The 69,187-nt window shown below is 49.6% G+C and overlaps 3 protein-coding genes across 4 annotated transcripts; 2 read left to right on the forward strand and 1 right to left on the reverse strand.

Moving 5' to 3' along the window:
* Positions 1-9,078: 9,078 nt before the first annotated feature.
* MFAP3 (microfibril associated protein 3) lies at positions 9,079-16,246 on the reverse strand. 2 transcript variants are annotated; one of them, XM_054288113.1, is made up of 3 exons: positions 16,181-16,246; positions 11,186-11,646; positions 9,079-9,824 (listed from the first exon to the last, which is right to left on the reverse strand). In XM_054288113.1, the coding sequence occupies exons 2-3, from the start codon at positions 11,463-11,465 to the stop codon at positions 9,079-9,081; spliced, it is 1,026 nt and encodes a 341-aa protein (XP_054144088.1). In that variant the 5' UTR covers positions 11,466-11,646; positions 16,181-16,246. The 2 variants fall into 2 exon arrangements, with proteins under 2 accessions (XP_054144088.1, XP_054144089.1); XM_054288114.1 differs by lacking the exon at positions 16,181-16,246 and adding an exon at positions 14,930-15,205.
* A 43-nt stretch (positions 16,247-16,289) lies between these two features.
* FAM114A2 (family with sequence similarity 114 member A2) lies at positions 16,290-26,605 on the forward strand. The gene is made up of 14 exons (XM_054287838.1): positions 16,290-16,362; positions 17,431-17,636; positions 17,848-17,944; positions 18,374-18,469; positions 18,762-18,874; positions 19,830-19,964; positions 20,131-20,289; positions 20,637-20,760; positions 21,723-21,802; positions 22,389-22,517; positions 22,732-22,871; positions 23,610-23,682; positions 24,217-24,270; positions 24,999-26,605. Exons 2-14 carry the CDS (start codon positions 17,433-17,435, stop codon positions 25,095-25,097), a joined length of 1,503 nt encoding a protein of 500 aa, XP_054143813.1. The 5' UTR covers positions 16,290-16,362; positions 17,431-17,432; the 3' UTR covers positions 25,098-26,605.
* Positions 26,606-42,048: 15,443 nt separating this feature from the next.
* LOC128944705 (LON peptidase N-terminal domain and RING finger protein 1-like) lies at positions 42,049-54,091 on the forward strand. Its single transcript, XM_054288087.1, has 12 exons — positions 42,049-42,470; positions 46,351-46,469; positions 46,842-46,964; positions 47,161-47,286; positions 47,891-48,014; positions 48,752-48,839; positions 49,946-50,060; positions 50,696-50,817; positions 51,578-51,736; positions 52,205-52,367; positions 52,453-52,599; positions 53,718-54,091. The coding sequence occupies exons 1-12, from the start codon at positions 42,107-42,109 to the stop codon at positions 53,910-53,912; spliced, it is 1,845 nt and encodes a 614-aa protein (XP_054144062.1). The 5' UTR covers positions 42,049-42,106; the 3' UTR covers positions 53,913-54,091.
* The last annotated feature ends 15,096 nt before the right edge of the window (positions 54,092-69,187 follow it).

A 69,187-nucleotide genomic window follows, 5' to 3' on the forward strand; every position in this document is an offset into this window, starting at 1 on the left:
CTGGAGGTAAGCATTGAAAGCATCTCCCTCCTTCCCTCCCTCTCCCCTCCAAGCCAAAAAAAAGCTGTGACAGCTTGATTTAGGGCTGGATAATGAGACAATTGTGAGGAGGATGGGTACAGCGGGAGCCGTCGCCTGCCAAATCATTTGGCTTAATTGATCAAATATTTTTATGCGTCGTTTATTCCTTTAAGGTGACCATAAGCAGCGTCTCCTGCAGCTCTGAAATGAGAAGAGCAAGGCTGGAATTCACCCAGGATGAACTCAGTGGGCTCAGAGAGGGGTGGGTGGCCCCAGGGACTCGCTGGCAGCTGGCACTGCCAATGCTGCCTGTGCCAAGAGCAGGGTGGGAGAGCGGATCCGGCTTCTCCAGAGCCCCACAGGGCACAGAGCAAGCAGGGGCACCACTGCAGGTGTTGTCTGTCTGTCCGGGCTGTGGCTGTCCCTCCCTGTGCCATGCCAGGCTGTGCTGTGCCAGGGAACACTCAGCAAGCCAAGGTGGGCACCCCGATCACGGCCAGGAAATGTTTTGCAATCAAGTCTCTGTGATCACAAAATACTTCAGTCAGAGCTGGATCTGTTAATCTACAGAGGGAAAAAGGACAAATCAAGTCCGTTCCTTGCCGGCTGCAGGATGCCAGGGATGGGAATGGCTCTGGGTGCAGGCAGGAGGAGGGCACACACCTCAAATTCCACCTCGTCCTTCGGGTATTGCTGCTCACAGGTGCCCACTTGAGCCCCCTGAGCCCCCCATGTCCCTGCAACCCCTCCTCCTTTGGGTTCAGGATAATCCCACGGGGGTTCCTTCGCCCACCCAGGCTTTGACACAGTGCAGAACAGCGGCTGGGAGGGTGTTTAACACAGGGTATGTGGAGAACAGGGCCTGGGAGGGTGTTTAACACAGTGAATGTGGAGAACAGCGGCTGGGAGGGTGTTTAACACAGGGTATGTGGAGAACAGCGGCTGGGAGGGTGTTTAACACAGTGAATGTGGAGAACAGCGGCTGGGAGGGTGTTTACCCCTCTGTATGTGGAGAGCAGCGGCTGCCCAGGATGCTGCAGGATCCCGGTGCGCTCTGCCCTGCCCAGGATGCTGCAGGATCCCCGTGGGCTCCGGCCCCGGCTGCAGCTCCCCGGCGGAGGAAGGGCCGGCAGGAGCAGCCCCATGGCTCGGGCACAGCGCTCGGTGCTGCTCCGCGCTCACAGCAAACCAAGAGCTGCCTCTAGCGGGGCTTCGCGGGGCTCCAGGCGAGCAGCTCCTGCCCGGCCCTGCCCTGTCCCCATCACCCAACAACGGCACGGAGAGGGACACACAGCATCCCACTGCATCCCATTGCATCCCACTGCATCCCACTGCATCCCATCCCATCCCATCCCATCCCATCCCGTCCCATCCCATCCCCTTTGTTATCCACATTTCCCTGGTCCCCAGCATGGTGCTGCCCTTCCTGCCACTGCCAGCCCAGACCCTGGCCCTGGATCACTGATTAAAGTGACATAAGATTGCCTTGATCACACACCCAGGGGTGCTGCTCCAAAGGCTGGAAATCCTGGAAACATTGGAGCTGAGATGCAGGGAAGAAGACAATGAGACAGAGGTGAATTGGCAGCTGGGGCTCACACTGCCAGCCCAAACTCAGAGGAGGAAGAGGAGCTGGCTGAGCTCCCTGCTGCCACTGGAGGAAGGTCACTCTGGTTGAGGCATGTCAAGAGAGCTGCCATTCTCTATGACCACTAATGGTATTTGCAGGTCTGCATTTAAAAATGATGATAAAGGTGATCAAACTGTCAGGAACAAAGACAGATGGGGAGCTCCCTGGAGCCAGTGAGGGATTCCCTGCTTGCAGTGAGCAGAGACCATTTATATTCCACTTGCAGTGTGGACTCAGAGCAAGGAGCAGGGCAGAAGTGCTGTGAAAAACCTGGTAGGAAGGAGACACAAACCCTGAATTTGTCTCTGCTTGAGCTTCTAGACCCTTTTATGCCATCTTCAGCCATCACCAGGAAATATTGCAGGGGTTATAAACTTTTCCAAGAAAGTATTTTGATGAGCAGAAGTCCCTGATGGGATAACAACTGGTGAATTCCTGCAGCCAGGTGCATTCTTCCCTTCCTTGTCCTCCCTCTCAAGGCTTTGATGAGCTCCTGCTGGCAGGAACTGCAGCTCTTTAGATCTATCTGAGCTACGAGGTTCAAGGCTCTTTCAGAAATAGTGTGCAACAGCAGTGGTGGAGATGAGGAAGGGGAGAGAGCTGTGAGGAGTCCCAGCTGCAGAGCCACTGACCTTGGCCTGCCAGCCAGACCCACAGCTCAGGTTTTTGATCCAGGCTGTGGATCCAGAGCTGGGCAGTGGAGACCTCTCTTGCTGCTCTCTGAGCTCTCCCTTTGTCACGACTGTGGCACCCCTCCTGTCTTCTGTCTTCAGATGTTGTCTCTTTTCTCCTCTCACCTTTGTGTGCTGTGGGGACAGCTGGCAGTGGGGACAGCTGGCAGCCTTTCTTCCTTTGTGACACAGCCTCATCCAGCACGGGGCTGTGCCTGTGCTGACACCACATCCATGCAGCCCTGCGCTCCAAGGATGGTGTTTGCTTTATTTCCGTGGATTGAAAAAAAAAAAAAAGCCCCAAAACCCAGTAAGAAAACAGCCTTGCTCAGAAGAGTTCTAGCAGTTAATTAGTTTCAACATTGCAAGGCCCACTGCCCAGCAGCTAAAAATCATCGTGTTTGAATGGTGAATTAAGTCAGCCAAGCAATAAATCTGAGCAACAAAACAGTCCCTTTAGCTCAGGGAAGTTCTCTTTCACCAAAACACTGAGAAATGGCTTTTTCTAAGAGCCCACAAGGTCATCGAATTAATAAAGCATTTCAAGTAATCTGTGGAAGTGAAGTGACACCCTGCTGCAAGAGATTTGCTGTTAAGGCCAACTTTCTGTAACAGAGTGTGATGCATATAGGATTTCCAAAGCAAACCTGTCCTCTGATTTAGGACAGTTGTCCAAACTCCTTCATGTCTGTTCTGGTCCACTGTCTCCCTCCCTAGCCATTATTTAGGAGAGTTAAGCTTGAGAAAAACTCCCAACAGAAAAGAAAAATAAAGGGAAGAAAACTTAGGATTCTCCCATTGACCAGGCAAATACTTCTGAATACTTTCATGCACAAAAGTGAAGACACCAAGGAGTGAAAGTGAGTGAAATGCTGAAAATCTCTTGAGATAATGGTGGGTAAGGCTCATGTGTTTTGCAGTGGCTGCTTTCCATTCCCCTACCATGTACAAATGCAAAGCTATCATGAGACTGCTGCACCCAGAATAACAGAGCTACTCCTTTGATATGAGCAGCTCTGTGTCAGGGACATTTCCATCACCCAGCACAGACAGCAAGAATGTCCAAAGCCCAGAAAGCATCACTCAGATATCCTGGCATTAAATAAACATAAGGAGTTTGACTTCCAGTTAAATTCTGCCAGCTTAGGCCAAACACAGAAGGATGTCTCCAGGCTAGGCAGGCACATGGAGCCAAGCATGATTTGTGTTGCCCCCGAGGTCCTGTCCTGCCTGTTTGGGATGGCCCTGATTTGGGCTGCAGATGTGGCAGCAGTAGGCATGGAAAGGATGAGACGGGTGATGCATTAAGAGATGCTTTGTGGCAGATATTAGGGAAACCTTTCCAGTAGTCTGGAGGGTTCAGCAGAACAGATTGCCTGGGAGATGCGACGTCTCTGCCAGCAGCTGTTTTACAGCCAGGATGGACATCTGTGGCTAACACAGCCTAGGTGGCCTCTCATGCTCCCTTCAGACCCAGGGCTGTTCTCAGTGTCCTGGTCTTTAGAGGAACAGAAAGTAGGGCGGGACAGAATTTTCACTTTCAGCTCTTGCAGATGGCCCATAACAGTCTTATAGAGAGCAGGGAGCTCTCCTTATAGGAAGGCAGGAGAACTGCAGCCAGTTATCTCCAACCCCTTCAGAGGAAGTTTGTGGGATGGCAGCCTCTGCCTTGCACTTAGAGCTGAGTATTTCCTTCACTTTCCACTGAAATGGCTTTTTGCACGTTTGTAGAACCATTTAACGTGAAATATATCCTTAATAACACAGTAGCACAAAGAGGCCCTGAATAGGACAAACATACAGAAGAGATGGCAACAGCCTCTGCAATATTGCGTCCACTGGGTCCCTTCTCCATGAAATCCTAGCCCAGCTCCCATTTGCTTGGGGTCACTCAGCACGAACCAGTTCAGAGAGTGCCCAGTGACAGAGCCCTGCCCTCCCAGTGCCACCACAGCTCGCAGTGACCGTGCTGCTGCAGGCAGCCGAATGCAGGGACGCTCATCCCTCTGCAGCCCCTGGCAGCGCTGCCATCCCACCCCTGCAGCACACAGACGTGGCTCCAGGCTCTGCACGCTCATTGCCATGCAGCAGGACCCCCAGGTCCCATCTGGATGGACAGATGTGCATGTGCTCACATCCCCACTGCCTGAGACGTCCCCGAGCAGCCGTAACGCTCGAGTGGGTGGTTTGGGTTTGGGGCAACAGAGGATTTTTCTCCCATTAAATAAATAAAAGACGTTCAACTTGGGATAAAGCCATTCTAATCCTTTTATTCTTTCCAAAAGGAAAATGATTCCATATTCAGGGCACTGTGCAAACAATTAATTAGCCTAACGCAAATGAAAGGCCTAATTGCTCAGCATTACTGCGCTCATTGGCAGCCAGGCATGACCAAAGAATAGGTACTGCTTTACCAGGGATAAAGAACAACTTCCCAGCTTTTAGGGCTTTTTTGATATTTCAGCATCTTTTTTTTTGAATGATGGTGTAATTCTCACTTCCACATGCAAAAAAGCTGGCAGTGTTTGGAGACATCTGAATGAGCTGCTATCCAATTAAAAAAAGAGGAGAGGAAAGAGACTCAGCTGGTGTGAAATGACCTGGCTGAAGGGAAGTCGATAAAGCTGTAACTTGCCTGAGCTGAATGACACTGTGGTGTCTCCAGCTGGAGACTTCACTCACAGAAGTGCTGTAACATTAAGAAAAAAATGTATTTTTTAAGGCGTGCACCTAAAATTAAAGTACAATCATCCTTAATGCAGCTCCCTTTTCAATGATCTGTTGTTACCAGATGGAAAAGTGCTCTAAATGGATGCAGATGAATTTGTTCACTGTGGATGGGATCATGACGGATCAGGTTACAGGAGCTTTAAAAAACTGAACTGCTATCATTAATGCATCTCTCACAACAAGGAGATAGAAAGCAGATGCTGACTGGGTATTGACCTAGCCTGAGGAGTATGGGCCCAATAATTCTTCCTTTAGGCAGCTGATTCTCGTGGGAAAATCCCCAAATATTCAGCTGTACTGCCATTATCTGCCTTGTGCAGAGACTGGCAACCAGAGACTCTTCTTTAAAAGCAATCTGGGTGAATTCTGCTCTCATTCACACTTGCACACCCCAAGGAAGGCAAGGCTTCTCAGCAAGGTGGATTTTTGGTGTTTGGGGTGAGGGATTACAAAAAGAAATGTGCTTACAATATAGAATAATACCAGCATGTGAAAAAGGTAAGAACAAATAAAACAGATTCATGGTTGAATGTCACACACACAAAGAAGTAAAAGTTTGAGGGCCTTCCTGAAACCATTTCAGGTCTGTACCTGTTTGTATATGCAGCTGGGAACAATTATTAGATGCTGTTGAAGACTGTGAGACAAAAAAAAAAAAATAAAAGATCCAAAGATGTCATAGCAGGAATGGTCCTTCAGATGAGTGAATATCCCAATAACCTCTGTCAGGCTGATTAACAACATTCTGCTGAGCTCAATGCAGCTGCTACATAACCTCAGAGAGACAGGCACTCCTCACTTGTAAAACAGAAAATTCCAGCAGAACAAGGTTTTTCTTTTCAATTTATTTTGCAAATCTACCAATTCATTTTATGAAAGTATGAAATCCTATGTGGCTACATTAAACAGTTACATTGCAATCCAGGTAATACAAATAATCACTACAAAGTTAGTTTTGGGTACTCTTGGATAACAAGTAGATTTTATATTTTTTAAAATAAGTCACAGATAGAATAGCCTTCTGATTGTCAGAGACTTTAGTTTAAAACAAGGAAACCACTGTAGATTCTCCTCATCCTACAAAAAGTTAAGAGAGAAACACTTTCCATGTTAATGTTCAATTAGATTCATCAAAGACATTAAGTGCACACATCTACTCTCAGGGTAACAAGAATAGTTCTCAAGTTGTTTGGAAACTGGTGTCAAATTTCATTCTCTGGAAATCACTTTTACCATTTAACATCACCTTTGTCCTTGCTTTTAGATAAATAAAAATCCTGTAAAATGCACAGAGCTCCAAATCCTCTCTAATTGAATTCAGTGGGAGTAGGATCAGCTCCTCCATTCAGAAGGTGCTCCTGATATACTGAAATCCTTACAAAACAACCTCCTTCCCAGGAATGAAATTGATGTAAGGAACAAAATACTGTAGTAATTCAGGAAAACCCTCAGCTTTGCTATCCAGCAATTGACATTGCAACTGCATTTCTGAGGACCTTTATGCATGGTCACTCTTTCAACCAGCAAGAGGATGTATGAAGACACCAGCACTAAATGTGCTTGGCAAGAACTTGGAGCTGTGTAAATAAAGTATAAAAATCAAAAAAGAGATCAAATCTGTCTCGAAACAGCTCTGTCCTGTCACTCATCTGACACACCTCCAGTGTCATTCTGCTGCCACTTCTGAAGTGACATCTGTCAATCAATACTGCTTCTTAGGAAGCAATTAAATAGTTTAGATTTTGCAGTGGCATCTCTTACTGTGGTTTTATTTAGGGGTAACACATCCATATGCTGCACATTATGCAACAGCTCCTGAGAAGCAAGGAGAGCTGTTTATAGGGAAATAAGGCAGGTGCAGGTACATTCTGATGGCCTGTGGCACAAAGGAGATTAAAGCAAATAATTTTCTTTTGTAGCCTTCACCTCTTTCAACCAGTGGGTTGCAAACTCTCAAATCTCCCCTCACACATGTGCAACAAACCTGCAGAACCCATTGTAGCACAGAAGTGAAGCCAGCAGCTCCCTTCTTCTAAGAGAAATAGATATTTATCCACAGAGTATCTTTTAACACTGATAACCTCAAAAAAGAAGCCAGACAGGTTACACAAAACTATACAAAATTTTCACCTGGACATAAAGTGCCATCAAACTATGGAAGCAAAAAAAGAAGTCACTGTTGAGGCAGCTACTCAGGTTTATTCCCCTGAAACAGACAAAGTTTGCTACAGTCTTGGAAATGGCACCAAGCTGGTGGGAATGTTACTGTAATAAAGGCTAGCAATTTCCTTCCTGACTAACACTACTCTTACCTGACAGGCCAAAGGCAACTAGGGTGATTTACCTGGTGGCTGACTGCAGGAATTTCCCCAGAAGGTAGTTTAAAATGGTAAGAGATGCTGTCATTTCCCTGTCTCTGATATGGTTACTGTAATTCATGCAGCCCCTTCTTCCTGAGCATGCATTACCACAGACAGCCCCACCCTGTATTACCACTGTGCCTGCTTGTTTTCCACCTCTACTCATGTAAATGTAATGTCAAATCCTCTTAAGAATCCTGAGCAGCCCTCCAGAATCACTTGTTCAACTGACATTTCTGTAATAATAAGGAAAGAAAAAAGAGTTGTGTGAAATTAAATGGCACTCCTGTTGCCAAGCTGTTAAAATTATATGGCAATATGCTTCCAGTAGTTGTAAGAAATTAATATGTGGAGTGCTTACAAGCTTTACATCTACTAAATCTCAACAGGATATAAAATGCTATTTAAGTGATACAAATGTTAAGGAGAAAAAAAAACAAAACAGCACCAAAGAGTGGAAGAAGAAAGTAGATTCTTGTCTGCACTCTGATTCCTGGAGGCTGGATCTCTACAGCTGAGGAAGCCAGGTGGGAGATCCTTGGTGAAGGATTTGTGCACATATGTCAGCAGCTGCAGCTCCCCTCTGCCACCTCTGCAGCACACAGGCTGGGCTCCACCAGTGAGTCACTCCCCTGCTGCCAACAGAGGCTGGCAAAGAGCTCAGCCAGCCCCACTCCCTCTGCCACTGCCTGCTGACAGCACCAGCCAGAGCAGAGCCACTCAGTGTCACTGCTTTTCACCTGCTCCATTATAATGCTGTTCAGGAAGATGTGCCTCAGACACCTGTCTGCAGATGATGAATTCATTTCTGTTTTGCCACGATGTGATTACTGTCATCCTTTTCTCACCACAACATCAAATACAATATAAAACTTTGGATTTTCTATAGTGAGAGTGAAATCAGCATAATGGAAAGCCAGGCGGTGCCAGAAGTGCTGTCACTGCACCATTCTGTGGGACAGGACCAGGGTAAGGCGCTTTGGCAATCAGCACCAAGTTTAAGCAACAAGCTTTTAAAATACCCACAAATTTCCTGCAGATGTACAGAAAACTTGAGACCTCCTGGTTGTTCTTTAAGCTGCTTTGAAACTACAACAATTCATTTAATCCAGCAGCAGATCCTGGCACTATTCTTTTCTAAGTACAGTACATTTCGATAGCAACACAAGCATGTGACACACGAAACAGATTTGTTCAAGCTCACCGTGGTTCTGACGGGCTACACACACCAAGAGGCAACTCAAAAAGAGCACAGAACTCAATTCATCAGGACAACACCACTGACTCAAAGGAATTTCAGCTCAACTTTGTGAATAAAGAAGGAGCTCACAAAGGAAAAGTTCTTATTGCAAGTTGTACTGCTCAGCTTGGTCCCTTCTCACACAGATCTGAAGTATCAAAAGCCACCAAGGAGCCAAGGACAAAGAATTCCTGTTTTGTAACTATTTTAAATATAGCAAGCCTCCTTTAGAAAGAAAAGCCCTCACACAATATTCCAAACAGCCTTTTCTAGCAGACTGGAATCGTTTAATCAACACAGACAGAAAATACACACTTCAAACTACTTCTGGCACCTCGTAACTTGGAAAACTCTTGTGCACACGGGATGAGGCAGCTTGTTTGCAGACCCTTTTCTCGCAGAGCCCTTGGATGGCCCGAGCTGAGCTCAGCAGGTGCCCTCCTCAGCAGGCACAGAGTGGCAGCTGCCGTGGGACACGGTGTCGATGCTGTGGCCCTGGCTCTGGGGGTGGATGGACACCTGCACGGCGATCTCCTGGCCCTGCTCGCTCAGGGAGCCGTCGTCCGAGTCCGCGGCCGGGGAGTGGCTGCGCTTGACGGGGGCGCTGCCGGGGAAGAGCGCGGCCGGCGCCCCGCAGCCCCCGGGCTGCTTCTCCTCCCTGCCCACCTCGTCGGGGTCCTCCACCCGCACGGCCTCGAAGATCTCCTCCATGAAGGCCCTGCAGTTAAGGATCAGAGGCGGGAGGGGAATGCTCCTGGCGAGCTCTTCGATGTAGCGAGCGAACTCCATGGTCTTGAACTGAGTGACTTTGGCCAGCTCGAGCGTTTTGGCGGAGGTGATGATGGGGATGCGCTTGGCTATCTCGAAAGCTTTCTGCAGCTTCTCGGCCCCTTCCGTGCGGAAGAACTCGTTGATGGCCTTCTCCGTCTTGCGGAGGTGGCTGCTCATCATGCACAGGCGGGTGATGTTCAGGATGAGGGTGATGGCAAAGGCAACCAGGCACACGATCATGTAGTAGATGCTCATGTCCCCTGAGGTGAAGATAACCCTCAGGGTGACTGTGTAGTACGAGGTCTCGTTCTGATTAACGCCTGCACACGTGTACCGGCCCCGGTCGGCAAAGCTGACCTTTGTGATGTTGAGGGAATTATCAGCAATCCTCCACAGGTCATCTGCACAGGGGCAAGAAACAAACAGAGCTCGTGAAACAAAAATCCCAGGGTAAACATCACCAGGAGGCAAAGCCTGGCAGTGAGCAGCCCACTTGGAGCATAGTAACAGTACACCAAGGACTGAAATGTCCTTTTCATGCCTGTGACACAGAAAGACATAACCCACTTACCCATCATACTGCTTAATGGTAAATTATTCTGCATGCTTGCTACACTACTTTTACTTCCTTCTCTCATCTGCACTTTCCAGTCTGCTTCTGGTTCTTTCTGATAGGGATCCTAATTCTTAACTAGGGCTTCTCACCTTGGGTTAAAAGACTTTCCTCTATAAAGTCTAATTTTCCATACATTCAGAGTCAAAAGTCCAGCGACCCATGAAAAAGATCAGTCTGTAAATGGCTCTGTTGGCAAAAGAACCCAGAATTTTCTTGAGACAGTATTCTGCTGAGCATGCAGTGCTGACATGCAAAACCCAAGTAAAAGAGAAATCAATACAAGAAGCTCTATACAGCATTTGCTGTGCATTTATAACTTAGGGGGAAAACTGTTTTCATAACTCATTCCTTCTAATTACTCTGCTTTGAACTGTTTTCATAACTTATTCTTCTAATTACTCTACTTTGAACTAATCTCCAGATGGCATTATAACTACAAAAAGGTTACTGAGTACTTAAGGCAGAAAGATGGCCTCCAACAAGATCCTATCAATTAGTTCGATGACCTTCATTAATACTAATAGAGAACAACACATGTATCTCTAAAACATTTTCTAAAATTAAAAACTGCAGGGATAGAACTGTAAGAGCCAATAGCTAGGAAAATATATTCCCCTTCAGTTCAAAAGGGTTAAATAGCATGAATTCCATCGCTGGCCACTACACATTGTGTTACTTTCCACAGTCTCACTGGTGCATAAACCAAAAAATAAATGTACTAAGTATGTTTTAAAACATATCCTGTAGCAAAATTAAAGCACCAACTGCCAGCTCAAAAGGTTGCCAGTTGTGGAGAACTGTGTTTAATTCATTCATTTGGAAAAATATAATTTCAACCAGAGCAATAATAAATAAACCCATCAGTTAGTGCTGGGTAAGATGAAGACTCATTTCTTCTGTATGGAACACTGGGATGACTCCTGAACAACATCATTCTGTGGGACACCAAAGCAGGATGGACAGAAGTACTCAGGTGTAATTTCCATGCAACATTTCAGAGGGCAAAGGACTTTGTTTTGCTCTCTCTTTATCTTCCAATTGTAAAAACTGGAGGATACGAAGAGAAAATTATAATAAAGTCCCAGGGTTTTCCAACACTCTTTAAAAGGGGAATAATGATGGATAGAAAACAGCAGGAAAACTCACCTTCATCTTTCTGTTCAAGCAGGTGTCCTCTGGAGTTATACCAAAGGATATGTTCATACTGGCTGATGTTCAGTTTACATTCAATTAAAACACTGCTCCCCTCTTTGGCTATGATATCATGGTGTGCTGGAGAACTTATTAAAGCTTGAGACACTGCATGAAGTGATGCATTGAAAGGCCTAAAAGCAACTGTCCTGTTAAAAGCTACATTTTCCACTGTGAATCCAGCTGAAAGACCAGCACTAACAGTCAAAATTAACAGGCAATAGCTGAGCTTCATGGAAGGCTAGTGAAAATTCTTCTTTCATTTAATTTGGAGAAATGAGGTCATATGATATTAAGCTGTCTGTATTGCTCTGAGATAGGAGAGGAGCTCTTGATTTGTTCTGTGATGGAAAATGTCTGGGATCCAAGTGCACTTTCAAGACCATCAATATTTGAAGTGGAAACTGGAAGTAAAACTGGAAAAAAAAAAAGGCAATAAGTTTATTAATGACCACAAGGCTACCATGTATTCATATTAAACTTCCAATAAACAGATTTCAAATATCATAATATAAACTGTCAACTGAGAGGTTCCAAATCAGAGCTTTGCTCAGAACACAGTGATAAAATGAGGGTAAGAAGACATTAGCACAACCTCCAGTCCACTAGATGTTCATCTTCCCAACCAAATAAATAATCTCTGGAACAATAATCATTAAGGGGAAAAAGGTTTTAGAAAAAGAACAAATTGTTCAGACTACTCGAAATGCACAATTATCTTTAAAAGTGGGTTCTGCATTTGTTACCAGAGAAAAAGTGCTTTCTTAATAGAGGAAGAAAAGCAAGAAAGAGGATGTAATTTCTGCCTGCCTCTCCACCAATATCAAAGTGCTTTTAAGCCCTGGTTTTCTAAAGCCAGTCTTTCATTTACTACCCAAAGAAAAACCAAAGTGCACACATGCACATCTGATTTTTAGCATCTACATCTACTTACTCGATTTTAGGGGCACAATTGATATTAGGTGTCTAAATATTATATAATATGGTTTAATTACTTGGGAAAAGTCTCTTAGTTGTTATTTACAGCCAGAAGAGGAAGTCCCTTTCTGAACAGCAGGACACTGATGTCTACACATCTACTTCCTTTTTTACAATATCTCTTGTTGCTGCTGCATTTTCTAAGTCTGCTCCCTGTTATTCTTGTTTGTTTTACAATGAGCTCCTGTTGAAAATCTTTTAGTTTATGCTGCTTCATCTCAGCAGTCATATATTCTTCATTGTCTTGTCCACCCATATTTCATAAATATGTGAAAAAACTTGTTTTGTCTAGGGACAGATACTCTTCAAATTAATGTGCACAAAAGATATTTTAAGACATCAGGATACAACAAATTTTCCGTCTCTTGTACACAAGCCAGAACAAAACCAACTTGTTACAAAATGAGATGACACTGATAAGAGACAATCTGTTATCAATTTTCCTGGAAGCTCGATTCAAGAAAATTTCTAATCCAATATGTGTTCCCTGAAGTTATGATTCCATCTAGACAGATCCAGAGCCTTAAAAAAACATTTACAAACTACAGAAGCCACAAGCTCAAATATTATACTAAAAAATATCTCACTTCATATCATTGACTGTGTGACTTCAAATTTATTATCTTCTACAAATAACAGATGTTAGTGGAAGGGAATTTCATAAATATCACAACACAAAGGGACCCATTGACTTAATAAATAATGCAGACACTTTTCATCCTTCTAGAATTACCAGTTAATACTATCTAAAGCACTTCTGAAAAATAAAGTAACATGCATAAAACCAGGTGATTTCTAGTAATTGTCTTTCATCAGAGACAAACTAAGCATATTCAAAAGGGGGAATTCTGCTGATGCTATCCAGACTGGGAACCTTTTTCAGTGAAAGTTAATTTGTCAAAGGTCAAACCAGATTCCAGACTTGACATCTAATGAGAAATGTGTTATCTGACCCATTTCCATTTCTGTTGTGGCTATTGCCAAAGCCAGTTTAACAAAGAAGGCAAAGAAGGCAGCTGTGTCCAACTCTCCTTCAAGCTTGACTAACCAACTCACCCACTGAATCCTGCAAGAGAAACTGGAAAACAGGCTCCCTACTTGTTACTCTGTAAACAGCAATCCCTTCATCTGCCTTCTTCTTTTTCTTTTTTTAATCATTGGCCCCACTCTGTTTTCTATCATGCCTCTTGTCCTTTCATTTAAGATGAGACTAGTGCAGAGAACTCAATTATACCATTGTGCTGGAGGAGCCACTTTCCCACAGCTAAATAGTTAAAACCACTACCAAGGACTCTTTCATTCCTGTTTTTCACCAGCTACACTTTAGGGAAAGCATTTCTGAGTCCTGCTGCCTCTGAAGAACAGCATCCCATCCACAGCAACTGCACAGGTCTGAATAAAGAAATACTAAGGCTGCTGTTGGTCAGCAACTATTCTTCTGTTTGAAGGAGTGGTTTTAACCTTCCAGTTTTAGACCCCTGGTATCTTCAGAGTGTTTCAGAGCCTGCAAAAGGCTGCTGACACTGACCTGCTTGCTTTGGCAACCTTATGCAGACCCCACACAGGCTGTGGACTGGTGGTGGTTTGTGGACCACTGATATTTGGGTTGCTTGAAAGGTCTGTCGCAGCTTGTGGTGGCAAGTGAGGTGCTGTGATCCCAGACCTGCAGCACACATCACCCTATGCCCCAGCTGCCTTCAGCTAAAAATGCACTTTTGCATGCATCAGACTTGATTTCACAGCACCTGATGCAATTAAAACAGATCAGAGATCAGCAGCAAACACAAACCTTCATCTTCACCCTTGAATCACAGGCACATTACAACTTCTAGTCTTCTAAAACAATAACAACCCAACTGATACTTTAGATTTATTAGAGAATAATCCCAGAGAATAATCCTCTTGTACTTCGCCTGTGCAATTGTAATTTTAAATTATTAAATTTGAATTGTTAAGGTTTCCAAGCGTCTCTGACGTCTGTTCCTAAATGACATTAGGAATCTCACTCATTTATTTAACACAAGAAATACTCAGCAACATTTTCCCTCATAAGAATAATTATCTTCAGTAATTGCATATGCTCTCCACTATCCTTGCACTGAGCCTGCATAATGCATAAACCATTGGTGATGGGTCATTTAATTTTACTATTAAATTCTTCGAGGTCTGATTTATTAGAAATTGTTTGTCTTTTGGAAAAGCCATTATTGCTAAGCAGACAATGATCTCTCACTGCCGAGTGCTGGGAACAATAAAATGATTTGCAAAATCCGTATTCTTCATCCACTGCACTTATGCAAAACAGCTGTTAAAGGACCCAAAAAGGATAAAGCCTGATCAGTGCCAACATCACAATTCTTCAACAAAGTGTTAAGCTCAATCAAGATGAAACGTGCCAGAATAGAAACTGGCTATTTTACAACTGAACCTGAAGCTGAACTCAACACATTTAACCTTTATTAAACCATAAGTTGTAACAACAAATAGCAGTGGAAAGATAAAAATCTGTGATGCATGTGCTTGTATGAGTCATCCTTGGCTCCGACCCTGAAGAAGTGTATTTGTGTCTAACTTAGAGCACTCTAAGTAGTCCCACTGAGGTCAGTGGAAGCACTGATAGTACTTAAAATTACACACATTTATATGGCACTGCAAAATTGGGGCCCAAGAGGTTGCAAGTTATATGGTTTTACATCCACTGCTTATAACATCACTTCATACCTGGAGTAACGTGAGGCAATAAACCGAGACACACCTGACAGAGCACAGGCTGCTGATGTCTTGCAGAAATACCATTTGCAAGCCCCCTCTGACCCTCTGTGAGAGAGGGAGATGCATTTGGCAGAGCCCTGAAGACAGGAACTCTTGGGAAGTTTATGAACACATCCAGCACGGTGCTGACAAGAGCCATTCCGGGTGCTCCAGCATGGGAGAGGCTGCAGGGAGGGCTCACCCTCTGCACCAGCCAAAGCTCTGCAGGGGAATGGCAGCACCCACAGCCCAAAAAACATCATAAGAGGCAAATCCACAGCATCCCAGGGCCAGCCTCACTGCTGCCTGATGGGATTTGTTGTTTTCCCTTGGCTGCCTGACAGGACACGGTGTTTTGCTGTGCTTATCCCTTGGCAGTCTGTCACACATAACTCACCAGGACACACCATCAACTGCGCACCAAAATAGGTTTTTTGTCCTGTCAGCTAAAACCGACCAGCCACAAAGTTCCACTTAACATCACCCTGTCCTCACAGCCCCAGTTCATTCGTGGAAAAGCCCTGGTGCCAGCTGGTGGTGGCAGTGGGACACAGGACATGCGACATGACCATGACCGCACTGCAGCCGAGGGCACTGGGACACGGGGGGGGTGACATCACGCGGGCTGGTGTCACTGGGGCATGATGTCATGCCAGAAACACAAACAGAATATTCTGAGCTGGAAGAAAACCAACAAGGATCATCCAGTTCAACTCCTGGCCCTGCTCAGGACGCCCCAACAGTCCCAGCCCGTGCCGGGCAGCGCTGCCCAAACGCCCCTGGAGCTCGGGCAGCCTCGGGCCCTGCCCATTCCTTGGCGAGCCCGGGCAGTGCCCAGCACCCTGTGGGGGAAAACCTTTCCCTGACCTCCAACCAAACCTCCCCTGGCACAGCTCCAGCCGTCCCTGGTGTTGTCACTGTCACACAGAGCAGGGATCCGAGCTGTCCCTCCGCTGCCCCTCGGGAGGAGCTGCAGACCCCATGAGCTCTGCCCTCGGTCTCCCGTTCTCCGGCCTGAGCAGACGAAGTGACCTCAGCCGCTCCTCCTGTGCCTTCCCCTCGAGGCCCTCCGCCGCCTTCGCTGCCCTCCAAACCTGCCTCTACTGCCCCTATTTCCACGCCAAAACAGCGAGGCGGCACATGGCTCCGCAGCCTCCCCATCCGCCGCTGCCCTCCGACCCCGAGCTTGCCCGGTGAACCTGGCGGTACCGCCGCTCTCACCGGGACGAGGCTGCCCGGCCCGGCCTGGCCCGTCCCGCAGCTCCGCCGCCGCCGCCGGCCCCGCCGCCCGGACGCGCTTCCCCGAGCCGAGGCCGCTTCCGGGGCAGCGCCGGGGCCGCTCTGCGCCGGCCTCGCTGCTCTCGGTCCGCCCGGAGCCGCGGGGGCCGCGCCGACCGCCGACGGTGAGAGCTGGCACCGGGTCCGGGGCTCTGCGGGGCACAGCGAGCCCCGCGGGCAAACGGGCGTTGGGGACCGCTGCGGGGCAGGCGGGGCCACGGCGGGGCGGTGCGGGCACCTGGCGGGCTCCGTGTGCGGCAGGAGCCCCATGGGGAGGCTCAGGGAACGTGCCGTGCCATATGGGACAGCCCCGTGTGGGGGTCAGGGGACTCTGAGGGTCTCCGGAGGAAGCGGAGGCACAGGGAGGCCTGCAGGGCTGCGGGGTGAGGAGGGTGCCGGGGGTGACCCGGGGTCCCGGCAGATGGGGTGGCGGTGCCCAGCCCGCAGCCGGAGCTGTCACTTTCCTTCGCTTGAGGCCCCGCCAGCTGCCCCGATTGCATCAGTGACAGGGACACAGCAGTGTCACCCCAGTGTGATCCTGGAGAACCCGGGGGGTCCCGGCTTGTCCCTGCCTGCCCCGCAAGGCACTTGAGCCGCAGGGGCTGTCATAGGAGCCCGGAGGGGTGACAGGCGGGCCCCGGGCCCAGCGGCACAGCCGCGCTCCCGGCTCCCCGACCGCGGGCCGCGGGGCTGGGGCGGCTGCTGGGGCGGCTGGAGCTCACCGCGGCTCCTGGGGGTGTTCGTGCTCATCCCCAGGGACAGGAGTGACCCACTCGCTGCCTCCCTGCCTGCTCAGCTCTCTGACTGCTGTCCCCATTTTATTCCTACACTCCTCAAGCCATCCCAGCCATCCCAAGCGATTTGTTTTCACTTTCATTTTGGTGAGACATGTAATGGATTTAATTATCTGAGGCCCTTTTGTACCTTCATTTGTTTTTCAGAGTTAGCAAGCTGGTTTATTTTGCTGCGGAGAGGGTGTGTCAGTTAGATAAAGCCACGTGTCCCTGTGGGACTTTAAACTTCCAAGTATGCTATTTTTGAGTCAGACGTAATTTGGTGTGCACGCATGTGGGTACATGTGGCAACACTGTTGTGTTTAATTATTTAAAACACCGATGTGATGCTGTTGATCTAATGTCAAAGTGCGAGGGAGGGATTAGGTTATTTGCTTTGCTTTCTGTGGATGTTTGTAGTCATGTCTGAGGAAGACAGTGGTGAAAATCTGAAAGATGAAACCTCTTACAAAGTTGAAAATGAACAGAAGACAGAGGAACTTGGCTGCTCTGAGAGCAGTGAAGGGAAACAACAAGAGACTGCGCCTGTGACTCGGAAAAGACCTGAACCCAAGCCCCCAAGCCAGCCTGCTGCCACAGAAAAGCCTGCAGGTGAAACCATCAAGGTAAGTTCCTGTGCTTGCTCAGAAAGATGGGACTTCACATTTCATGGCTTTGAGCACAGGAGAACTCCGAGCATAAGCCTCACTCCTTTCTGAAAATTCACATTGCTGTTCTCTGAAATGAAAAAGCTGCACAAAAGTCACAAGTCAGTCTGGTTGTGTTCCTTTCCTCACCATAATGCCTGCATCAGTCTTCTGTTTTTCTTCATTAAAGGTCTCAGATCCTCCTGCAGTTCAGACAGGGTGGGGCTACTGGGGAAGCTGGGGGAAATCTCTTCTGTCAACTGCGTCTGCCACCGTAGCTACTGTAGGTAAGGCTCTTTCTGGTGTTTGATAAATATTTTAATCATGTTTTGTGTCTCAAGCTGGTGCTTTAGAACTTGTTTCTGGAGAAGAGGATTTCAGTTATAGCAGCCATTATTGGAAAAATGTCAAGAGAATTGTTCAAGTAATGGGAAAAGCTTGTACCAAAAGGTACAGTGAGATTAAAGAGATATGCACAGGCAGAATTACTTTCAGGTTTTTAAGGTGCTTGTGTAATTTTCACCTGGTATTTTAAACTAGTATTCTGCCAGTATTTACAACTTTATTTAAAAGCTAAGGTGAAACCTTAGTTCATTACATTGTTAGGTGAGCTGGATAGAAGGAGGTTTTTATGCTGGTTAAACTGTTTTGAACAGAAGGAATCCAGAATAATAAAAAAGAAAATGCAGCTCTAATCCTGTTTCTGTCTTCTCTAGGTCAAGGTATTTCAAATGTCATAGAAAAAGCAGAAACAACCCTTGGGATCCCCAGTCCTAGTGAAATCTCGTCAGAGTCTAAAGATGGTGCAAGAGGTCAGTTTTGTACTGCATCAGAACAACCCTGCAATGTTTTTCACAACATAATGAGCCCCAAAATAACATCACCTTACTCTGCACCTTGCACCTTGAGACTGATAATAAAATCATTTAAATAATACTGTCTTGCTTAGTACTGTTAGCTCTGAAAAGTAGGGAGGAGCATAATCTGAATTGTAGGCTTGCTCCCAGCTGATATTTGGTGTCTGTTGATTTTCTCCACTCTGTGGCTGACAGGGTCTTTTATTTTTTGGAGGTCAGGAAGTTAATTTTCTGCCTTCTAATGCAGGAAGTGAGGATCCTGCTGCCAGCAACGCTGATGCAGCTGATGATGGCAGCTCCTTCCCTATTGCTGGGGCTCTTGAAGTTTTATCAACCATCTCTACTGCTGTCCAAAGCACAGTGAGTGAGTTGGGAATGCAGGAGAAAATGGGTTTAAGGGAGCTTTGGGGTTTTGGCCTTTGATCTGAAACATTGTAAGAAGAAACTTAATTTTGACAGTTGTGGGATGCATGGTGATAAACTCTTCCAGCCTTCAGAAAACCATTATCTTGGGCCTTGCTTTACTGACACCTAATGTGAAAGGTGTTCTGAATTTTGATAGTTCTGTATTGAATGTTGGTACCTGACAAAAAAATCCTAGCGGTGGATTGTGCAGAGCGTGCATTTCTGTGCATGTCACCTCTGTACCTGTCATCTCTGCCTTTCCTTTGGAGTAGTCAGCTGAATGCAGGGTCAGACTCATTCCTGGAGTATTTCCACTGATTTCCACAGAACTAGAGATGAAATTCATTCTCCTCTTCAAAAATCCTATGTGAAACTAGCTCAGTTGGCTTGGAAATCAGCTTGCTCCTGTGACCAGGAGAAATGCACTTCAAAGGAAGCCATTACCCTTAGAAACTGCTTTTGTGATCTGCTGTCTTGTCAATTTGCCTGGGAATCTGAAAGAGCTGCAGATTGAAAGCTGGCTTCTGTTTTTTGCTTTTAAGGCTCAAACAAAAGTTACCAGTCAAAATCCACAGGTCTGGTGTTTTCTCATTGGAAGGATGAGAACTGAATTCTGTAATGTGCTGAGAGCCAGCTTGTTCACAAACTAAAAAAATGTATTTCCCATCAGATTGCTGCAGCTGTCTGGGTGCTGTAATAAGCTGTTGGGTGATAATGTGTTGTGGCTCTTTCCATGTCCTGCTGCTCTCTTTGTGATGATTAGGGTTGAATTTAGGGTGACAAGGACCAATTTGGCTTTTATGTGAGCGCACAGTGTAAGATTGCTGATAAAACCCTCCCAATTCAATTTCTTCATTGGGTAATTTTCTCTGAGTTTTATGTGCTGTCTTTATCCAAATCTGATTCCCAGGGTAAAAGTGTTATCAGTGGAGGTCTGGATGCCTTGGAATTCATCGGCAAAAAGACAATGGATGTAATAGCTGAGGGAGACCCTGGATTCAAAAAAACAAAGGGCCTCATAAACAGAACCTCTACATTATCTCAGGTACAGCACTTCCCTATCAGCACCTCATTGGTTTCTTTCATCTCTTCTCCCTTCTTTTGTGGTCCTATCATTAAGCAGCCATTTTTTGCTATTGAGCCAAAAACCCTCTCCTCCTGTATTCTTTATCTCCTGGCACTGTCACGAGGCCTCTGCTTTTCTTTTTCAGGTCTTAAGAGAAGCGAAGGAGAAAGAAGAGCAGCAGACAGCTACCGAGGTTACCATGGCTACTGAGAAGAAAGCCCATTATGGGTTACTGTTTGATGAGTTTCAGGGTCTTTCGCATCTGGAGGCCTTAGAGATGCTTTCCAGAGAGAGTGAATCAAAGGTAATGGCCTTGAGCATTTTGCTTTCTATTTTCAGTTCAGCTGAGCAGGGGAAAAAAGATTAGAAATATATGTATATGCATGTAAAATGAAGTGCTCAGAACTTGCTGTAAAATGATTACAGAGCTTCACTTTGATCCTTGCATTAGGATCTGGTGTTTACCTTGGGAGCAGTTTGTCCTGTCCTCAGCTCCTAAAGCCATTCCCAGCCTCAGTTCCTGCAGTTCAAGTCCTCCAACTTCTCACAAGTTACTCTCCTCACACCCGCTGCTTTGCTACCTTGGCCTGTATTTTCCATCCTGTTGGATGGATTTATTGATTCTTTGTTGGCTGTGCTGCCCTTAACCAGGTGAAAGCAGTTCTGAATGCCCTCTCTGGAGAGAAGTTGGACACACTGAAGGAGGAAATGGAGCAACTCAAAGAAGCATTTTCTTTGCCTGAATTCTTTGAAGAAGAAGAGGAAGAAAAGAAGGGTAAGAGAGCCCCAGGTTCTGAGAAGAGAAGCTGGTCCTAGTGCAGAACCAGCCAGCCCTGATCAGTGGCAATAGGCATGATGCCAAATTTAAATTATTCTTTAGCTGGATGTTTAATCCTAAAGCCATCTCTGTCCAAGGGCATGACAGGTAGCAACACCCTTCACCTCTGAGAAGCTGTGCAGTAATTCTGTAGCAGGAATGATTTCTTGCCAGAACAGGGTTAGAGTTGTTTGACTCATGGGCAGTTCATACAACTGACCCTGAGCCAAGATGCTAATTCAGAGATAGAGTGGGTTTCCTTGACCAGGAGGGGAAAACTGTGAACAGAGTTGTCCAACATGTGGGAAAGCAAAAGCCTTTTTATTTGTTTTTTAAATGAGAGTTAGCCACACAGAGCAAAAGATTCAGAGGTACCTTCGCACACAAGAGCCCTGATTCTTGAGAATTACATGGATTTAAATGTAAATTTCTTGCATTGCTTTTACCTAAATGCTCATCAGGGAGGGCTTACACACCTGCACTTGCTATCATTCAACATTTAATGTATCTTTTATATTTGCACATAATGGTTCTCACATCTGCTATGCCATATATAATAGGAGAACCATAGGCTCTAAGTGATATTTCAGACTCTCCAAGGTGACGTGCAAGTTAGTGTGTTATAAAAGGCAGCCTGTAAAAAAATAAAAAATAAAAAAAATGAGTTACCTTAGCTACAAAGCCAGAACTGAGAAAGCAGGAACTAACCTTCAGGCACTGATGTCTCCACCTTTGCAGAACTTACCTTAGAAATTGTATTTGAAAAGACTGAGTTTGATGCATTCTTGCCTGAGGTGATGATTCACAGAGAAATTAAGAAAACAGTTGACAGACTTGTGCAGAACTAGTTGTGCATTGAAGTGCTGCTTATTCCTAAATCTGTCCTTTATGTGGATTCTTTAACCTTTCCTGTCCTTTAGGAGATGAAGAGTTCACAAAAGAAGTAACAGAGTTGTTTTCAGAATTGCACATCTCCTCCACGCCAGACAAAGTGATCACGGTGAGTTATTTTCCATATTCTAAAAGCTGGAGAGTTTCCTCACAGGAAGGGCTTCTCTTCACCTGCTTTACTTGTGAAAATATCAAATGCATTGAAACAAGCCATATTTTACATCTTTTGGCAATGGTAGGCAAAGGAGGTGGGCCTTCAACTTTATGGGGCAGAGTTATGTGAGCCTTCAGCCACCACTGTGAAAAAACCTACAGTCATGAGCTGAAGGCCTGCTCTTGGTGCAAAGCACCTCATTTTACAGTCTTCAGGAGCTGGTGTGAGGAAGCTCCATCTTTTTTGCCATCATTTCACTACCCTTCAGATCCACCAAGTGGCAGCAGCATTCTGCAGACATGTTTTTAAAGCACCTCTGATAGTTTGGTCTTGTTGGTAAACTCCAGCCCCTGGTGCCAAAGAAACAAATGCCCTTAACTGCATCAGTGCAGCCAAACTTCTGCAAAATCCTGAAGGCACTGGGATCATTTGTCCTGGTTCTTCTGAGAAGCTCAAAAGGAGTTGTAGCTGCTCTGTTGTCATGTGGTGTGCAGGGGGGCTTCATTTCAGTCATTAAATATTATGGCACATCTTGCTCCAGGTGAGGACATCTGCTCATGAGTGGATAGCACGATTCAACAGCAGTCTTCCTAAAGAGGAAAAAGAAAATGAAGAAAACCAAGAAGTAGAATCCACAGATGGTGACCAGGATGCTAAGAAATCAGTAGAGGTAACTGGGTAATCAAGGAAAAGAATATCTGCCTGCAGAGTGTTTGTCTTGCTGCTGAGTTACAGTTGTGACCCACAGGGTTTGTGTGTTTCTATTTCTGTGTGGGTACTGAGGTCTGAAAGGGCAGTGATAGTTTGTTGTGTGATTGACTTGTTTTAAATAATAAAAGCTGCTAGTTTTTGTGTGGTATGCAGAATTTTTGTCACTCTTGCAGGATATTCATGCATTTGCCATAAGAAGCCTGGCAGAACTGACAGCCTGCTCCATTGAAATGTTTCACAAAACTGCAGCTTTGTTTCTCTATGGTCAGAAACAGGAGGTGACAGCCACAGACAGAGCCAAGTCCCTGTCACAGTGAGTGCATCTCTCAGTAAATGGATAGCATAGAATTACTGATTAAACTGTCTGATAAGTCTTTGGAAATCCATGCAATGCAGGGCTCTTCAATTCTGCATAGGTATTTAAATTTGGGACTTGGGTGAATTTGTGATGGTGGCATCATTATCTTCCAACAGAACTCAGCTGTCTCTTTCCAGCTTAAAGGCATTTCTTGAAAAGAAAGAGGAAACTCTTCTTGAAAGCTTTGTGTAGCCTAGAAGAATATTTGCATTAAGCTTGTGCTAGTCAATAGGCAGAGATTTAAAACATTACAAAACAGGTGCACAAAGTGACTCCTGATTTCCTCTTTGTTAATCATTTAGTATGCTTGGTACATGAGATGGCAAAATTACTGCACAGGAGACACTTGGCATGTGTCTGAAATGTGCAGTACTTTCTATTTCAGAAAATGACACTTGCCTGTAAAAAAAGGCAGGTTAGTACTGTTCCTTCTGGAATGGCTCTGTATCCTCTGAGTGCTCTTTAAGATCTTCTGCTTTAATTATTTATTTCCCCATCTTTTCTCTCTCTATTTTATTTGGGAAACTTCTGAATCTTCACACACCATTTATATCAACTTTGGTTTATCTTAACTTGGTAAGCATAGAAATAGGGCATTTATATTTTAGAGGAATGCTGAAAGAAACCTAATCTTGAGTTTACTTGTGTTTAATCTTGTGTTTACTTCATTGTTTTCCCTGTCTTCTTCCTCAGATTGACTATCATGCTGTGTAAAGAACTGTCAGCTTTCTCTAAAGAGTTCACAACATGCTTAACAACTGCAGGGGTAAGAGTTACACCACAGTTCTTAGGAATGAGATGTGCTTATTTGATTACAGCCATGGGATCTTTGCCAGGAACTGCTTTTTGTTTGTGGTGTTTACATATTCAGTTTTTAACTGATCTTTTAGGCCAGAGTTCCTCAAACTGTGGCATCTGAGCTTTTGAGAGCCTGGCACAGAGTGGGGGTGGGAATTGATGCTCACAGTGCTAAGGAGACAGAGAAAAATGAAATGTGACCCTGTTGTGGATTTTCCAAAGCACTCAGGTGTTCCTGAAGATGGTATCATCATCTCTGTATTCCCCACTTGTCCCCAATTCATTTGAAGATGCGATGTGTATTCATACCTGACCTGTGCTGGGCACATGCAGATTTCTTTGTTCTTATTTGCATGCTACAAGGCTGCTCAGCTTGTGGCTTAGCTTTCCTCTAGGTAAGGGAGCAGTGGTGGTTTTAAACTTACTGAGGGTTTAGCTTTGTCTTGCTTGAAGAAATGTGATCAAATTTTCAATCAGGATAATATATGTCTGATCTCTGCAGGTCAAAGAGAAAGCAGATGTGCTTAATCCCTTAATCACTGGAGTGTTTTTGGAGGTCAGTTATGCTAACGTTAAAACTTTAAGCTAATACTTTAAAAATAGATGTGCTGCTTCTTCCTACTTTAGGATCCTTATGCATGCCAAGTTCTCTACCCCACGGTCTGAAATTGTGCTTACCTGTCTAATAACTTGAAAGTTTTGATAAATGTCTGTAGATTTGCACAAAAGATGAGTTACTTAGTGAGGAGTGAGTGTCAGCTCACAGTTATGATGGGTCAGGAGGCACATACTAAATTCAGCAGTCTGGATTTTTAGCATTTAAATGTCCAAAGTCAAATCTTAGACAAGTTCAGAAATTAGCATACAAGAGTCCTAACATTCCTTACTGTTAAATTGGTTCTCAAGCTTTCAGAGCTCTGAGGTGTGGTAGGAAGGGGGAGTTTCATGTGCTCTTCCTTCCTGCCACAGCATGCTATGCTTCACTTAGAAATAAACTCTTTTCTTCTCTTACTGAGAACAGTATCCTGCATTTGGATTGGAACTGATCTTGTTTGGCAGTCTTTAAGTCATTTGCCTTTTTTTTTTTTTTTTGCCTACTGGCATAAAGCCCCTCAAAAACTTGACATAAAATTGATTTCTAGAATGAAGCCTTTAAAATCCAGCAAGCACTAGGCTTCTGTTTTTTCTGTGCAATAATCAATGCTGTTTGAAATGAATATGTGGTGAGTAAAGCTGATTGGTAGCATGGCTATTCATGTGTGTATTTTGATTTTTTTTCCACAGGCTTCAAACAGTGCTTCCTATATCCAAGATGCCTTCCAACTCCTGCTGCCTGTGCTGCAGATTTCTCTTATTGAGGCTAGAACGGAACTATCACAGTAATAAAAATCCTTCTAATTAAGAACTTTTTGACCTTCCCAGTTCGTAGTTTCCATGCTGGAGAATGATGTAATGGCTCTTATTAAAGGGAAAAAGATGAACTCTGCTCACTGCTGCTGCAAGAATGGTGATTAAGTGCAGTCTGGCAATGACAGCTCTTACAGCACACTGAGAGATGTGATTAGCATAGTCCAGGCTGGTGGACAACGTGGCAGACTTAAAGTGCAGATTGCTTCTCTGTTTCATGGACTGTCTGTGTCTTTTCACTGAAATCTCTCTGCTGTATGTGTTAACAAGCTCTTTGTGTTCACAGTCCAGAGAGCTTCTCCAGTGCTGAAGAGAAGAGCAGCAGCTGGCTAGTTAGTTAGCTAAAATCATGGTGTGATTTTTAAGTCAGACATAATTGGGTTCCTGATAGCTCTGCATTCCTGTTGAAGTGAATATTAGATAGGAGGTGCAAGAAGAGGCAAATTTTTATGATTATGAACCTTGCAGTTCCTAGACTGGGCAGAATAGAGCAGAGAGGATTCCTGATCAGGCTGTTGCTGGAGAGAAGCTCAGCTTCCTGAAGATGCCTGTACTGACTCAGGGATGTGGGACAGGGACTCTCACCAGGGGGCTGTTTCTCATTCTCTCATGCTGTGCTTGCTTCAGCACAAGCTGGGAAAATGCTGATCTGGCCCTGAGAATGCAGGCACTTGGCTTATAGCAATAAATGAGAACTGACTAAAAGGGATTGATTCGTGTTTGGGCACTTTAATGAGAGAATTCAGCAGGAGGATTCCCATTTTTCAGTGCAGCTTGACATGACAGCCACAGACTGTTCACAGACTCACATACTGCTTGTCTTCTTTCTGTGGAAAAACACTATAATGCAATGCACCTTCTTAGAAGGTATCTATTAAAGCAGGGAGAGAGGCAGCAATTTGGTTCTGTTAGTAGGAGTCCTAATTTGCCTCAGAAGCTGCTCCATGTATGGTATCTGTTTCTTTGTGCTGTGCAAGTTCCCTGCTTTGTTCCTTTATCTTTTGAGCCTGCCCATGGGGAGGCAGCAGCCTCTGTTGGAATCACAAGAGCAGAAATGCACAGCTAAAATGGAATTTCAAGAAGTCCATAATAGCTAATCAGAGGTGACTGAGTGTCGCACCTGCCTCTGCACTTGCTCATTGGTAACAATGATGCTCAAATCCCCTTTTGAAAATCCTCTGGGTTTTAGCAGGTCTTGCACATCTCTGCTATGCTGAAGGCTTAGAACATCCCTCTGCTCTAGCTGGGCAGTAGAGAAATGGTTTTTTGTATTAGAATACCTTTTGGCTAATGCTCTGATTTTATATATATATGGAAAAAGCCCTGCCTTAGTCATGGCTAGACTGATCAGATCTCAAAAGGGAAAGCTTTTTCTGCCATCTTAAAACTGGACTTGAGGGTGTCCGGGGTAAAAAAATCTGCACTACAATAAAATCTGTATTTTTTTCTTCTTTTGGTTGATAGCATTATTAAATAAAGGATTTGTTTTGACAACTGTTTCAGTTCAAAGCTATCAAGGTAGCAGTGGGCACAAATGAAATAAAAGAACTGTGGGGTTTTTTCTCAGCCCTGATTGTGTTTTTGGGGCAGAGCTGGGTGCAGCTCTGGGGCCAGGACAGCTGGAATTTTTCTCATGGCAGGAACCAGTGCTCTGAGCCCAGGCTGGGAGTGAGAGCTCCCACAGAGGAGCTCCCAGTTCCTGTGTCAGTGCAAAAAGGGAGTTTTGCTCCTGCCAAAAAGCCAAAATGTACAGCAATGTCAGAAGAGAAGAAATGAAGGTAATGGAGTTTTATGAAGCAGCAGCTGCTTTTTTGCAGATAAATTCTACTGACCTGAAGTGCTTTAGTGTAGAGTAGTTTAATAATTAAAGGAAATGAGGTGATTTTTTTTTAAACATGCAGACAGTAATTCCTTCAGTCATGTGCCACCTGGATTTTGTTATAGCAGCCAATAATCAAATGTGCACCAGCTTCATTTGTGTGCCAGTGCAAGGACTGCAAGAGACAGACAACAAAAACAGTTCCAAAAAAATGGTTGCTGAAGTCTTTCTACCCAAAGGATTCATCAGAATTCAACATCCAACTGTCTGGAGGTCTTCCTGCTTGGCCTTGCCTTCTGTGTGAACCTAATGAGAGCTGACAGTAATTTGAACACTTCTGGTAGTGTTTGGGAGGTGAGAGGTGGCTGAGAATAGATAAGAGTCAGCTAAGATGCTGGCAGTGACTTGGAGGGGAAAAAAAAAGCCTTCCACAATTGTTTTCTTTCCTTGGGAGTGATTATGTTAGTTGCAGTTGTAAAAGCTGCTTCCTGGCAGCTGCTGTGGAAAGGTTTAAAACAAAAAAAAAGGCTTGGGCTTCCCAATGGGGCTTTGGGATGTGCTCCCAGGCCTTGCCAGCCACCTTCCCAAGGACTCCATTTCCATTATTAAAACACTCATGGTCAGTAGCAGGATGAGCAGTTGTCCTGGTTTGGAGAAGCAGCAGCTAAGCTGACACTGGTGGCCCTGACTAAAGGGACACCTGTCCCAGGTCACCCACAGCACAAATTAAAGGGTCTGACTCAGAGGCAGGAGTGGGGGAGCTCGTGGCAGGGGGAGGAGGAGGGCTCTGGCATTTCCTTCTCAGGGGTGTTCATTGAATCCAAAATAAAGAGTGGTCTGCCATGATGTGACCTAAGCAGATATGAATGTTCTGTAGTCCAAGGCTCCTTGGCACAGAAACAGAGGACAGAAGTGCTGTTCTGTGCTAGTCCATGTTTTTGTTTTCTAGGAGTCTCCTGTGACAGCAGCTCGAGGTTCCCATGCCTTGGTGCTTTGGGTGCTGCTAGCAGGCAGCTTTCCCTCCTTCAGGAGCAGCTCTGTGCCCACTGCAGGGTGAGACCAGGACCTAGGCGTGTCCCTGGCTGTCCCTGGCTGTCCCTCTGCTGTCCTGCTGCAGGGAGATGCTGGTGCCTGCAGCCTGCTGGCCAGGATGGTCCTGGTTCCGTGGGTGTCACTTTGTGTCCCCCTGTCCAGAGAGCAATGGCAGGGCTGTCCCCTGGCTGTTCCCACTGGAGGATGCTGGAGGCATCAGCCACTGGGCCCAGCTGGGGCTGGCAGGGAGTGAGCAATGTGGTCACCAGTTAAAAATAAGTTTGAGTTTGGTATTTGTGGGGAGGATCCTCCTGAGGTGGCAGGAGCAGCTCAGAGGTGTGGGTCGGATGCCTGTGCTGGTCCCAACACCAAACAGATCCCAACTCCCTGGATGTGTTTTCAGGGTGCTCCACGTGCCCATCTCCATCATCTCAAGCTCCCTGGCTGCGCTGACCTGGCAGCTGTGCCATGCTGGCACAGATGGCATTGCTGCCAGTGCTTATCCAAGACCAAGTGCTGGCAGCAGGAGCTCCCTGAGTGATTGGGTGTGAGTGAAGCCTCTCTGTAAAAGACCAGAGCTACTGATTGTAAACTGGGCAGCGACAGAGACTCTGCCACCAGCTTGGCTGAGCTGCTCCAGGGTTTATCCTCCCTGGACATTAAAACCCATCCCTCATTTCTGACCTAAACCTGCCAACGGGACCCTTGCTCTGGGTTTGGGGCCAGTGCAGGCTGTGGTGGAGCAGGTCTGGGCAGAAATAGCCACGTTTTTGGGACAAGTGACTCCTGCAGAGCTGCTGGCTCCCTGCATGGGTTACCCAGAGTTAGGTGCAGTCTGTTGGAGGGGGCTCCAAACACCGTGCAATTACTGAAAATGAAAGTCAAATCATTGTGGGAGCAACTTTGTTGTAGAGTTGAAGGCGTTAAATGGGACAAATCTTACAGGAGAGCTAATTCCTTTTATTAGGTGGGGAAAACAAATTAGCTGGGTACACAAGCCCTTTCTGACACTATTGTTGCTGTTATTATCCCTTACTGGTGCTGTTAGAAACGAGGGCATTGCATTAGAGGGAAGGCACATTATGCAAGTGTTTAGACGTGCTGGTAACTGCTCTCTGCTGACAGGTATTTACTTAATGACACGTTGGAGTGAAAGCCAGCAGCAAGGACAAGCTTTGGAGGGAGCTGGGAGTGCTGAGCTCTGCCTGGACCTCCTGGATCTGCCTGACACCTCCAACCCACAGCAGGCATCCCCCAAAACCCCTCTTCTGTCCGTCCTGACCATTGCACATTCCCAGCCTGCATCCCCAGTGCTCTCCTGGAGCCAGGCCTGGTTCCCATGGATGTGTGCAGCCTCCAGAGCTGCCCTGACTTGCTTGCAGCAGGTTTTTGTGCTGGAGCCTGTGCTGGAGGCAATGCCTGCTGTGGGGAGCAGTGGGACTGGTCACGTTTCCGGTGTCATGTGCTGTCCATGACGGATGGCAGAGCCAGTTTTTCTGCTCCAAAAGTGGGACTGGGGAGGAGACCGCAACCCTCAAATACCCTGGCTGCTGCCAGCCAGGCATCCAGGAGATCACTGCTTTTTCAGCTCCAGGTAAGGCCCTTCCTTTTCTCGCTTGTGCCAGGCAGGGAGTTGAGACTCACCTGTGTGTTTTACAGGCTGGGGGAGCAGAGCAGGACAGTGGGGTGGATGAGGGGGCAGCAGGAGCATCCCTGGGGTGCTCGTGCTCCATGTGGTTTTGGGGATGGCAATGGGGGCCTGAGCTCTGTGGGAAGGATTGAGTCCCCTGGCTGAGATGGGAGAGGGCTCAGTGTGAGCTGGCTGTGCCTGGGGAGGGGTAAGGCACACTCAGGGTGTGAGTACACAGGTTCGCTCTGCTCTGAGCCAGTTGCACCTCGTGCCCAGCTTGGCCGTGGACAGTTGCAGCTGCTCCGTGGGGACCATAAGCTGCTCTCTGGGTTTTGCTGCTTTTTCTGCCTGGGCTTTAGGAAACCAGCTCATCTGGGGCAGGCAAAGCTGCCTGTGTGAAATGTGAGGCTCCAGAGGAACAGGCAAAACCAGATCTGCTGGTCCGGGGTGGGATGGAAGGGGAAAAGCTGAGGGTTGGCATGGAGGCAGCACCCATGGAGGCAGCACGCACGGCAGGAGCTGCACAGGTGCTGGGTGGCTCCCCCAGACAGGGCTTGCAGAGCCCACCCCATCTCTTGGAAACCAGCAGGGTTGGTCCCCAGGGACCGAGGTAGCAGTGCAGGGGGGGATTAAAGGGGTTTAGCCCCCCATAGAGGCATTTCTTGGCTTGTGTTGGAGCAGAGCCATCCCCTCCAGCCCTGGCTGCTGGACTTTGGTCTGGTTGTCCATCTCCCAGTGCAAAGCTCCATGTCCACCTCTGTGCCTTCCCTCTCTGTACCCATCTGTGGCCTGTGCCTTCCCCAACTGCTCCTCTCTGGCACTGAAGGCTCAAGGCAGGGGAATCCTCATGGATTTGGGGCTGGGCACACCATGGGAGCCATGGGGCAGCTTTGGTGAGGGTCAGAGCATCACCTGCACCACCTTCTATCCCTTCCCAGGGCTGCCTTTTCTTTTGTTAACGTTTGATTCTTTTTAATGATTTCAGATTAAAATGTGATTATTTTCAATTAGTAGTTGCACTTCTTAATTACGGAGATGAATTAGATTGCTGTTCATTATTAATTAGATTTTAACTTTGCACTGATTACATCTTCTATCAGTCACTTCCCACACTCCTTTCCTTCCCTTCCCATCCAAACTCCCTCTCCCTTTGTGCCACCCCAAACCCCACTGGTTTCCCGCTGCCCTGCAGCATCCTGGGGGTTTAAAAAGCTGCCTAGAAAATACAAATCAATGTTATCGGCTCAGAGGCTGCAACTGGCTCCTTCAAAAGAGCCAATAACACCAACCAGATGATGTCATTTTGTGGCTAAAAACCATTAAAAGGAAGCATTAATATTCTGCCTCCCTCCAACACTGGCTGGAAGAGAAACTATTCCCTAATTGCCTGCTGGGGTGGATCTGCTCTTCCAGTGAGCAGAAGGGACGTGATCCCCTCACCCCTGCTGCCCTGCTTGTGTATGAGAGGGAGGGTTTGACCTGCCCAGGCTATTTCTTAGCCTTTGTTTGGGCTTCCTATTTTTAAAGCAAGCTGTTTCCTTTGCTTTCTTTTCATCTGTCACTTTTCAGGCACCTAATCAATGCTTGGGAGTTTTCTTACCCTTGCTCTTGGTTTCTTCTCTGCTTGCTGCTGTCTCCATCTCCCTCTCTGCCATCACCCTGTCCCTCAGGGAAGGTGTCCTTTCTGCTGGGGATTCCTAGGAGCCCCCACACCTGTTCTTTATTGTTTCTTCCTCATTTAATTTGAAATACTTCTGTAATTTGCTTATGGTGAGGGGTTGTGACATCTCCCTGCACATTTACCCTGAGATTTCCCTGCCTCCATCCCTCTCCACTTGCTGCTTTCCTGGGCAGAGGGGGCAGCCTGGGTGGGCACGAGGTCTGGTTCTTTTGGGTTTTGTGTCATCCACAGATTGCCCCTGCTGTTTTGGGGTGTAGAAGTTACACAGGGCCTCTGTAAAAACTGAATGTTCCAGGAAGGCCTTTTCATCCCTGAAAAACTCATCTTCCTCCACTCTCTTGTTGCTCCTTCAGGTCCTCTGTGTTCCCCAGGTGTGACTGTCTCGTGCCCCTTGGTGAAATGTCGACAATCCTGAAATGTGAGTGTTTGGTGTGGGCCCAGGGGCACCTGCAGGGTTTGTGTGAGCTGGAAGCTGCAGGCTGGCAATGAACCCTCCTCTGTGCCCTGCTGCAGGGTTTGGACGGGAGGATAAGGAGAAAGAGGAGGACAGAAAAGAGAAGGAAGAAAAGGAGAAGGAAAAGACTGAGGGAGAAAAGGAGAAGGAGAAGCAGAAGAGGAGGAAGAAGGAAGAAGAAAAGGTAGGGGAATGATGGAGTTTTCTGCAGAACCATTGACATCCTGGCTGTAAAGGGAAGCCACGTCTGAGCCATGGCAAACCTGTAGCAGATGGAGCTGTGCTGCCCACAGCCTAGAAATCCCAGTGTCCATGGCTTTTCCACTGACCGACAGCTGTCTCTTTGCTCCCAGCATTCCTAGTTAGATCTCCCTCCTTTTCCTCTCCAAATGGGACGCTGGTGTGGACAGCAATGCTGCCTGCACTGCACACACTGTGCAGTCCTTGCTCTTGGCTCTGGAGAGCTCTGTGCTGCCACGGTCACACGTGGTCCCACAGCAGCACCAGGGGTGCCAAGCCTGGCTCTAGACACCCACAGGACCACAAATCCCTCTGCCTCCTGACTCTGAACTGCCAGGGCTCCCAGTGATGCTCTTCCCTCTCTCTTCACCCCAGCAGGGAGATGGGGAGGAGGACAGGAGCAGCAGCAGCTCTGACAGTGACTCGGAGGAGGTAACCCCAGCCCAGCCCTGTGGGGTTTGCACCTACACACCCCAGTGTGGATGCTCACAAAGACCTGGGATGGGACACTCAGCACTCCCCTCACATGCTGTCCCTTTTATTTCTGCCCCAGGACCAAGGCATTGCCAAGGATGATGAGAAGGAAGACAAGGATTAGTCTTGCAGTGCTGGAGCAGCAGTGCAACCCTCCTCAGGTGGAGATGGAAATGGCAAATTGGGCTGGAGAGCGACTGGGCCGCTGTTAGCCAAATAAAGATGTTGTGATCTCCAAAGAGAAATGCTGTTTATTCACCAGTCACACTGCCTACCCAGTGCTCTGTCCCTCTGGAAAAGGAAACCCTCAAGGAAAGGCAATAACAGGTGGGGAGTGGGACCTGGGTGAGCAGGTTTTGTACAAGACCGTGACAGAGTCTGGAGAGAAATGCAGGGGCTCTGTGGGCTCGGTCTGCCTGGCTCTGCAGAGTCCCTCCAGGTTTGCATCACCAACATCTCCCTCTGCCCTCCACGCTGTTGTTGTGGGATGGAGCAGCGTGAGCAGGGACAGACGCCCAAAGCTGTGCTGAGCTGGTAAAACTGATTTCAAATTTATCAAAAACAAACGAAAAGCAGTTATAGGGGGGGGGGGAAAGCCAACAAAAAAAAGCTCTTTTTGCAGCTCTGACCCCAGCGCAGGGGCCGCGCCCGTTCATCCAATCCCAGCCCCGCTGAGCGCTGGCATCGGGCGCGGCGCCAGGAGAAAAACAAGAGGGAAAAATGAGGAAAAATGAGCTGGCACCGCCATCTACCGGGAATGAGACGTCTGGCAGCGGGGCCGCGGGTTTCATAACGCTCGGCTGTTTTGTAAGGCTCCCGCAGCGCTCCGGAGACAGGGAGAGAGCACTGGGGACAGGGAGAGAGCATCAGGGACAGGGAGATAACATCGGGGACAGGGAGAGCATCGGGCACAGGGAGAGCATCGGGCACAGGGAGAGCATGGGGGACAGGGAGAGAACATCGGGGACAGGGAGAGCATGGGGGACAGGGAGACAACATGGGGACAGGGAGAGGATCGGGCACAGGGAGAGCACTGGGGACAGGGAGAAGGCATCGGGGACAGGGAGAGGGCATCGGGGACACGGAGACACCATGGGAGACAGGGAGAGGATTGGGGATAGGGAGAGGGCATTGGGGACAGGGAGAGCGTCGGGGACGGGGAGAGGGCATCGGGGACAGGGAGAGCATTTGGGACAGGGAGAGAGCATCGGGGACAGAGAGAGATCATCGAGAGCACCGGGGACAGGGAGAGGGCATCGTGACAGGGAAAGGATCGGGGATAGGGAGAGGGCATCGGGGACAGAGCGCATCGTGACAGGGAGAGCACTGGGGACAGGGAGAGCATTTGGGACAGGGAGAGGGCACTGGGGACAGGGAGAGCATCGGGGACAGGGAGAGCATCGGGGACAGAGGGAGCAGCAAGGACAGGAAGCGCTCCAGGATCAAGGAATTCTCTAGGATCAAGGAGCACTCTAGGGACAGGGAGCACTCCAGGAGCAGGTGGCACTCCGGGGGCTCTGGATGCTGGCAGGGTCCAGCCAGCAGCAAAAGGAACCTCGGAGTGGGACACAGGGCCAGCAGCCTGACCTACTGCTGCTGCTGGCAGTATTAGGACAAGCCCAGAAGCCTCCTCATCAATAAAAACTTCAATGCAAACTTGAGCATGAGCTCTCCCCACTGTGTTGCTGCCTTTGGTTTGTTCCCTTAAGGAGTCTATTTTTATGAGTATTTTCTTGAGTAATGCAGATTTCAGGCAAACCCGAGATTAAAAGTCAACACCGCGAAGGATTTTACTAGAAACCACAGAATGTGGCTCTGGATGTTCTTTCTGTGGAACAAAAGCAGCCAGCTCTTGTATAAGCACAACAAACAGCAGGAAAAATGCTGAGGAATGTTGTCTTAATTATCCAGCACAAAGATTAAAGGGAAAACACGAAGATGGGAAAAACAAACAACCCCAAAAGCTAAACTGGGTTTCAGTGAGCTGGTTTGGCTTCAGCAGGAAAGGATTGATTTTAACTGCCTTATTGCTTCATGAACCCTTGGGTGCATTAATGTAAAATAATCCTGTGTGGGGTTATTTTACATATTTTACTTTTCCCTCTGTGCAAGCACACAGGACTCTTGCACAAGACACAAACTACTTCCAAATAGTAGACGGAGTTGCAGAATTTTACAGTCCCCTCAGGCCATGCTACTAAAGGATGGGAATATCTTGGAATAAATTCTGTGTTTGGACATGAAAAGGAGAGGCCTTGCCTTTGCTTTTCAAGATAAAGGTTGGAAACCTTTCAAGTATGGTGTGCCAGACTCTGAGGTGAAGCTTGCCTGTAGATGCTCAGTTGGAGCTGAGAGGTGTTGCATCTCATGGGGGTGGGATTCTGCTTTCCAGCTGTCAGGTATTTAACCTAAAAGCCCTGAAATTTTCCTCTGTGCCTTGTGCCCCAACTCCCAAAATGGGAGCCTGAAAATGTCTGTGTGGAGCTGACCCCACAGCCTCACATTGCCCCAAATCTCAGCACTTTCACGTGCTCAGGGCCAGCGCTGGGCACTCCCTGCAGTGCTGGGTCATGGTGAGCACCAGGTGAAGTCTTCTGCTCGTGTTTTACAGTCCCTGCTCCAGGCCACTGCACCAAGCTTTCTGGAAATCCAGCTTGTGCAGCCAGATCCCTGTGGCACAAGGGCAAAGAGCCAAACACACCCAGGACTGGCTGTGTGAGCATCCAGCTGGCTCCTCCAGCAGCCAAGCTTCTCCATCCTGCCTTCAGCACCTTGCCCTGCATGTGGCTCTCTCTCTTCTATGCCCTTGTCCTCCCTTCATAGAATGGCCAAGTTTGCCCAAAAAGTTGTGGAGGTGAAAACCATTTCACGTTCCCTGGTGTCCCTAATTCCTCATTGCATCTCAGCCCTGGCTTGAAGCCAGGTGACATCAATGGGCACAGAGCACAAACATTTGTGCCAGCCACGGGGATTATGGCTCTAAAAACACTTGGTGGAGGAGGCAAAAGGTAGGTGGAGCATCTGGCCCTTGGGGATGCTGAGGACCTTCAGTCAGTTCAGTATCTCTCCTGAGGGACACATCCCCCAGCATGGCCTCGGTGCGCTGGGATGAGTGTTTGCCCACAGATGTGCCAGCCAGCAGCTGCCCAAGCTCTGCTGGGCCTGAACTCTGACTTCAGCCCATGTTTTAACCACCTCCTCTGCTTGGAGCATCTGCAAGGTTCAACCAGGGCCTCCTTGGAGCTGCTGTGTCTTCAGCTGGCTGGGAGAGGAGCGTGGAGCACAGAGCTGGGCCAAATGCCCATCGCACCAGGCTCTGCAGGGGCGGAGTAGGAACAGACCAGCAAGAGGAACTGGCAGCCCTGGAGTTACTTAAGCAAGTCTTGTTTACACAAATTTATATAATAACTTTGGCTGGTCCTCGGGGAGCAGGAGGGGTTGTGCTGCCCCTGCTCACAGCATCTGGGGGTGCCTGCAGGGATCCTGCACAGCACGTGCCTGTCTGGGGCCTCAGAGCAGCAGTGATGCCAAGAGAGTTTAGATGTGGAGAAAGAATTGTTTCCTATACCATTTCATGCAGAGATGCCCCCAAATAAAAGTATTTTTCTGTAAATGCCAAAAATTTCAGAACAGAAAGGTTGGGCATTTATATTGTGATGAGACTTTTCATCTTGCATCTAGGGGCTTTGTTATATAAAGTGTCCTATTAGGGAAACAAGGCTCTCTAAGGTAGAGATCAAAAAGAAATCTTTCCTCTGTTCCCAAGTGACCTTCTTCATGGAAAATTTCAAGCTGCTTTTTCATTCCACTAAAAAATGGGAACAGTTAAAAATCCTCACTTTCCCAGAAAAGCTGGTTCCTGCAGCCCTGCTTATGATCTGCTAATCTCTGCAGAGTGCTGGGCAGAGGTTTCCTATGAAACCACTCTCCTATTTTTGAGCTGAATAAAAAGAAAAGCAAAACTCAAATGGAACTGGAGTCATACAAGTGAAGGCTGTTCTGGAAGGTGAAATCCCTGCTCCTGCTTCCTGCACAGCACTCAGACTTGCTCCTCTCTATGATGCATCCTTCTACAACTTATCCCTTCATTCTGAGTATCTGTAAACTAAGACTCTTTGCTATGTTAAATAGCAGCTAAAAGTTATAGCAGAGCTTTATTCATGGGATTGTCATAAAAATGATGCTGAGGATACACATCTTTCCCAGCACCTTTCCCTTCCCTGCAAACCACTCTAGGATTCTGCATTTGCTCTTCCACAAGAGCAGAGCAGGCTCCTCACTCCCCAAACCTCACTGCAACAGCTTCCTAAACCCCACAGTGGAATGGTGCCAGGCTTCTTGCGAAGGAGAACCTTCAATTTGCCCTGGCAGATTCCCCAGGACAGGTTTCTGGGTGACAAATGTTCCGAGCAGTAACAGCCTGACCTCTTTAAGAGCCATGACGTCCGTGCGTTATGAAAGGACGAGCTGGTGACGGGCTTACCCAAACATGATTCACCTGCTGTTCAAAGTGCACCAGAGGTGGAGCCCAGCCAGCCTGGGCAACAAAGAGGCACAGACAGAAATATTTGTCTGCTCCTTGAGCAGAAAGCTCTGCCCAGGCCAGCACTGCTGTGAACAAGACAGGGGTACACAGGCAGCTCTTTATAACTGTGGGAGAGAGCAGCCCTGCTCATCCTGCCTGAAATCCAGCCCAGGGTGTGTTTAGGGCTTCATTCTGTCTGGCTGAGGGGAAGGGAAACTGCAGGGAGACCCTGAGAGCCCTCTGCATTTCCCCCTGAGACTTCCAGGTGCTTCCCTCTCCACACAGTCAGACAGAGCTTTTGGATGGGATTGAGCCACTGGCTTTGCAAGAGCTCCTTGTCCTCACCAAGAAGGACACACGGGGTGGTGGAGATGCTGGAGCTGAAGGAATAAGGAAGGAATAAGGGATGAGGAAATCAGCCCCTGGATCTGGCCTGAGAGGCCAGAGGCATCCCTGCAGAGGGCTGTGCCAGCTGCAGAGCCCACCCTGTGCCGCCTCTGGCAGCGCTGGGTGCCCGCCAGCCCTGCTGGCATCTCTGGGAGCTGCACAGGAAAAAGGGAAAAGGAAGAAATGAGGGAGGCAGCACGTACTCGCTCCTTGCTGAGGCAGGGAGCCAAGGCCACGAGAGCTGCTGAGTCCCCAGCTGCAGTGACGGGCCACCACGGTGTCACCCCAGGCCACGGGGCAGGCACACGGACACACGGCAGCTTGTGAAGGGGCAGCTCCTGTCTGACCCTGCAGTAAAGGCTCATTGCAAATCTGTTCTCCCCAGCCAGAAGATGCAGAGGGCGATGTGGCCTGCAGGTCTGGCCCACTGGGATGCAGGTCCCTCTGGACGCCAATCTTCTTGGAAGGAATGGACCTTGCTGCAATGTAGAGGTGTCTTCAGGGAGTTGTCTTGTTATGACTTTTCCTCCTTTAGTCACTTTGTTATCCTCCCCATGGTTTAGGTGGTGTTGAACAAGCCCTGCTGACTTTGGGCTCCTCCTTGGGAACTCCTATAGATGGAGGATCTTCAGCTTCAGTAAAAATACCAATAAAACAATTGCAAGGCATCAAGGCAAGCTTTCAGCACCCTGCACCACAGCCCATGGTCTTGTCATCCATCCCAGGGCTTCCCCCCAGGATAATGGGGACAGCTCTGATCTGTTTTTGTATTCTCTCCTTGGGGTGTGTAGTTTGTACATGACTGCCCATGCTGTGGAAAAAGACATCTCCATCTATTTTATGTGGGCATTGCTTCCAAGGCTGGCTGTTAATGTTCTGCCAACCTCTTTGCCAAGATGTTTGGCTCGAGGGACTAAAATGAGCCAGATAGGAATCTGGGCTCTCCCGCTGTGCCTCTCCAGTTTCCAGAGTTCAGGCATAAGCCTGGTTACATGAACAATGAGATAATGCTCCTTTGCAGCTCTCTGTCCCACCAGCCCATGTGAAAGTCAACTCATTTCTCTAGGAATGATGCTGCCTCAGGCAAAGCCTGTGTGAGTCAGAAGGAAAAAATACTGAAGTTTTCTTAATTCCCTGACCCTGTTTACATCTGATCCTCTGTGCTGAGAGTCAGGACCCCTCTGAGCACTCAAGCAGCAGAGTTTCAGGAGTTGGGAACAATACCATGTAATTTATATGATTGCTTCCTGCCCAGTGCCAGCACAGAGCAGAACTGGAATCCCAAACCTCCTGGAGCACTGTGGCAATCTGCCTGCCTCTGCCCAGAGCAAACCACCAGCAGCAGCTCCCCCAGCTAAACACAAAGATGCAGGTTATAAAAGATGAGCGCAGGACAAAGAGTCTGCCACACCACCTGCTCCCACTTCCTTTTGTTCCACTTCCCAGGAAAGGCTTTGCACCACACGTAGCAAATGGGGAAACCTGCTGGTTGAATAACATCCTGGATCTAGAAATACTGTGATGCAAAGAAAGAAAGAAAAAATTCCAGGAAGCTGATGTGTTTGTTGACAGCTTTGGGCTGGGATGGGGGGGGAAGGGAGGATGATGCAAATAACTCCCTGCGTGTTACAGGCACGTACTGAGGTATAAAAATAATTCCTTAGGCCAGCTCTGGAGGCTTGCAGACAGCCAGGATCCAGGTGCAGCACTGCTGGGGCACAAGGGTGCCTGCACAGGTGCTGAGGCTCTCTGCCTGATCACCCACAGGCTGCCTGGCACTTGGACATGCCGCTGTGAGCCCAGGGTGGCCCTTGGACATGCCAGTGTGAGCCCAGTGTGGCCCTTGTTGGTAGCAACACTCCCCCTCCTTGGCTGGGGTTCTGACACTTTCCTCCCTGTGTGGGTTTAGGAATGGCAGAACTTGTTTCACCCCTGTGCAACAGGACTTTCAGGTCTGATGGTGCTGGAGGAAGCTGGTGGGTAGAGCAGGGATGGCAGTGTGGAAAAGGGGTCATGACATTCAGGCTGCTTGTTCCTGTTTACAAGTGCTTGTGGTGCCTTTGAAGACACCCTCAGGAGCACACAGGCAAACAAAAATCTCTCTGAACCAAAAAAGGCAACACTGGGAAGGTGCTGCCCCCTCAGAGCCACTCCTTAAACCCTGATGTGTCAAAAACAAGTGTCAATGCCTTCAACAAATATTTATGCACTAAAGATGAGCAAACACAGCTGGTGTGCAATCCCTGATCCCCACGCTGGGCTGTCAGCAGTCTGGACCACGTTAATGAGGCTGTGCTGGGGCTGAAGCACCAGTGGACGTGTGGCTGGGAGCCAGAGGAGGAGCTGCAGCAGCACCTGGAACTCCTCACCCTGCACTGACCCTGAGATATTTCCCATCTCTAAACTGAAAAAAAAAAAAAATTAAAAATCCTGTTGTGCTTTGCAAATAGTTCCTACACACAGTGTGATCTGTCCTGGGTTATGCAACACGTGAAGTTCTCATCTGGCCAGCAGAATGGTTAGCATTAAGCATTTAAAGCTTTTGTTTTTTTCTTTTTCAGTTATGTACTGAGTCAGCACAAACAGGGCAGTGACAAGAGAAAGCATTCGGAGTTCTGAACCAGCTCAGCTCTGGACAGACTGAAGAAAACAAAATGTTCTCGCACGCTGGTGCTAATGAAGCCTGGTTTGCCATGGCCTCGTGTGTCGTGGTTGATTGATTTTAAACTGCATTATGCAAAGCAGCAGCACGCCTGCTCTGCTTGGAGAGCCCACACGTGGTTGTGGAGTGAATCAGGAGGTGAGGGAAAGAATGAGGCAGGTCCCAGGAGAACAGCCCTGCGTCTCCCACAGGAACTGGCTGGGGTGATGAAAGATGCTGCTCTCCTCACCTGGCAAAGGCTGCTGCTCCCAGGCTGAGCCACACAAACAGGTTGTTGTGCACTTTGCTGCAATGTTGGCTGTGGTGGCTAAAATCAGCCTCATTCCATGGCTCACGAGCCAGGAACGTGCCCTTCCTGAGGGGTAAACTTGAGGCAAAAATGGTGAAGCCTCCCTGGTGGCAATCTTTGTTTTTTTAGTCAATAGCCAGGTTTTGGTGGAAAAACAAGCCTTGGTGAGAACTAAACCATGAAAGGAGAGTGTCTGGTGTGAATGATCTTTGTCCACCTGAGAAATACCCATGGGAGAACTGCTGGGGGAAGGGATGGGCAAGGTCCTGTGAGGCAGGGGTGGGAGGGGGGAGCTAAAGGCTGACCCTGCAGATGGGGACATGGAAAATGTCCCCTGCTGGGCAGAGTCCCAGACAGACTGTCCCTAATGCCATGCTCAGCTTTTCAGGGCAGTGTTACCAAATGCCACCTGAGATTTCTCCTGTCTGGAGGGATCACTTAAAAAGATAACGGAGAAAGCAATGAAGCCTATCAAGCCCACATAAAATGCTTAGTTGTTGAGCTTTAAAAACCACTTATGAGCCGTTTAAAGTAATTACAATAGATTTGGAAACAAAACCTGCTCCACAGCCCAAACCTCCTCCAGCCACTCCCTCAGTGGGGCACGGGTTTCACCAGCACTGATGTCCCACTGGAGATCTGAGCAGCTCTGCCAGTGTGTGCGTGGGGTTGGGTTGTTTTTGGGGACACACAAATGAGCCCTTGGAGAATGTGCATCATCCTGATCTACTAAGCTCTAGAAGTGACAGATTTCAGCTGTTTTTCTCGGCACCTGCTGTGCAAGAGCTGCTGGCTTTTTGCTGTATGACTGTGTGCTCAGGGGATGCATCTCCCTTGTGACACCGGGTCCATGCTGGGGGTCTGTGAGTGGGAAGGGGATTGTCCACATACAGGGTCTGAAATCATTCGGTTCTGGGTAAGTAGAGCATCTGAGGGAGAGGAGGTTTCCCGTGTACCTTGGAGGAGTGCCCCTTTGCCCCCAAACGTGATGAGTTTCCATGGAGGGTAATGCAAAGAGGCATCGGGTGCAAGCCAGCCTCACCAGCCTGCCCTGCTCTGGAGCACCACAACAGCCAGCACCCCACTCCCACTCCAGAGAGCCTCAGACAGCTGAGGGAGCCCAGGTATCCTGTGCCAGCACTCTGGAGCATCCCACTCTCCTGTCTCCATCACAGAGCACCGTGTGTCCCCAGGACTTGTGCCCCAGCACTGCTCCACAGGATACCCCCGGATACCCCAGGCAGCCTGCACCGTGAGTGGCTCCAAAGTGCCCTGGCCCCACACTGGGGCATCCCAAACACCCCAGCACTCTGCACCTTGGAGCTGCTTCAGTGCGCCCCGTGCCCGTCCGGGGCAGAGCTCTCCTCGCCCGACTCTCGGCTCCAGAGCCGCTGTCCGACTCGTACCGCACCCGGCTGCTCCGGAGCCCCCCAGCATCCCCGCCTGCCGTGAACGGGCAGCGGAGCGGAGTGGGTCGGCACCCACCGGCTCACCAACCCCGCCGGGCCCGGCTCCCGCTCCCGCTCGGCCCCGGTTCCGCGGGCTCCGTTACGAAACGCGGCCGGGGCGGGGCGGGGCGGCCGGCGGCGGCCAATGGTGGCCCGGGCAGCCCCGCCACCGGCGCCTGCCGCGGGTCGCTCCGGCGGGCCGGGCAGGGCCGGGCCGGCAGCCGCAGCCTCGGCCGGGGCGGGAGCGGCGCGGGGCGGAGCGGGGCGATGCGCGGGGGCGCGGCGGCGGCCGGGCCGTGCGGGCACCGCCGGCTTTAGGGAGGACAGCTCCCCTCAGCGCCGCCATGAGCGGCCCGAGCTCCCCTCCGCGCGGGGAGAGCCCCTCCGGGCAGCCCCTGGGGCTGGACCTGCTGCGCTGCCCCTGCTGCCGCCTGCTCCTCTGGGAGCCGGTGACCGCGTCCTGCGGTCACTCCTTCTGCAAGCCGTGCCTCGGCGGGGCCGGGCCGTCCCGCTGCCCGCTGTGCCAGGAGCGGCTGGAGCTGCCGGGCATCGGGGCGGCGAGGTGCAGCGTGGTGCTGTGCGGGATCCTGGAGCGATGCGTGCCCCGGGAGCGGCGCCTGGCCGGGCTGGCGGAGCGCGTCCGCCACCGCCTGGCCCGCGGGGACGCGCGGGACGCGCTGAGGATGGCGCAGAGAGGGGTCGAGCTGGGTAAGGAGCGCCGGGCCCGGGGGCTGGGGGTGCGGATGGTGGGCTGAGGGGTGCCAGGGGCCAGCCCAGCAGCCCGACAGGCGGGGATGCACGGGCCGGGCTGTGGCAGCAGGAGAGTACCAGTGTGGGTGACAATGTAGGTCACCGTGTCCCTGCGGCTCGGTGCGCTCCAAGCCTGCACGGTCCGGAGCGGGAAGACGTGGGAAGTGTTGTAAGGCAGGGCTGGTGGGGATAGGGATGGGAAGGGGGGATGCTGGGCATTTCTTCCATATCCGTGGATGTCCCGAGGTGCTGGGGGCGGTGGGGTGCCCGACAAACCGCGCTGCTCGGGCCGGTATCCCATCGGCCACGTGCTCCTGGAGAGGGACAAGCACCGACACTCACTCACATCGTGCAGAATTTCAGGGTCACAGAGAGAGCTCTGCCCAGGGGGTGACCATTATGTAAAGCGGCTGGGACTCGTCCAGCCGGGGATGGACACGTCCTTTCCCCCAGAGCCTGGCGAGAACACAGCCTTGGCAGAGCTCCTGTGCCAGCCCCATCGTGCAGGTCAGCGCCTGGCCCGACCCCTTCTCCACCCGGTCCTGGCCAGACATTTCCCGGGCCCGGGGGTAGGGGGGGGAGGTGGGGTTTGATCTGCTTTAATGTGCGCTGTAAGTGGATTTCTTGGAAAGTAAATAAAAGGGGTTATACAATGCGTCTGGAGCAGGGGGTTGGGGCGACGGAGGCAGAATTTCCTTTCTCCGCGGCGTTTCTATGACAGCGCTGAGCTCTCCTCCCGCTCTTATTCATCGCCTGCTGCGAGACAAGTGCCAGAGGTCCAGGTTAAGCCTGGAAGCGAAGGGCTGAGCGGACCGGTCGATCCTAGTGCGGGCAGCAGAAAACAGGTCCTTTTATGCAACCTCCAGAGGCATCCGTCTCTCCCTGCACACCCTCCTCACAGTAAAGGCACATGCACACTGCTCCGGTACTCCTTTACCAGGCTTTTCCCTGGTTGGGGTGTGCAATTACACTTTTCTCTAAAAACCCTTTGCTAGCATAAAGAGGAAACATTGCAAACTCTGTCCTCGCACTTCCCTGCACGTTCTGTTCCCCGAAAGACAGGAAAGTCTGGCTGAGGGCAACAAGGAAATTGCAGTCACAGGCTCAGCTCCAGTGAACCTTTGCTTGCTGGGGCTGCCAGGCTCAGCCACGTGGGTGGTGCTTTCAGGATGTGTTTTCCAGCTCCTGCAGCCAATTTTCAGCTGCACACTTTTTTTTTTTTACGAGCTGCCTTTCACTTTGGAACAGAACCACTGATAAATGTTTGACCCATGGGGATGTTTTATTTGTGGCTCGGTGTGGTGTGATGGGTCAGTTTGCAGTGCCCTGCTCAGCCCAGCCTGTAGGGCTGCTCGCTTTGCTTGGGTGGAAATAAACTGTCAACTTTTTATCTTCATTCTTTGTGAGTGAACATCAGAAAAATGCAGTGTAATGTGTAGCACAGGAGGCCCTCTGACATGCCTGGAGCGTGGAGGCTGGTGAGGCTCTGAGGCTGCCAGCTGGCTGATGGCCCTGGTGTGTAATGATATCATAGATCAAAAATAGCTGCAGCAGCAGAGAAATGCAGAATTCATTGCCCTCTTTTACACATCTGGAGTGTTTTGGTTTGTTTTTTTTTTTTTTTTTTTTTTTTTGCCAAATCAGTTGCTTTATTGCTGGGGCTGTGCAAATGTTTGAATGGGTTTGCCCATATGGAAAATAACCCTCTAGACTTTGTACCTATTTGTTCAACCCTACCTTGTTAGGGGGTGGGATATTTCGTGTCTGGATGGGTGCCTGTGGGATGGGGTACTGAGCAGCATGTTCCCATGTTTCCTCACTCAATCCCCAAGATCTTGGCTAATATTATAAAGGAAAACAAACTCCCAGGAGCCATTCTTTGCTGCATAGCTCAGCATGGCCAGTGCAGCCTTTGCTGCAGGAGGGGCTGTGCCTGGCTCTGCTGCTCTCTGCCTTAGGGTGACACCAGGCAGGGAGCAAAGTCTCTCTGTGCTGGGCATGGGGACAAGGAGGCAATAGCCATGGCAGAGTTTGCTGCTCTGTGATAAGGAGTGGTGGGTGCCTGGGCAGGGTGACAGGCAGGGAAATGAGCAGATGCCTCCTGCACCCAGCTCTCATGGAGCTGCCAGTCCTGGCCTGCAGTTTGCTGGCAGAGCTGCATCAGCACCGGGGTTGAACCGGGCCAGGAGGAAACGCTGCTGGCTTTGGAAGTGCAGGAGAGACATCGCCAACACTGGTGAGTCCTGGTGATTGCTGATCAGCTGCCAGCCAGGTCCAAGGACCCAGATTGCCCCTGAGAGAGCTCCTGGCCCTTCAGCAAGGTGGTGTTACCCACACCGCATTTGCCAATGCAGCAGCAGTGCCTTAAATGGTGCCTAATTTGTAATACAAGGCTGGCCTCAGTGCAGGGCCACCACAAGTTACCTGTGCTGGACCTGCCATCATCCCACAGGGAACTGGGAGCCTCCAGTGACATTGCAGGACATGGACATCCATGACACCGGAGGCCTCCCCAGATGCACCAGGAAGCCACAAGTGCCCAGCCCCAACCCTCAGCAGCTTTGGGCTGATGCTCAGAGCTGGGGGATGCAGGGCTGGATGCTCAGAGCTGGGGGATGCAGGGCTGGATGCACAGACCTGTTACCTGAGCTGGAGCACCAGCACTGCTCTGCATGTAGGTCACCTCCATGAGCTGTGATATAACGGGGTGGGTCTGGGCATCTCTGCATTTCAGAACCCACAAACATTACCACACCTGGTTACTCTATGTAACATGTTCTTTGGGACTAAATCCTTTTTACAAATCTTTTTTGCACAATTTTTTTTCACAAAAAATGTGCAAAAATGATGCAGGCTTAGATACTATATGTTTGTCTTATTTGGAACTAGAAAAGCTTTTTTCAACTTGCCAGTGTGCTGGTAAAAGATTTGCTTTTGATCAAAAAGCAATCTAATGGTGAGCTAAGTGAAATTGATTATGGGAACAATCTTGCATTGAATTAGAACGTTTGGGCTAAAGTACTAAAGAGGAGTAACATGGGTGCCCTTTCCAACATCTCCCAGCCCAATTCTGCCTCTGGCTGTGCTGATAGGAAGGAAGATCTTTGTGTGGTTTTCTGAGGCAGGAAAGAAGAGGATCTCACTGCCAGTTTTTTTTAGGAGAAGGCAGGAGCATGTAATGCTTGGTGTCATGGCTAGCAGTGTCTGTGGGACCTGTGCTCCCCCAGCATCCTGATGTCCCATCAGTGACATCTTACTGACAAGGAACTGGATTTTCAATTATTTTCCTCTTTTTTGGGAAATCTCAGCCTTTTCTCATACTTGGAAACCCCAGGTCATGGGGTGCAAGCAGATCCTTGCACCCCTTTGGCTTCTCGTGTGTCCCAGGAGAGCAGTGGCAGCCAGGTGGGTCTGGGAGTTCAGGTATCCAGCCCTGCAGCCCTGTTTGGTAACGTGTTATTGTGGCTCTGCTGGGTGAGTCACATCACAGAGCCTGCTGTGGCCACAGCCCTGTACGTGTGTGGTGGAGCTTTTCTTTTGCTCCATCCCCAAAAGATGGATGAAAGCCCAGATCCCAGCATGGCTGAGCCCTGAGGCAGTGGTGGGGCCTCTTGGCTGAGGGTGTTTTAGGGAAGATGGGGGGAAAAAAAACAAAGGGAAGAGCCTTAAACAATTTTAAACTGGGTATTTAGGGGGAATGATTTCCTTTCAGAGGCTCACAAAGCCAGTGTCTCCTGATGAGGAGCACTGATGTGAGGCAGTGGCACAGGGACTGTGCCCCTGTGGTGGTGGCTGTCCCCAGGCTGGTCCAGGGCTCATGTCCCACGTTCTCTTGCAGCCCTGGAGTGCAGCTCCCTGCGGCTGTGCCGGGCAGAGGCCCTGCTGGCCCTGGGGCAGCTCCCACAGGCTCTGGAGGACCTGGATGCTGTGTGCAGGGCTGAGCCTGGGCACCACGAGGTGAGTGAAGCCACATGGACTGCACAGGAGCAGCTTTTCCCCCTCCTCAGTTCTCCATTGGGTTCATCCTGCTCAGAGATGCACTTTGCAGAGCCACTGGGGTGCCAACCAAGGTGGCAGGTGCTGTGTTGCTGTCACAGGAGAGGTCTGGCACTGTGTCCATCCTTCACTCCAACTCTCCCTAGGCTTGGCTGCTGCACTTTGGGGAGTCCTGGGTTTTTTAGGGAGCAGTGCCATGTCCAGGTGCTTTGGGATGGGGTGGGAGCAGGAAGGACAAAGGGACATTCCCCTGGGGCTGGCATGGGAGCTGAAGGGGGACATGCTCTGCTGGTCACTGTCTCATAGTCACCACATGTTCTTTCTGCTCTGCAGGCCTTCTTCAGGAAAGGGAAGGTGCTCCTGGAGATGGGGCAGAGAGCTGAAGCCCTGCAGGCGTGGGAACACTGCCTGGCACTCAGTCCCCACTGCCAGCTGGCTCAGAGAGAGATGGAGAAGGTGTGTGGGCTCTGCCATGTCCCTCTGCTCTCACTTCACACAGGGACATGTCCTTGTCCTCTGAAGGGCTCCACAGAGGGCTCAGCCAGCACAGACACCAGAAGGGTCCTTTGGGGAAAGAGAGGGAGCCTGGCAGCCCTCCCACCTCCTTGCTTTTTCCTTCTAGCATCCCCCAACTCTTGCTTTGTCCTTGCAGATCATCATGGAAGCCGATGCTCCTCAGCCATGCACGGCTGCACACCTGGGTGATGCTCACCTGAGCTTAGCTGGTTCCCAGGTCAATGAAGGGAGCCCAGTGCTCCCATCTTGCACAGAAACTCAGGTAAGAGCCTGTAATCTGAGTCTGCAAGGAGACTTCATGTTCCTCTGGGACATCCCAGTGATGGGAAAGGAGGTGTGATAAGGGGAGCTTGTGCAGGACATGTAGCCATGCTTACCTGGTTGGGTGCTGGCATCTGCAGCTGGTGGAGGGTGGGAGAGCAGGTGTCATCAGGGCTGATGCTGTGGGGACTCAGCAAACAGAGGGGACTTTATCTCTTTATTCATCTCACTACATACAGGGGGAAAAAAAGGAAAACAAAAAGTGAGTTTCAGTTTTTTTGGAAAAAAAAAAGACACACTCGAGAATAGTTCAGACCAGTAACAGCTGCTAAGGAAGCTTTTATTTTCCTCTTTGCCTTTATAAACAAATTTAGCAGGCTTGGAGAGAGGAGGGAATTCAGAACACACCCAAATAGCAGTTGGTACACTGGACAGAGGGAACCGTGTTTTAACCATGTGGTGGGCAGCAGTGTCTGAAGGCCTCTGTCCTGCTGTCCTGCAGATGGAAGCTGTTAATGTGCAGTGATACACCAGAACACCTGCCAGTGCTTGGTGGGACAGAGGGAGAAGAGGGTTTGGGCTCAATTGCATCTTGCTGTGCCTAGGATCAGGAGGGAGAGCTGGCAGAGGGCCGAGGGGGTGCTGGGTGTGAGCAGAGCCAGGACAGAGCCACCCTTCCCCAGCCAGAACCGGCGGCGGCGGCAGAGAGTCAGGGCCAGGGCCTGCTGGGTGAGTGTCATCACAGGTACCACTCTGTTGTGTCGTGCAAAATACTTGTGTGGAATCTATTTTGGCACTGAAAATGTGCTGTTTGCACTGTGTCCAGCTCAACAAATATGCCAGGGGCACACGATGGGGCAGCTCTGGCTGGGACGTTCACTGCTCCTCATGCATGTGGGGAGGATCCACCTGATCTTCTGTGTGAGCAGGTGAACTTACACCAACCTTTGCTCCAGCCTGGTGACAAGTTCTTGTTAAAGCCAGCCATCACTTGTTCCCTGTGTGGAGTCAGGGAGAGGCTTTCTGTGGTTCCCATGTGTTTGGATGGGTTTTGGTTTTGATTGAATTCCCCTGTAGGGGACAGGACATGCCATGAGCAGGGCAAGCAGCACCTCCATCAGCATTAACTTGCCATCAGTGTCCAACCAGGTGGACAAATAGCAGTGATGGCTCATGGCAGGTCTCCAGAGACTTCCATCCTGGAGCTTTTTGGGCCACTTTGCTACCTCAGCTTCCCTGTCTGCAAAAAGAGGAGATATCACCTTCCTCTACCAAGCACCATGAGACCCACTGACACACAAGCTATGGGTGGACACAGATGGGTTAATAGAGGGGTTTATGTTGAATTTCCTGGTGGTCTTGTTCTTCTTTGACACTTGCAAAGCACTTTGTGGGGCAGTTACGCCTTAGAATGAAGTCAGAAAGCAAAGGGTAATTTCCTACATTGTCTTCTCTTTTACCACCAGATAACAAGGAGGAAACAGTAAACTGTACCCAGCCATGCCTTGGGGAGTCACTGAGCATTTCTGACTTGGAGTGCTCCCTCTGCATACGGTGAGTTCTCCTGCAGGATCAAGAATTGTCACCTGCTGGGTTTCCTTTACTGGTGTGCATCTTTCTTCACATCTCAATAGCAAGCTCAGTTCTGAGATGTAGGTTTTGGTGCAGATAAGAGGGGAAGGCAGGGCCATGGGACACCCTGCCAGGTTGCTGGAGCTCAGATCTCTGTCTCAGGGTGCAGCATCACTGGGACTGTATCCCCTGGGACAGAGTTGTGGAGCTGGGGATGTTCAGTGGGGTCAAAGACCAAAAGCAGTGGTTGCCCTTTGTACCTGAAGGCTGGGACAGGAAGGTGCCCATGGAAATTCCCTCCATGGTGGGGATATTTCAGACCTAGAGGGGAGCATTTTGGAGCTTTTTGCCTGGTGCAGGTGGAAAAGGGAATTGGACAGAGCCTGTGTTTGTCTGCTGGCTCAGGGCTGGTGTTGCACTGCCACATGCTGAAACCAGGCTGTTATTCCTGGTATATCCCAGGACAGAGCAGTTGTGCAAGGGCTGCTGGCACAGAGCTGGGTGGGGGTTCCAGTTCCAGACGTGCAAGTTGGTCAAGGTGCTTCTGGCAGCTTTTTCCAGGTCTGTGCATGGGGGAGAGAGACTGAGGCTGCATCTGGCCTGAATTATGTGAATTTGGGTCTCTTCTGAAAGAAGAAAACAGTGTTTAGGAGTAGTCAGGGCTTTCCTGAGACCTTAATTTAATTTCTGACCGTGGAGCTACCTGTGAGCATCTTGAGCACTTGGTGCTGGCTCTGCTCCTGGAGCAGGGGAGCAGGAGGAACTTTGCTGTCACTGCCCTTTGGATTACACACCACTGTGGGTGTCTGGGGAAGCACAGACCTGGCAGGACCGAGGGGTGTCATGTGTGTACTCATGGAGTCTGCTGGGACTCCATGGAGACCCTGCAGAGAGGGGGAGCAGAGCTCAGGCCTGGAACAGCTCTCATCTTACTGAATGGATTTTGCACTTACATTGTGCAAGCCCAGCAGTCTGAGCCCAGACTTTCTATTTAAAGTGCTAATTAAGGTCTCTCTCTGCCAGACTTATCTGTGCCCCTTTCCCTTTGTTTCTCCCTGCACTCCAATGACTCTGATCTCCCTTTTCAGGATGTTCTTCGAGCCGGTGACGACGCCCTGTGGTCACACCTTCTGCAAGGAGTGCCTGGAACGCTGCCTGGACCACAGGCCCAACTGCCCCCTCTGCAAACAGAGCCTGAGAGAGGTGAGGGCATGGCTGCCACGGGATGGAGCCCAGGGGAGAGCTGGGAGCCAGCTCCAGCTGCTGGCTGCCTGCCCAGGGCTGGGCTGGGAAGGTGCAGTGCTCTTCCATGAGCAGCTCCCTGGCACGGCGGTGTCAGCTCCACTCACGTGGGAATGACCAGACAGCTGATAATTAAGACCCAGAGATTCATTTCCACAAGATGCCACAGTGATTTAGTGAGATTGTAAACAGGAGAGGGGAGAGAGGGAGAGAGGGGAGAAAATGCTAATGACTTTAAAAAATGGAAATGGATGGAAAACCTGCTAGCCTGGAGATTTGATTTAATCTTTAATGAAAAGGGATTCGGATGAGACCATCAGGGAAATTAGGTTGTCATACAAGGACTGCATCACTGTCAGAGACAGGACGCTGTGCTGGAGGGGCCCTGGCTCTCAGCTGTGTCTGGAGGTCTCGGTGGAGCTGACATCCCATCCTGCTCCATGGCTCAACATCCCCCAAAGGTTTTATCCTTGACTTTCTCTGGTCTAAAATTACCTTCAGTTCCAATAAAAGTGAGCGTGATTCAGAGTCCAGCAGGGCCTCAGGGCTTCCTCCTTGCTCTTTTCCAACCTGTTTTTGGGTCTAATTCCTTTCAGTATCTGAAGGCTGGGAGGTACAGCCCCACAGTGCTGCTGCAGGACATCATGCTGGCCACCTTCCCCACACAGCTGGCTGAGCGCAGGGAGCTGCACCGGGCAGAGATGGCAGAGCTCTCCAAGTAAGCAGGGACTGCTCCTGTGTGTGTGGGTGGGTGTGGAAGGGGCTCTGAGAGGGATGTCTGTAGCCCCACATTTCTCTTCGCAGAAAAAAGCAAGGCACAATTCTTCCCAAGAATATTCTTACCTCATTTGCTGTGCCCGTGTTTGTGCAAAAGTAGAAAGTAACATGGAGATTGTTTACCCAAAGTGATGGTGTTTTTTTTCCTTGGCCTATCAGGGCCAAGTGTGTGTGTGTGTCAGGATTGTTGGGTGACAGTCACAGGATTCAGTGCAGTGTGTGCAGTTGTGTGCAGGGTTGAGTGCTTGTCAGGGTTAGTTTTAGATGTATAGAATAATATAGCATAATAAAGTAATTAATTAGCCTTCTGATATCCATGGGGTCAGATGCATCATTCTCTCCCCTCGTCGGGGCCTTCACAGCGTTGCAATAGATGTCCACACCCCATACCATTGTTGTGGCTTGGTTCTGCTCAAGTGATGTCTGTCCTACCTCCAGGACCACATTGCAGCAGTGCTGTGTGGGTGTGGACATGCTCCATGAGGCACCTGGGAGTGAGGGACCATCTTTGCAAGGAGCTGTTTTTTGGGCAGAATCTGTCCTTGGTCTCTTGGTGAGCCAAGTGGAACTTTAGTGTTGCTCTGTGCTGGAGCATCGCTTCTTGTGCTTAAGGATACACCTGGTTTGGGAGAGCAGCTGATGCAGGGATGGGCTTTGCTTGGGAAGGTCTCACTTCTGTGATTTCTCCTTCTGTCCCTCAGCCTGACCAAGAACATCCCCATCTTTGTGTGCACGATGTCCTTCCCTGGCATCTCCTGCCCTCTGCACGTCTTCGAGCCTCGGTACCGCCTGATGATCCGGCGGTGCCAGGAGAGCGGCACCAGGAGGTTTGGCATGTGCATCTATGAGAATGGGAAAAGGTGAGCTCCTGGGCAGGCTGCCCCCTGCCCCAGCTGCTTTGCCTCTCTCTGCTCCAGCCCTAAATGTCTAAAATACTGAATAGTTCTGAAAGGTTTCCTGTCAGTGCCATCTCGCAGATAAAATCAGCAGGGAGGGGGTGTGTTCCCCACAGTGCAGAGTGAAATGGGATCAAGGAATGAGGCCAGCACTGAAGCTGGACAGAGCCAGTTGTAACTGTCAAATACAATTCAATACAATTCTTGGAACAGCTTCTGACTCAGGATGTCTCTGAGCTCCATGATTCTCTGGCTGTGACCTCCAGCTCCTCTTAGTGAGCACTGGGAGGAGACTTGATTGAATCTCTGAATTTGCCCCTGCCCTGCCATCTTGTTCCTGGTCCTTTTGGAGACGATACCTTTAGGAGAAGCAGCTCCCTTGCCTCCTATTACCCCAGCTGAGCCCTGTTTTCTGTTCCTGTGTCCCTGCAGCTTTGCTGACTATGGCTGCATGCTGGAGATCCGTCAGGTGGAGCTGCTGGCAGACGGGAGGTCCTTGGTGGACACCATCGGCCGGCAGCGGTTCCGCGTGCTGAGCCGCGGCCACAGGGACGGCTACCACACCGCCGACATCGAGTTCCTGGAGGACAGGAAGGTGAGGGCAGGGCTGGGCAGAACCCTGGGCTGCAGCAGGACAGATCCTGCCCACGGACACCTGTGTCCCTCTTGGCTCCGTGCAGGTGTCCGGGGAGGAGCTGCAGGAGCTGCAGTGCCTGCACGAGAGCACCTATCGGCTGGCGCAGCGGTTCTGTGAGCACGGGGACCTCACCTCCAGGCACATCCTGATGCAGCATGGACCACTGCCAGAGAAGGAGGAGGACATCCAGGTAATGCCCAGAGGGAAGGGATGCACCAGAGTACCAAGAAAGCCTTTGAAGCAGGGCTGGTCCTGCAATAACTACCCTGCTTCCCTGCTCGGCTTCCCCACAGGATGAACAAAAATCCAGTTTTTCACCCCAGTTACAGCATCTCTTATCCAGACAGTTGGTAGGGCTTGTTTTGTAAACTGCTTGATGTTTCTTTATGGTTTTAAACTGTTCTTGGAAACTGAGCACCGAGTTCTAAAATCTTTCCCAGAATCTTTTCTTAAATGAGACCTGAGAAACTGAACTGTGAGTGTTTGAAAACTTACTGGGAAAAAGAAACCAAACAAATTGGCAAAGAAGCAAACTCTGCAGTTTGTTGAGTCTGCAGTCTCCTTTCTCACTGTGGTCCTTTGAGACAGACATAGCTGGCCAGAGGTAAAGAGCTAAGAGGACAGGATCCAATTTGCTTGTTATACTTCTCTGAGAAATTCAGATTCTGTAGGAGAAAAAAAAATCCCAAAATTTAATTTTCACTCCTTTAAGAAAGTGTTTCCTCTCTGGATCGTTACAAATATATTCTTGCTGGCTTGTCCCAGGCTAAGGCTGTCCTGGCCAAGAGTCACATCAATGATGTGCTCAGGAATTACAAAACAACTCACCCTCCTTCAGCTGAATCGAGCTTTTCCCTCTTGGTTTGGCTCAGGTTAGAAAAAGAAGCCACTTTACAAAAGCAGTGCCCAACAGCTGTGCCTGGCTGGCTTGCACCTCACCTCTTCAAGTGATGGCCAATGTCCCAAAAACACTGGCCATGCAGGATTTGGCCTGTGTTTGCAAAAAGCACCGGCTTAAACAAGGAAATGCACAAGATATTTCATTGTCTCTTTAGTATAGGCTTTCTCCTAGTTACAGATGAGATGCAGATGAGCCAGGAGGCTCCCTGGGGAATGCTTGTCTGGAAATTGAATTAGTTTGTCCAGCAGTTTTGAGCTTGGACAACAGAAGGGCTGTCCAGATGAGTACCTTGGCCAAAGCTGGCATGGCTGTCCTGACAAGAACAACTCTTTGCCATCAGCGATGCAGCGATGCTGCACCCACCTCGCAGCTCTGACTTGGGGGGTCTCTCCCTCTCTCCCCCGCAGGCTTCAGCAGACGGCCCGACGTGGTGCTGGTGGCTGATCTCCATCCTGCCCCTGGACCCGTCCTACCAGCTGAGCCTGTTCTCCTGCACGTCGCTGCGGGCGCGGCTGTCGCAGCTGCAGCGCATCCTGACGGCGCTGCTGCAGCAGCCCCCGCCCCGGCACCTGCTGCCCGAGCGCAGCCCCCGCCGCCTCTGAGCGCCCCGCCCTCCCCGGGCCCACCTCCACCCTCGGCTTTCTCTCTCTGTGTGGTTTGAGTGTGGTTTGAGCCCCTCCTTCCATCCCCCAAAAAGGGACCTCAGCGATGGGCTGGGTGCTGTGCCCAGCTGGCAGCGACACTGTGCCGTCCGTGCCACCCCTGGAGCTGCTTGGTGCCACCCGAGGGGATGCTGGGCTGCAGAGCTGGGTTGGTCTCCAAAGCCAAAATCCATTGCTGAGTGGCTTCTGCACTGAGGAGGATTCTCCTTACGGGGAGGACTGAGTGCTGGGATTGCCGCAGTTTGGGTTCTTCCACTTTGAAGGACAACTTAGGATCGTTTGGTAGATGGTCCTGATTCACACAGGAAGTTTAGAGGCTGGGGAGAGGTGGCACTGGGGAAGCAGAGAAGTTCCAAAGGCTTCCCTTTGAGGATGCTGACGGCTCTGCCGCTGCTTGCAGCTTTGTGTTTGAACAAGAAGAAAGGTTAAATTAAACAATCTCAAACTCATGGTCTTGCTCCCAGCCACCTCCACGGCCACATGGTGAGGAGATGGTTGTATTTGAATGCTCTCAGGTCCAGACCCCCCCTTCCCACTGCTCTGCTCGGTGCTGTGCTGTTTGCTGGCCAGAGCCTTCCCTGGACACTGCCAGCCACTCCCCTCCCTGCCACTCCAGTGCTGTGAAATGCCGTGGGAAGGGGAATTCTCTCAGCTTTGGTGCTTGTCCCCTACCCAAAAACTGCTCTTCCCAACCCTGGCTGGGTTCAGGTTACAGGGTTGGACCTGGGAGGAGCTGATAGCACAAGGGAGTTAAGTCTGGAAGTTTTGTTGTGAGACTTTCTGTTCCTTGACTAATGCAATTTCCCCCTGTTCTGTGTTTGTTGTGAACTTTCTGCTTCCTCAGGAGAAAATCAGGATCTCAGCTGAGGCTGGACCCTTGCATTTGGGACTCAGAATAGTTCAGGATCCCCCAAAGGAGCACAGTGAAGTCAAAGGGATTCCAGTCTCTGGGTTGGAGGGATGGGGCAGGATCAGTGACCCAGGCCAGGAGCCACATGTCAGGGAGCGAGTGCTTGGCTGCTGCTTGTCTCTAGACAGAGGGCAAACACACTCTGTACAGACCAGGCCTCCATGGAAATCCTGAAAATTTGGGATTTTTGTCTTTGATCCATAATTTCTGTGGCTTTGGGTTCAATTGCAGGAGTGACATCCACCTCGTTGTTGGATTGCTCCTGGAATTTTATCCCTGCACTTCTCAAAGGCACCACACCCCCTCGGAGAGCTGTTGGATGTGTGTGGGAGAGAAAATGAGGGCACTGCTCCTCACTGCAGGTGTTTGTGGGCTGAGCCTGGCTGGGACACTGGCTCCAGAGAGCTCCCTGCTCAGGGCCACCACCTTCCCCTGTCCCCCTGTCCATCCAAGTGCCTCCCTGGAGTGACAGTCAGGAGCAGGGCTGGCTCCCCAGGATCCCCTGTGAGCACAGGGCACCTGAGGACAGCCCAGAGCTGGGGCTGCTCCTCCACCTTTGAGCCACAGTGCTGGCCCAGGAGCACCAGGACTCCCAAGGAGCCATTCCCATGGGATGTCAGCTTGGCAGGGCTGGGGCAGGGGGTGAAGGGGTGCTTTGCACTCCCAGGGCAGGTGGCAGGGTGACACTGAATTCAGGAAGTGCCTTTCTTTCCCCCAGGGGCAATGTGGGCTCACCCTGTGACATCCCCAGCCCAAGGCACTCACCTGCCCCCTGAGCTGCTGTTCCCCAGGGCTGGGGGTCCCTGTGGGTCCCTCCAGCAAGGGGTGGATGCAGGAGATCCCCTGTCACCCTGGGGAGGGCCCAGAGCCACCTCTGCCTGGCTGCTCTGGGAAGGGATCCCTGCAAATTGCTCCAGTTTGCTTGGAGCACCTTTGTGGGTTTTATTACTGTCTTTGCTCTTGGAGTTACGTTTTCTTTCAGGTCGGTGAAATAAAGACCTTTGTTGTTGTTGTTGTTGTTGCTGGTGTTTAACTTTTAGCTGCTCATTAATAAAAGTGTTTGGGGATCCCCAGGGAGATTTGGGGACACATGGACAGGTCACACCTTGATGTCCAGTGACCATGGTCTAGCAAGGGCAGATGGCAGCAAGGGGCGGGAAAAAAGTGGTTTTGCTCACAGAATGTGTGTGAAACAAGGCAGGAGGAATGAGCTCCTGCCTGTCATTGCAGCTGAGGGCTGTGGGAGGGATGGGATGGGATGGGATGGGGTGGGATGGGATGGGATGGGATGGGATGGGATAGGATGGGATGGGAGCCCAGCAGAGATGCTGGCCAGTGTGGGATGAGCCTGCAGGCAATGTCCCCAAATGCTGTGGCCAGCATCTGTCCCTGTCCTGCCTTTGCAGCCCTGGGCAGAGGGCTGTGGGCTGGGAGCAGGTTACAGCAGCTGGCACTAGGGATGAGAGGTGATCAGGGAGATGGGCATGGGGTCTAAAATGAGAAGGTGGTCCTGGATGGAAGGTGATGTCCTGCTGGGACAGCTCTCTCCTGTCTCTTGCTCCCACCTCTTCCCTCTGCTTCCCAAGGTGCCATCCAGGGCAAGGACAAGAAGGAACTGCCCAGCTGTGCTGTGCTCCTTTTCTGGGAACGTGGAACAGCTGCAGCAGAGAGAGAGGCTCAAGTGGGCTGAGCTGGCAGATAACCCTAAACAGAACCCACCCCTCAGAGAGTGAACCTGCTATGTCATTAATAACTGCCTCCATGAGGAGTTACACCTTGAATCCCCCCCAGCAACGCTCCAGAGAGGCAGCTGTGCCCTCTGAAGCCCAGCTGTGGCTGTGGCTGGTGCCAGCCCCTTGGGTGGCTCTGGCAGCCCGGCCTGTGCTGTGTGTGCCCGGGAGCTGGAGCTGGCAGGGCTCCCTGTGCCGTGCTCCCTGCTCCCACTAGATGTCAGGAGGAGGCTGAGTGCGGGCGGGGAGGAAGGCACAGCACAGGGGATGTGCAGCTCTGGCTCTTGCCAGAGCCCTGGCTTTTCTCCCCCAGCCGGGCTGCCCTGGGCTCTCCATCAGCCCAGGAGAGCTGGGGCTCTGTGCAGGTCACTGTGAGCCCACCTCCAGCTCCCCAGGCACACAAGGTCTGTGCTGCAGGCTCCTCTCCCCTCCCCAGCCAGTTTGTTCTCTTGGCACTGGGGCATTTGGGGTGTCCTGCTCCCCATCATCAGTGCCTTGGTGGAAAGGGACCTGGAGGCACTGGTGACATGAGCCAGCAGTGACCATGAGCCAGCAGTGTGCCCTGGTGGCCAGGAAGGACAAGGGCTCCTGGCCTGCGTCACGAATGGTGTGGTCAGCAGGAGCAGGGAGGTCATTCTGCCCCTGTACTTGGCACTGGTGAGGCCACACCCTGAGTGCTGTGCCCAGCTCTGGCCCCTCAGCTGGGGAAGGACCTTGAGACCCTTTAGCCCATCCAGAGGGGACAGCAAGGCTGGAGAGGGGCTGGGAGCGCAAACCCTGTGAGGAAGCCCTGAGGGAGCTGGGGATGCTCAGCCTGGAGAAAAGGATGCTCAGGGCTGCCCCCATCACTCTGCACAGGGCTGCCCCCATCACTCTGCTCCTGAAAGGTGCCTGTGCCCAGCTGGGGCTGGGCTCTTTCTCCAGGCACTGACAGAACAGGTTGGATATTAGGAAAAAGTTTTTTATGGAAAGAGTGATAAAGTTCTGGAATGGTCTGGTGGTGGAGTCACCATCCCTGGATGTGTTTAAAAGAGACTGGATGTGGCACTGGGTGCCAGGGTTTAGTTGAGGTCCCCACTTCCATCATCCCAAAATGCGACCTTCCCAACAGCACCATTGCCTCCCTTCCTGTTCCACACCTTCAAATGAAGACATGGGTGACAACTTCCCTCACCTAACAGTGTAGGCAGGCAATTAGATAAAGAGGTAAATAATTAATACAGCAGGTGTCAGACTGTGCCTCATCTTCTTTAACAAATGGTGCATTTCCAAACTAATTAGACCAGCCGGTACTTGAGAGAACGGAAAATCAACACAAGATTGTTCAAGCTAAGATTCTCTTCTCTAGCAATGAAACAGGAGCACAGTACATGTTAAAGTTAATGAAGGTGGGAAGAAAAAGGAACAAAACAGCACCGAATTTTTTTCCCACCCTTTAGCAATACCAGTTGGTGCAATGAAAGATGGGTTGTATTGTTCCTGCTTTTTCAGAAGGAAAAAAAAAAGCAAAGGAAAGCAATGAAGACAGATGTGCCGTCTCTTTCAAGAAACTCACCCACGGGATGTATTCAAAGCTGGAAAATGACAAGTGATGAAAAAAAACTGACTCGAAGTCACTGTTGAAGAAGTTGGAGTGGGACCTGCCTGTTCACCTGGAGAAACATTGAACATCCTTCGTTAGAGGGGACCCACGAGAGCATCGAGTCAAACTCCTGGCCCTGCACAGCTCCCAAAATCACCCCATGACAATGTTTGGGCTCTCACAATGGTGCTGTCCCTCCTCTGGCCAGGCTGCATGAGGGGGAGAAATTCACCCCTGTGCTGTTCACAGCAGAGCTGGTGATGCTGCTGAAGGTGACCCAGGGCAGAGATCAATGGCAGCTGCACAAATGCCTTTGTCTCCTGTGCATTTTGGAGGTGCTGCACTGGCATCCCCTGGCTGTGCTGCACGTGGGAGCTGTGCAGAGCCATTCCTGATCTGGGATGATGCATCAGGTGGAGCTGCCTTAGCATGACGGTCGGTAATTCTCTCCATTAATAAACTGATTCACAGTGACAGCCTTTTTCCAAAGGCTTTTCCAAACCCACTTAGCTCCCTCACAACCTGCAACTGAGAAGCTCTGGATTTGGGACAGCAACAAGGAGCTGCCTCCCAGCCCTCCCAACCTGATTCAGGGCCACTTTCAGCCTCTGGGAGAACATGCAGGAGGGATTAACCCCTGAGTCTCTGCCCACATCCACATCCACATCCACATCCATGCCAAGTGCCCACTGGTGATTTGGGCTCTCCCTGCTGATTCCTGATTTCACAAACCCCTTTGAGCCCAGGCAAAATATTTACAGGACTGATTAAATATCAAGGAAATGGGAAACTTGTTAAAAGTGTGGAATTTATATAAATACGGCATTATTAAAACAAAATGTGACTTTTAGCAAGGACAGCTCCCTCAGCTGGGTTGTGTTTACCTTAATTGTTTCCCTCCATTAATTACAGTCTGAGAGGAAGACTTGTGCAAATTGAAATAAATTAATCGAATTTGTTTAGAGTTTTGTGTGTCTGGCTTATGGGGATTGCAATTAAGCTGGTATGTTTGGTGTATTAAATTACATTGCCCAGATCTATTCTTCCCTTTTCAAGCAGCATGAACGTGAAAAGGCAGAAGTCAGTGACAATTAAAGGGTAAACAGGCAGTGTGAGTGATGGTTATTTTAGCTCCTGTGCCTCAAGAATTTCACTCCTTGCAAGAATTGAGGCTCATTCTGCAATAGACAGATCACCAGCTCTGTGCTATGAAAGATAAAGGGGAGATGGTGGAGCAGAGACCAGGGCACATCCCAGCTCTGCCCTGGCAGTGGAACAGTGACGTGGGTGGGAGTTGAGTCCAATTCTCCAGGAAAATCAGGCTCTGTGACTCAGCAGCCTTGCGTGTGTTCCTGCTCGTTCCCACCAGCAGCTGCCCAGTACCACCCACGTGTGACACAGGGGAAGAGGCTTCCAGATATACCCAGGGCCTGGCAAGGTCTGTGAAAATGAGAAATTAAATGGGTAAAAAAAAAAAAATGCATCTGCCTAATGGGGAGGGGAAGGGGATGCTCAGCCAGCAGAGAATTTACACCAGTTTTTTTTTTCCAGGATGAGTGTTAAAGAGGAAACCCTGCTTCACTGGTCTGACTCAATGCTATCTGGTCTTGTCCCAAACAGCCACAGGAGCAGGCTGACTGTGAGCTTGCTCCAAGACCCTCCAGCCCCATGGAGAAGTGCAGCCAAACTTCATGGGGGATTCCAGCTCAGATGAAGGACAATGGTGCAGTTTCCTCTCTAGAGTAAAAGGAATACTGGAACAGGAAAAAGAAAAAAAAGAGAACCCATCACAGCAGAAGATGGAGGCCAAGAAGAAGAAGGAGAAAGGCTGGACACACTCAGTTCCCTCCATTTTGCCTCCTGATCCCCATACCAAAAACCCCAAAATCTACTTTTCCACCCCGTGATAACTTCACTATTATTCTACCCAAACTGTTGTGGCTTGCTGATCTTTGTATAAGGTTGGTAATTTTTGCTCCACAGGTCATAATCAAACCCACAGGTGTTTTGGGCTCTGTGCCAGGGTCTCTGAGCCCCCTGGCAGGGGTCCTGGCCATCCTGCACTGCCAGAGGGATGTGCTGGGTTCCCACACTCCACTGCTGCCCTGAGCCTTGCTCAGTCCAGAAAGACCCTCTGCTGTTTGTGTTCCTGCTAAAACCCCTCCATCCTGCCCCAACAGGAGCAGATTCCCATGGGAATTCCCACTGGCATCGCTGTGCAGAACAACCCTACACTGTTCCCACCTGCTCCCCCTGCTCTGGGCTCTGCTGGGAGGGCAGCAGGACACAGCCTGGCCATAAATAGAGGGTGAGCAGCGATGCCAGGGCCCAGCAGTGTCTGGCAGAAATGTTTCCTGCACGCAAACCTTTTCACCTGGCCATCTCCTGAGCCCTGATGATGTATGGAGTGGCTGGGCTGCAATAGGATTTCCACCCAGAATATTGGCTGGATGATAAAGGAGTCTGTCTGTGGTGATAATTGCACCATAAATAGCTCTGGCTTCGGCAGTGAAGAGTGAGGCACTAGAAAACCTCACCCTCTGGATTCCTCCCACCTCCTTCCATCTTCCTTACAGCTAACAAGCGGGGAGAGCTTCTCGTCAGATTTGAGCAGCCACAAGAGGTTTATTGTGCTCAGACACAGCTGGGCACCTTCCTGCCCATAAATCTTCATAGCAGGAAAGCAGAGAGGGGGGAACAAAGCAGCCCAGTTGGGTGATTGCTGAAAAGCAGCAGGTAGGGCTGGGCTGTGGCTCAGCTGTCCCTGCTCATTGTCTCTGCTGCTGTCTCACTGCCTCCTCCAGGCTTCCCCTGGCTCTTCTGAGCACTCCTGGGCACTTGGGGGCTATCATCCTCCTTTGCTCCTCTGATGGAAACTGAAAACCTGCCAGCCAGCCCCAAACACTGAAAAATGAGCTCAAACTGGGGAGTGCTGTGAAAGTCAAGGCTGGAAAGAGGAGAAATGTGACCAGATTGGAAGCTCTCCCTGGCTTTTTGAGCCTGCAGAAAGCACATGGATGCCTTGTCTTCTCTTCCCAAAAAAATTTAAAAAAAGTTGGGAAATGGATCTGACTTCACTGGTACATTTACCTGCTCTGGAATTCCAGAAGATATTGAAAAACAGAGGGTTTAACCCCTCTCATTAAATGCAGGTTCACCTGAGTTCTGTCCTCTGCACAGATTTACTCACTGCTCACACTCAGCCACCAGGAGCTTTGGGGAGTGTGGTGGAAATGGAAAAAGTGGTCAGGACTGAATGGAGGCATCTCCTCATTAAATTTTATTCACGGGTCAGTGAATTGCTGCTGTGGCTTTTTCTTTTCTCTTGTGCAGTGCCCAGATTTGCTGCAAATAGCTAAAGGATGGGCTGTGTAGCACAAATCCTTTTTACAAGCTTGGAGAGCCTGCAAGAACCTGGTCAAAAGTTAAACCTTGAGGAGTCAGGTGTGACATATCCCAAATGCTCTGAAAACCCCATTCTTGGTTCCAGGTCCCAGCTTAGAGGGGTTACAACATCCCACTGTAACTCAGACACACTGACATCAGTATTGTTTTTCTAGGAAGGTGATTAAATCTATTTTTTTTAGAATTTTGAAGGGCCCAGGAGTGATGGGGGAAAATTATTCTCCTTCCTGGACAATTTATAAAGCTCCCACAAATAGCTGCAGTAGGAGGAGGGCGAGTTTTATTCTGAGATGGGAAAAGAGATGCTTAAAAGGCAATTTTTAGAGGCATAGAACTGGGGTAAATCCATGCCCATTGTCCAGGAGAACCATCCAGCTGGGGCTCACACTGGCAGGAACAGGAGCAGCTCTCTCCTTTCTGCACACAGTGAGGTGAAGGCTGCTAAGCAGGCAGAAGCTTTTCAGCTCCTGTACAAACCTATAAGCTCCCCAAACCTTCCTCTCCTGCACACCCAGCAAATCCAAATATAGAACATGATTTTTCTTCTTCTTCTTCTTTATTTTTTTTTTAATTGCCATACTGGAGCGTTTGAAGCAAAACTATTTACCCTGTTAGAGCTTTGGATTTGCAAGTTTAAAGCTTTCACAGTTCCAGGTGCGCCCTAAAAGATAAGGGAGCCTGGAGGTACCCTGTTGTACCTAGAAATGGATAAATAAAGCTGTGATTAATTTGAAGGCAGCTCTTAATGCTCATTATTTCTTCATTATCTACTGCTATTATTACAGTGGACTCACCTGTGCTGATACGGGATAGCACAAACCCCTTAAAGCAAACAGGGGAGAGTGGAAGGAGCATTTGAAAATGCCAGAGATCCCAAAAACCTGGGACCAGGGAGGGAATGACTGGGCAGAACACAGCAGCGTGTTCCTGCCACTGGCTGCCCCTCTGCTGATGCCAAAGCTGTGGCAGGGCCAGCAGGGCATGGGGTGTGCAGGGCACCAGTCCCTGCTGCAGGATCTCGCTGGGATTCCTGTGAAACCTGCATTCCAAATCAGATCCCAGCATTTCCTTGGCTGGACACAGAGGGAGGAAAGGAACCAGCCCAGGCTTTACAAAGATAATGAGCCTGAAGCAGCAGCCTGGGAGCAGAGGGATGTGTGCTCTGGATGACTCAGTGGGATGAGGCGAGTCAGGGCTTTGTGGGAGAAGCTTTGGGAGAAAGAAGCCAGGATGAGATGAGATTAATCAAGTGGCAGACATGGCTATTCTTGGCTGTTTTATTGGAAGGGAGATTAGTGCCTATGGTTCCTCAAAACAAGTTTCAAGGCAATTAAACAGGCTTTTCAATGGGTGCCTCCCTTACTCAGCAGCTCTGCCTCATTCAGCCTGTCTGGATTTATGTGAGCTTGGGTGCTCTGGGTCTGCAGGAGCAGGAAATCCTCGTGGGGCTGCACTGGCCTCAGTCAGTGCAAACTGCCCCGCCCTGAGCTCTGCGCCCTGTTTCTCCTGACTTTTCCCTGGCACCTGTTCTGTCACCTGAATAACAGCTCTTCCTCCTCCTGCCTGCTCCAGGCTTGCATTTGAAAGTCTGTCACAGACATCTTTTTGTGAAAATCTTTTCTTTAGGATTTTTTTCCCTTCTGAGAAGCTGAGAGGCCTCAGAAACAAAATGTAATCAATGGTTGTCTGCCGCTGTGGAATGCAACAGGTGGATTTTTGATTGGGCCATCTTGAATGTTTACAATTAATGGCCAACCACAGACCAGATAGCTTGACTCTCTGTCCGAGCCATAGGTCTTTGTTATTCATTCTTTTTCTATTCTCAGCTTAGCTAGCCTTCTGAGGAACCCTTTCCTTCTATTTCTTTTTAGTATAGTTTTAATGTAACATATATATATATCATAAAATAATAAATCAAGCCTTCTGAACATGGAGTCAATATTCTCGTCTCTTCCCTCATCCAAGAACCCCTGTGACCACTGTCACAAAATTCCTGTTGCCAAGAGGGGCTGAGGTGGGAGATTTGTTCCACCGACATCCCAAATCATCATCAAGGACACAGGGCTGGTGCACCCACCAGCCTGCTCTGGGGTGGGCAAAGCAAATACAGCCAATTTCTGGCATAAAAAATTTAAAACCAGGCCCACATAATGTTCTGTAGCTGCAACAAATGAGTTCCATGGTTTGGAGCTGAAATAAGCTGTCAATGTTTGACTGTCTCTGGGAGTTAAAGCTTTATGCAAACGCTGGTGAGATTTTAGTCCAGGTCAGGAAAAAAAGACATCCACTCTGAAAGTTATTAATTTTCTTGTCCTTATTTCTGAAAGTCATTCTCTGTGTTTTATTTTGTCAGCTTTCTCTCTCTCCTGAAAGCTCAGTACCACCCACAGCACTGGGTACTGCTGAGCTCTGGCTCTAAGACAAATCTCCTGCCTTCAGGGAGATGGAAACTAATCAATGAGCAATATTAAACAATATGAAAGCCTCAATGAATTTTACATTTCCCACAAAGGTCAGAGTCCCCCTGGCAGCTCCACTGAGCTAAAGGTGGCAGAGGAAGGTGACATATCTCAGGAAAAAAAAGCCCTCATTCCCCTGCTTCTTGCAGAAGATGTTTTCTTATGGTAAGGAAAAGATCCCACTGCTGAGCAGGCTCAGGCTGGCTGGGCTTGTGCTGAGCTGAATTTTGATTTTGCAGGAGCTCATGGGGAGCCTGGGCTGTCTCAGGTCTGGGCTTGCAGGGCTGGGTTTGCAGGGGAATGGGGACCAGCTGCTTTCCCAGTGTCTTTTCCCAGTCCGAGGGGCTGCAGGGCTTTGCTGGGAGCGGGATGATGGATGCATCCAGGCTGCCCCAGGGATGCTCAGCAGAGCCTGCACTGGGACTGTGGGATCCTTCAGCTGACTGAGACAACTCACCTGCCCAGCAGCTGCTGCCTCCAGCTGCCTCAGGCTGGGGTTTCACTGGACAGGAGATTTGAGCCCAGATTCAGCCTTGATTTGGCACCTTGCCTCCCTTTCCAAAGGTGCTGGGATGCAGGGAGGGCTCTCATGACTCACTCTTAAGGGAGGGTGCAGGATGCAGCTCAGCCCACGGGAGCAGAAAAGTCACAGAAATAGAAACCCTGAAGTATGCTCACATCTCCATTGTTTTTCTCTGTACAGGCTCTTCTATTCCTCTGGCAGCAATAAGAATTTAATAATTCCAAGGTGAAGATTAAATTTCTGATTTTGCACTTAGTTTTCTTTCTGAGTTATCTTAACAAGTCACTTCTCACTGGGTCCAGGACTTGTGTCTCTGTTTAAGGATGATTACACTTAACTTTCATTTCTACATTCAATAATATGAAGGGGTTGATAATATTGAGCACCAGTGTGAGAGGCTCCCTGAAGGGAGACCAGTAATCAGTTGATCCTTGTTTCCATTCTAATAGCAACCTAGTTAAAACCTAAATCTTTTATTTTGAGCATTCCTGGCAGGGCTGACACACTATTTCAATCCAGCTAGAACTGCTCAAGACCCTTTTGTATTTAAGGTTTGTAAAAAAACCCACTGCAATTAGCAAAACAAGGGGAGTGGAACAGCAGGAGAAAAGGACCTTGAATGATGCCAAGCTGCAGCAAGGCAGTGCTCACTGGGTGGAAAGCCAAGGAGCCAGCAGATTCTGGAGATTGCTGGGAGCCATTGCCTTTCCCATTCCAATTATTTCTCTCAGGTGCATTGTTAACTGGCAGAAGTTGGTCCCCTTCAAGTTTCCTGACAAGCAATATATTGTTAGAAAGGATGGGAATCAGCAGGTGCTAATTCCATCTCAATGCCCCTCCTCTCCATCCCAGATCCTTCCATCTTCTTCATTTGCTCCTCTTAATAAGATTTTCTATATTGCTGCTGCACCTGGTTACACACCACGGTTATGAACTTAATGTGCAAAGTTAAATGTAAACAGGATTTAAAAAAATCTTAGCAATTATAAAGCACTTGAAAGCATTCTCCCTCCTCCACTTTGTTAGCAGACTCTTCACTTTGCCTGTCTTGCACACCCAGCATTGCAGTAATTTTCTGGGATAGCTTAACTCATTCCAGGCATTTCAGCCAAAAAGGAGCCTTAGTTTCTGTGGCAGAAGTGGCACGAGAAAATGGAAAGTATTTGCCTTTATTTAACAGAAATGGGGGAAGGAATAAAAGAAAACTTCATTAAACTGAATTAAAAAAATGTCAGGTGAAGGTTTTTCTCCTTAAAACCAAGGACAAACATTTCTTAAAAATTCTGTGACTTCAGAGGAAGACAAAGCCACAGCTGTAATTGCCTTTACCTGAGCAGAATTTGACTGTCAATCTGTAGTCCTTGGTGATGTGCTTCTGTGCTGTTATAATCCGAGAATTTTTATTCTGAGGGCTTTGGCAGAGATGTTTAATTATCCATCTCATTTGGAGCCATTTCAGGTTTGGTGGAGGAAAACACCGGCACCATCATTCCCGTAGGATGGGGATTTAAAATATACATTAGGTCAGCATTTAGGGATAAAGCCAGAGTTTCTGTGGGGTGCTCAGGTCCTCCTTAGTGCAGCTAAACAACAGCTCTGAAATATTGTGCCTTGGTGCGAGCATCTGTCATCAGAGGCTCACAGTGTGTGAAGGCAGCTGGGGCTGATTGACCCCCCTGGCCCCGAGGCAATGATTGACTCTGAACACAGCTCACTCCTCCTCAGCTGCCCAGAGAGGAGCTGCTCGCTGTCAGAAACAGCACAGTTAGCTGGAATTGGGGGGCATTTAGGAAAATCCAGATCTGCGGGAGGGTGATCCACTGCTTGTGCCCTGCCGAGCCTGCCCAATGCTCCTGCTGCACACCAGGTGTTGGCATTTTGGTGCTTGCAGTTATAGCTGTACTTCAGAGTTTTCAAAGGGAAGCAGAAATTGCTCAAGAATAAAGCTAATTGGTAGCAAATCAAAGTTCTGGCTGGCAGGAGGAACAGCTTGGCCTGAAGGGACCTGGTGCTGCTGTGGGTGCAATGTCCCCACAGAGTGCACCAGGGCCATTGCTCCCTCACCTTGGCCACCACAGCAGAGCCAGGGGCTGGCTTGCAGGGCCACAAGGAGCTGCCTTAGCCCAGCCAGCCACTGCTGACATGCACATTCTGCTTTCTAATTCTCCTGAACTCTCAGCGGGCCGGCACCTTCTAATTTGCTGTTTGTTGCTGCTCTCCTAGAAGTCCAGCTGATTGCTCTGTTGGTGCCAGCAGATCAATCTCACTGCAATAGACTTATTTTTCTTCTCATCTTGAAGAGGTTAGTTTTCCAAACATCTGTGCTAACCTGCTGAGCTGAGTGAGATTGCTCTCGCTCCTCTGTGCTGCTCTTGTGTGCTGCCAGGCACATCCTCAGCCCAGGGCAGGGCTGCAAGAGAGACCTGAGGCTGGCCAGCAGCTGGATTTTTATGTGTGTGGTGGGAGAATGGTGAGGGAGGAACACAGAGAGCAAAGAAGTCCATAGAACTATTTTCAATGTCATTAGTTTTACAGCTTATTAAATTGAGTTTGTCTCGACAAGATGTGATGGGAGACCGTGCAGGCTGGGCTGGCACAGAGCAGCCATGGAAAGAAGGACAGCCCAGCACTGCAGAGGTGGGGCTAGCACACCTCTCACCTCAGGAGAACTTTTAGGGCCTCTAAATTTAAAGATCTGCTCAATCCAGCTCTCTGGGATCCTTTGCACATTGCAGTCTGTGCACACCTTGTGAAAGGAACTCATCTGCCCTATTCCAGCTCCCTGTTCCTCTCACTGAGTGCAAACACACATTGTCCTCCTCAAGCTTTGTACTGGACAGCTGAGCTCCTGCATCACCCCCAGTGCTCCCAGGGATCAGGAGCTGCTCCATCTCTTTGCATTCCTGATGTTTGCTGGCACCTCTGTAGGGCACAGGATGGATTTTGCACATAAGGCATCATCCATCCCTCATGGGACCATCCCTCCAGGGGAAACAAGTGACCCCTGCAGTCTGACCCCTGTCAGAGAGGGGCTCAGCTGCTGCCTGGGGTGGTGGGAGGTGGGCAAGGGGCAGTGCCTGCTCAGCCCCTTCCTTTGCTCAGCCCCTTCCTTTGCTCAGCATCCACACTGACTCTGGCACACTGCTCATGCAGCAAAGCTTTAGCTTCTGCATTACATCTTTAGAAGGGTTAGGGCAGAAATATGCGAGAAACCCAAGAAATAACTGTCATAAAGGAAGAGCATGTAATTTAGAACATTTTTAAAAAACCCAAGTCATTATTTCCTCAACAGCAGAATTTGCTGAAAGCACTCCAAGTTCTGTTTCGCGAGTGCCACGGAACAAAATAATTGTGCAATTAGTAATGCATCTCACACTCCATGAAATGAAAGATTTTTTACTTTCAACAAGTACAAAATGTAGCACTTTGCTTTCCCATGGTGGGAGAGTGCTGGCCATTCCTTCCCCTCCTCCCTTTTTAACTGCACTGCAGTACGTAATTAATAAAGATAATAATGAACACGCTTCACAAAGCAGGAGGGATGTGAATGGCACAGGATGGCTTGGCATTGCCAGAGCAGCCAGAACTCCCAGATATTAATTACAGCTCCCTGTGGAGGAGCTGTGCCCTCTCCAGCCCTGTCCAACACTGCTCCCAGGCACTGTGACACTGGGGCTGCTTGCCCAGGGTCAGGCTGGGGTGGGAGCCCGAGCAGGGCTTGTGTCTGCAGCCAGCAGCTCCTGCTTGCACAAGAGGACTGCTGTGAATTCACTCACCAGAGAGGTGTTTCTGGAGATCCCCTCAAGAGACCAGTCTGTGCATGACAGCAAACCTCCCCTTGGTGTTGGCCTGGCCCGTGGAAAGGCTCTGCCATGACTTTGCCTGGTTGGTATTTGGGGGCACACAAAGCTGTTGCCTGGGTGATGGCATCCTCCTTCCCTGCTAGGCGCTGCTGGATAAGCTGCTCTCCCTGCTCTTCAGCTCACACTGAGCCTGCTGCTGTGCTGGGCAGCTCTACCAAACCCCTTTCAGAAATTCTCCTCCCCAGCAGTGAGCCCAAATCCCCTGGCTGCTCAGCTGGGTGTGCTGGGAGCAGGAGAGGAGTGTGACCGTGTTCACAGGGGTGCTTGGATGAGGGAAGAGACAGAGATCTGACTCCATGTTTCAGAAGGATTGATTTATTATTTTATGATATATATTACATTAAAACTATACTAAAAGAATAGAAGAAAGGATTTCATCAGAAGGCTAGCTAAGAGTAGTAAAAGAAGGAATCATAACAAAGGCTTGTGACTCGGACAGAGTCTGAGCCAGCTGGCTGTGATTGGACATTAATTAGAAACAACCACATGAGACCAATCACAGATGCACCTGCTGCATTCCACAGCAGCAGATAACCATTGTTTGCATTTTGTTCCTGAGGCTTCTCAGCTTCTCAGGAGGAAAAATCCTAAGGAAAGGATTTTTCATAGAAGATGTCTGTGATAGAGGAGCACCAGGGCCATGGCAGTGTGCAGTGAGCATGGGGGTGGGATGCAGGAGCAGAGCTCTGCTTGGATGGGAACACAGCAGTGTGGAGCAAAAGGGATGTGGGATGCAGGAGTAG

This window comes from Melozone crissalis, unplaced genomic scaffold (genome assembly GCF_028551555.1).
Source record: "Melozone crissalis strain CALT ecotype California unplaced genomic scaffold, PUWL_Pcris_2 ptg000061l_1, whole genome shotgun sequence".
NCBI lineage: Eukaryota > Metazoa > Chordata > Aves > Passeriformes > Passerellidae > Melozone > Melozone crissalis.

Excerpts from the sequence above, each read along its gene's own strand:
- FAM114A2 (XM_054287838.1), top strand. The coding sequence starts at position 17,433 with ATGTCTGAGGAAGACAGTGGTGAAAATCTGAAAGATGAAACCTCTTAC. Across the intron at positions 21,803-22,388 it reads CGCCAGACAAAGTGATCACG|GTGAGGACATCTGCTCATGA; the intron begins GTGAGTTATTTT and ends ATCTTGCTCCAG. Across the intron at positions 24,271-24,998 it reads TCACTGGAGTGTTTTTGGAG|GCTTCAAACAGTGCTTCCTA; the intron begins GTCAGTTATGCT and ends TTTTTTCCACAG.
- LOC128944705 (XM_054288087.1), top strand. The coding sequence starts at position 42,107 with ATGAGCGGCCCGAGCTCCCCTCCGCGCGGGGAGAGCCCCTCCGGGCAG. Across the intron at positions 47,287-47,890 it reads CATCTTGCACAGAAACTCAG|GATCAGGAGGGAGAGCTGGC; the intron begins GTAAGAGCCTGT and ends TGCTGTGCCTAG. Across the intron at positions 52,600-53,717 it reads AGAAGGAGGAGGACATCCAG|GCTTCAGCAGACGGCCCGAC; the intron begins GTAATGCCCAGA and ends TCTCCCCCGCAG.
- MFAP3 (XM_054288113.1), bottom strand. The coding sequence starts at position 11,465 with ATGAAGCTCAGCTATTGCCTGTTAATTTTGACTGTTAGTGCTGGTCTT. Across the intron at positions 9,825-11,185 it reads GCTTGAACAGAAAGATGAAG|ATGACCTGTGGAGGATTGCT; the intron begins GTGAGTTTTCCT and ends GCCCCTGTGCAG.